At 34.7% G+C, this 72,089-nt stretch overlaps 2 protein-coding genes and 1 long non-coding RNA gene across 5 annotated transcripts; 2 read left to right on the forward strand and 1 right to left on the reverse strand.

The window, feature by feature from the left end:
* Nucleotides 1–21,951: 21,951 nt before the first annotated feature.
* LOC131625503 (putative F-box/LRR-repeat protein 23) lies at nucleotides 21,952–23,106 on the forward strand. Its single transcript, XM_058896356.1, has 2 exons — nucleotides 21,952–22,460; nucleotides 22,557–23,106. The coding sequence occupies exons 1-2, from the start codon at nucleotides 22,078–22,080 to the stop codon at nucleotides 23,068–23,070; spliced, it is 897 nt and encodes a 298-aa protein (XP_058752339.1). The 5' UTR covers nucleotides 21,952–22,077; the 3' UTR covers nucleotides 23,071–23,106.
* A 6,163-nt stretch (nucleotides 23,107–29,269) lies between these two features.
* On the reverse strand, nucleotides 29,270–31,794 carry LOC131625504 (uncharacterized). Of its 3 annotated transcripts, XR_009290873.1 has the most exons (6): nucleotides 31,209–31,794; nucleotides 30,698–31,118; nucleotides 30,223–30,617; nucleotides 29,763–30,117; nucleotides 29,437–29,627; nucleotides 29,270–29,347 (listed from the first exon to the last, which is right to left on the reverse strand). It is a non-coding gene; the product is annotated as an uncharacterized LOC131625504 (long non-coding RNA). The 3 variants fall into 3 exon arrangements; XR_009290874.1 differs by having other exon boundaries at nucleotides 29,440–29,627; nucleotides 29,763–30,617; XR_009290872.1 differs by having other exon boundaries at nucleotides 29,763–30,617.
* Nucleotides 31,795–39,282: 7,488 nt separating this feature from the next.
* On the forward strand, nucleotides 39,283–40,280 carry LOC131625506 (putative F-box/LRR-repeat protein 23). The gene is made up of 2 exons (XM_058896357.1): nucleotides 39,283–39,626; nucleotides 39,751–40,280. Exons 1-2 carry the CDS (start codon nucleotides 39,283–39,285, stop codon nucleotides 40,262–40,264), a joined length of 858 nt encoding a protein of 285 aa, XP_058752340.1. The 3' UTR covers nucleotides 40,265–40,280.
* The last annotated feature ends 31,809 nt before the right edge of the window (nucleotides 40,281–72,089 follow it).

Below are 72,089 nucleotides of genomic sequence, written 5' to 3' on the forward strand. Positions count from 1 at the left end.
TTTCGACCCGCAAACCTCGCTCCATTTCACCCATGCAATCCCCTTCCTATCCAACCCACCTCCCCACAAAAATTCTCTTTGAATTTTGATTAACACCTTCAGCACACCACCCTTGGAATTTTGAAGAAAGACAGATAGTAAATAGGTATGGAGTTAAGGACCGAATTAATCAAAGTAATTCGACCCCCGATAGACAAAAACTTCCGCTTCCATGACGACAACCTTTGCTTCATCTTCCTAATGATTTGTTGCCACACGTCTTGCCTCCTTTGGTTCACACCTATTGGAATGCCAAGAAAATTAAACGGGATAGAACTCGTTTCACAACATAAATACGAAGCAGCTTCCGATAGGAAATTATCCTCCACATCAACACTCAACAAACAGCTTTTGCACATATTTATGTTCATCCCCGATATTAATTCGAACCCTCTTAGTAACGCCTTTATGCACCGAAGATTACTCCAAGATGGTTCACACATTACGACCGTATCGTCTGCAAACTGCAGTAGTTCAAACTGCAACCCGTTAACCATCTTGAAACCCTTCAAAAAATCCCGCTGAACTGCCTGATTTACCAGCAAAGCTAAACCTTCCGCTACCAAAGTAAACAGAAATGGGGATAATGGGTCCCCTTGTTTCAATCCCTTTTCCATTTTGAAATCCACCGTTGGATTTCTGTTCACCAAGACCGCTGAACAAACACACGCTTCTATCCATCTACTCCACCGAACACCAAATTCAAACCTTCTCAAAACATACAAAAGAAAACTCCAACTTACATTATCGTATGCTTTTTCGAAATCAACCTTAAAGACTAAACATTTCTTCCTCTTCCTTTTTGCATAGTTCAGCACTTCATTCAACACCATAATACCGTATTGAATTTGTCTCCCAAGAATAAATGCAGTTTGGGTTTTGGAAACTAACTTGCCAATCAAACTCCTCATCCTGTTGGCCAACAATTTTGCAATGATTTATTAGAGACTCCCCACCAAACTAATGGGCATGTACTTTGTTAATGATTGAGGATTCTCCACCTTCGGGATCAATGTGATAAAAATTGCTGATTCAGCCTTTGGCAGATTCTCCCTGTCGTAAAACTCAGCCACAAACTTTTAAATATCATCAGAAAGGACACTCCAATACTTACGTATAAAGTTAAAATTATATCCATCCTGTCCCGGGCACATGTTTCCGTCAAAATCCTTAACCACCTCCCAAATTTCCTCCACTGTCAACTGACTTTCCACGGAGACAACATCCAGCCGCGATATCTGCGCAAAAACCACACCCTCCATTCTTGGTCTTCTAACATTTGAATCTTTACACTTTGCTTGATAAATTTTTTTAACTGCATCCTTCACCCCTTGAACATCCTCCACCCTTCCCCTTACCGAGTTAACTCCACCTATGAAGTTTGATCTAACTCTTTCCTTTACCAAATTATGAAAGTATCTAGTGTTTAAGTCCCAAACCTTACACCATTTTATTATAGACTTTTGATGTATTAAACACTCCTTCCTTTGAAGGTTGCTCCAGAATGATCGTGACACTTCCAATCTAACTTTTGAAATTTCCGAACCCAGTACATCTGCATTCAACCATCTTCCAACACCTGGAGCTCCATATGCCGATACAAACCTATCATCACATATGTTTATTTGCTTAACAACCTCCTCCACATGCACTTCAATCCACCCAAACACATCGATATTCCACTTCCTCAGGCTTGCCTTCAGCCATTTGAATTTCTCCTTCACCATAAATGCAGCCAAACCCGAGCACACCATTGAATTCCACTCCTTATCCACAAATTCAACGAACCCCGGGTGATCTAACCAACCATTTAAGGACTAAATGGTTTAGGACCCCAATTCAACACATTACATTTCAGCCATACAAGACTGTGGTCAGAAACGTCTTTAGCTTCGATCTCTTGACTAACTGCAAACAACAGGGAGACAAAGCCGCTGGACAATAAAAACTTATCTATTCTACTCAAAGCTCCACCAGACCCTCTACTCCATGAAAATTTTCTGGAACCCATAGGAAGATCCTCTAACTCCATGAGACCAATGAAATCATTAAAATCAATGGTTTTCTGATGACAATGGAACCTGTTACGAACAATACATTATCAATCGAACCTAAAGGTATTAAAATCGCCCCCTAAGCACCATTCACCATCCGCCCACAAATTTATTAAAACTAACAACTTTCCCCACACCCGTCTCTTCTAAGCCAGCACACACGACGAATACACATTTACAAAATAGCAAGTAGTACATATGAAAGTTGCACATAAGCTAAGATACCCATCTCCTTTGAAGCTGAACACCATACAAATGATCTTCTTCTTCCACATTATCAACATTCCACCCGAAAGACCAGTTGAGTTTTTTGCAGTCCAATCAACCTCTTCGGACCCCCATAAACTTCTTACCACCGCTTCAGTAGTGACCGTCAACTTTGATTCTTAGATGAAACATATATGTGCCTTCCCCTTCAACAAACAAATATTAATCCTCTTTCTTTTAAAAGGATTGCCCCCACCCCTAATGTTGTATGATACAATATTCATTGTAAAGATTGAATTTGCTTCGCCTTCTGAGTTCTTCAGCCTTCACAGTCTCGAACCTCCATCGCTTGAATTGCTTCAATGTAAGTTTCATCAGATTCTTCACCCACAACCCCCATTTGAGCAATAAATCTCCACGCCTCATCCGTTGCCTTCCTCCCCTCCTCGTCCTAAAATATTTTGTTTCCCTTTTCCACTACTGAATCGTTTATGGATTCATAGCTATGAGTAAAATTCTGATTTGGTATTATCCCCATCCCCACCTTTGATTTTCTAGAAACCCTTCTCACGTATCCTTTCGAACAATTATTTGATTGATCGTATTGCATTGACACCGTTTGGATCGGGTCAGAAAGTTCACCCACCCCACTTCGGACCCTCCTAATTTTACTCTTCACCTTTTTTGATTTCCTAGGCCCAAGAGGCCTTGGACGGCCCAACAATAAACTACCCTTCAATCCACTACAACACACAATCCCTATACTATCCTTTTGACTCACTATACACTACAACACGCTGGGGCTTTAAAAGCGCTTTTTATGGGCTTTAAAAGCGCTTAAAAGCGCTGTGAAAGCCACCGCTGGTGTAGGTAACAAAAGCGCTTCAGAAAGCGCTCTGGTAGGCCCCCCTATAAGAGCGCTTTTCTGGAAAAAGCGCTCTGGTAGGCCCCCCTATAAGAGCGCTTTTCTGGAAAAAGCGCTCTGGTAGGCCCCCCTATAAGAGCGCTTTCCTGGAAAAAGCGCTCTGGTAGCCCCCCCTATAAGAGCGCTTTTCCAAAAGCGCTTTCGTATGTTGCGTTTTTTTTTTATTTTTTATGCTTTTTTATTAATCTTTGGCAGCGCTTTTACTAAGAAGCGCTTTTGTAGGTGGACCTTTAAGAGCGCTTTTTAAAAGCACTGTCGTTGCTAAATGAGGTATTTTAATGTGCATCCTGTAATTTAATCCTCCTAGTCGACCTGTAATATTTTCGACCTGTAATATGTTTTCAACCTGTAATATTTTCGACCTGTAATATATTTTCGACGATATAATTTCAGCCATCAGTAAGACAATATATATATATATACTAATATAATACCATTATAATATCCAAAATTATATATATACATCATTACAACATCAATAATATTATAGTTCAATTCGACACAAATCCTACATGAAAAATTGCTTAATATAAAAGTGACACAAATCCTCTTTGATTTCTTCTAACTTAAGTCTCGGGTACCCAGCAGCACGGAATTCGTCAAGGTACTACAAAACAAAAACATAATATGAATGATATATTTAGTTAAATGTAATAAATTATATGAAATTATCTTAAGTTATAAATTCATACCGTGAGCGGAATCTCTAATTGATTCGCCTGAAGGATTTCTTTCATAAACCTCAAAACAAAGTATCCGCAATCTGAACTGTTTCGCTGTTGCGGACACTACATAGAAAAACAAATAAGATTTTATAGTTGTCTTGTTTTATCAAGTAGCATAAATATTATAAGCAAAATTGTGAAAAATAATGTACCTGCACTTTGATCCAAGTAATGTTGTTTGATTTAGTCCGGGATACCTGTGCGTCCCGTTGACTTCGGAACACTTGTATTGATCTAATTAACAAATATATAAAAGCATATGTTTAGATCAATCCCACAAATAAGTAAATATATAAATATACACGAATATTTAGAACGATCCCACTTACAAATCAAGGATTTCCTTCATAGCCGGATAATTGGTCCAGTCACCATTTACCGAATTCAAATAATGCACGACTTCTCTTATAGGGTTGATAGCAAGCAACAACCAGTGTGCTCTATAAATTAAAACAATAGGTTATATGAAAATTTTGCTATACACAAAAGAAACAGAGATTAGATGAACCAAGAATGAGAAACTAACCCTACTGGTCGGGTATTATACGCCCAAAGATGCAGACTTTCTGAATTGCCGGTGGACATGAATCTATCGACTAAGAGCTGTCTAACTGATTCCGGTTCCGAAACAATTGCCATTCCGCTGCAATGGGCGGAAGACACGAAACGGAATCTGTTAGACAATACAGTCTCGCGCAACACTCTGTCATAAAACAACCTTAAATAAAAACATAATAAACATTAGATTATTTTCATTGAAATGTGTAAATAAATTATATTGTAGGACTAATTAAATAATATATCGGATGAGTGAATATTACCGGATGTATGAGTGCATATTACCGACGCCTAGTTGTTCATGCGTAAAAATCTCTTCCAAGTCATCAATTGTAATATGTGACTTGAATTCAATACCGAAGACACTTTCATCCATATTGATTTCACGTAAAGCACCATCCTTCAAATCGGACATATCAACCATTGTTGCGAGCGTCGTCCGGTATCGAGGCACAAAAGCACCGCCTTTTTTTGCCGCTATCTTCGGAGGACCAGTGGGTGGTACGCTATGAACTTGCTGCGTCACTTGTTGTGACTCCCGAGCGGATGCCTAAAAATCATATAAGTTAGGTAAAATATAAAATCATGCAGATTAAAATTCAGATTATATATTAATACTTTAAATGTACCTCTTTTAGTGATGCAACAGACTCCTCCTCCTGTAAAATCCCTTTACCCTTAATTGCGGGTTTTATAGGAGCAGTCTAAAATTAAAATGTAAAAAATAATTAATAAACGGTTTAGAATGTTTCGTCACGGGTCCCAATTCAGTTCTCATTCCCATGTTTACCATGTCCTTCCTTATGTTGAGGCCATCCTTAGACTTTCCTTGTATATTGAGTAACGTACCTATGACGCTGTCAAATACATTTTTTTCAATATGCATAACATCCAGGAAATGTCTTACGTACAAAGACTTCCAATATGGAAGTTCAAAAAAAATTGACTTCTTCTTCCACCCACCCTTGACAAGTGAATGTGCAAAAGGCTTGCCAAACTGAGTGCTCACATCTTTCACCTTTTCAAAAATTTGATCACCTGACAAAAAAGGCGGGGCTGTACGATGTTCGGCCTTTCCATTGAATGCTTTTCTCCACCCACGGTAGTGATGATTAGAATTTAAGAATCTACGATGGCCGAGAAAGACATTCTTCTGACAAAGCTCCAATCGTGTCGTATCGGTTTCATCTTCATAAATAGGACATGCCTTTTGACCTTTATTGCTGTACCCGGATAGATTTCCGTATGCTGGAAAATCATTAATTGTTCCAAACAACATCGCCCTCAAGTTGAAACTTTCCTTCCTATACCCATCGTAAACCTCCACACCGTTCTCCCACAAAAACTTTAAATCTTCGATTAACGGTGCCAAGTATACGTCTATGTCATTCCCTGGTTGTTTAGGCCCAGAAATTAGCATAGATAACATCATGTACTTACGCTTCATACATAGCCACGGAGGTAGGTTATAAATCATAAGAATCACAGGCCATGTGCTATGCGAGATACTTTGAATACCATGCGGGTTCATTCCATCAGTAGACAATGACAACCGAAGGTTTCTTGCTTCTTTTCCAAATTCAGGATAATCAGTATCAACTTTCATCCAGTGTGGTGAGTCTGCCGGATGTCGCAACTTTCCATCAATAATTCTTTCATCTGCATGCCAAGTCAAGTGTCTTGAATCGGTCTCACTACGATACATGCGTCTAAATCTCGGAATTATAGGAAAATACCATAAGACTTTAGCAGGAGACAACTTTTTCTTATATCGAGGGGCACCACATTTAGGACACTCATTCAACGCTGCATACTCGTTTCGAAACAAAACGCAATCGTTTGGACATGCATGTATCTTATCATAGCTCATGCCAATAGAGGACAACATCTTTTTGGCTTCATACGTTCGATTGGGAAGAACATTATCCTTTGGTAGCATATCTTTCATAAGGGCTAATAACTCTGTGAAACTTTTATCCGACCATCCATTGTCCGCCTTTAAGTTGTACAACTTTAACACCGCAGACAATCTTGTGAATTTTGAACAACCATCATACAACGGTTTCTCTGCATCGCTTACCAACCTCTCAAACATTTTGGGACAATCCGCAAGATCTTCTTCAAGCGTTTCTGCAATCTCTTCGACTCGATCGCAATCGTATGTGTCTGTGCAATCGTCGTTTGAAGCATACTTCCTATTACAACTTGACTCAACATTCCCGTTACTTTTCTCACCATGCATTGTCCAACATGTATAACTTCTATCAATTCCAAACCGTAGTAAATGGGATGCCAACTTATTCCCGTCAACCTTACCCCCATAACAGCAACCCAGGCAAGGACACGGCATTCGAAGCGGGTCTTCGAAGTGCGCAACCGCAAACTCAACGAATTCCCATACCCCTTTCTCGTACTCTTTCGATAATCGGTTTGAATTCATCCATGTCTTATCCATGTCTTAATTAAGCTAAACAAATGCTTCTTGGTTTCTCTATCAGGTACTAAGGAATTCTGTCAAGATAATAAATAGCTATCATCATAATAGAATACCTAATCAGAATACCTAATCAGAATACCCGATTTCTTAAAGAAGACATTACCTTATTTCAAGGTAATATAAGTCCACAAACCAAAAAACTGGTTGAGAGACACTAAATTGATATTAAATAGAACCATAAACAATAAACTATAAGCAGAAAATAACAAACTATAAGCAAGAAGAAAGGGATAGTAACCTGAGTTAGACTTGATGTGGGAGATGGGTAGGTTTGAATCGGCGTTGTACAAGTAGAAACCAGAGACTTCAAAGTAACTGTAAAATTAAACACACACACACGATGCAGTTAAATACAAATATCCACTGTACCAAACAAAACTCATGTTACTAATGCATGCTAACATAAACTACAAGATATTTAACCTTGACATATAAGGTTCATCCTTTCCAAGTTTAACCTTGACATATAAGGTTTAAGGAATTATCACTAGAAACAAGATATACATCTATACCTCTATCATTTTTATTCGCATTGTCTTCCTATCTTTCCTCATAATAATACCTTTTGAGGAACATGTAATTTATTTTTATGTACCCCCACCTTGCCATAATTATAAGACATAATTTCTTTTCTAATTCGTGACTTGTCGGAATTCTCAAATTCGTAACACTTATGTAAATTCTTAGTTTGGCCTCTCTCTTATGACTCTATAACTATAGCTTCATACTAATTATGATTGACAATTAAACAACACTCCTTTCATCTAAAATCTTCATTAAATATTATATCTTCAACAGTTGACATTACTAGCTTTTCATTTAGATACTACGTTAAAATAATGCTTTAAGAACACTCCTTTAAGAGTGTTCTTTTTTACATTACCATCTTCTCATTCTAGATTAATAGATTTACTATTTGAATATTTAGATGATGGACTAATGATGGTTTAAGCTTCTATTCAAATTTAATTTTAGAAAACTACTATTTTGCGAAGACAAGAGTTAATATTACACAACATATCAGTGTCAGCCTTAGAAGTTAGAACAAAATTATCCATACAATTAGTAGAAGTTATGAAATGAAGAAAAATATCCATACAATTATACAACATATCAGTGTCAGCCTTAGAATTTAGAACAAAAAACTACTTGGAAGACTAAATTCAAATATATAATTATAACACTGCAATTCATATGGAAGACCAACCCAGAAACATTGATTACAGTTATACAATTTAGAATCGATGAAAGAAACTCATAGGTAGTGTGTATCGGAAAGCAAAGAGTGAGCAACATGTTTCTATTTACAAACCAGAAATGTTTCTATTTACAAAGACTGAGCAACATAGTGGGAAGACTTTACCTGAACAGAAGCAGCAAGAAGATGTTGATTTTGATCAAGAAAACCCTAAAATCCCACAGAACGGCGTAGCAGCGGCGGCGGCGGCAGCGGCGGCTAGTTGGTTTGGGAGTGAGAGTGAGACGACGACGGAGGGACGGAGGAGTGGCTGAGACCACGGCGGAGGGAGTGAGAGCGAGGAAGCAGAGAGTACGTGAGCGAGGAAGAAGAAGACGATGTACGGATATGTTTTGTGTTTCTGAATAAAATAGCGTGTTTTAGTTTTATGAAAATTTTAAAAAGGGCTACCAGAGCGCTTTTCAGAAGCGCTTTCATATGCCCCTTTATACCAGCGCTTTATTACTAAAAGCGCTTTCGTACCCACCCCCTATAAGAGCGCTTTTAGAAAGCGCTTTCATACCCACCCCCTATAAGAGCGCTTTTAGAAAGCGCTTTCATTACCCCCCCCTATAAGAGCGCTTTTCTAGCGTGATTTTTAATTTTGGTTTTAGCCAAACCTACCAAAGCGCTTTTGGGCAAAAGCGCTTTCGTAGGTGTGCTGTTGTCATACCCCAAAATTTGTCCATGCTATTTTCCATACACAAAATCAAATCAAAACACAAAAGCTCTGAATTAGGGTTTGACTAATTCAATGGAAAATCATTGAATCAATGGCTCAAGGTGGTTCCATAGGGTCACCAACATCCCAAAGCATCTCCATATAAAGGTTCAAGTCAAACAGAACAAATTTAGTCCCTCAAATCCTGATTAGGTCAATAATCGACTCTCAAGGGCAAAACAGTCATTTCAAGTCAAAATACAGTCAAAGTTCAAGATATTTGGTCAACAATGTCCTTATAACCCTAAAATCATCATTTGATCAAGGGTTGGTCATGATGATGCAAGGAAAGATCAGAAAAGTAAAAAGTCAAAAGTTACTATTTTGGGCATGAACTGAAAAAGTCAACCAAAACTTTGAAAATTCACCAAATATTCATACTTCATCAGAAAAATTCCCACCAAAGCTCATTTTAAAGGGAATTCATTCCTCTATCCAATAGTACAAGAATCAAAGCTCATAGGTCAATGGTTTAAGAGATATGGCTTCATACATTATAGGCCCTTTTCAAAAGTCAACAAAGAGACCCTTTTTTCAAAAGGACATAAAATGAGAATGGAAAAGGATTTTGAGATGAAACCAAAGACACTGGTTAGAAGACTCCCTAAGGATTCTAAAAAGTCCTAGATCACTTCCATACCTCAAAAATTGAGGGAAATAGGCCTTGTTAAAATTGAGCTATTTTGGAGGGAAAAATATGAAAGAACTTGAAAATCTTTGCAAATGGGCCCAAGATATTTTCATTCAAACTTGACCCACAAGCCATCTAAAGCCTCAAATCCAATTCCCACGAAATTTTGACTTTTAATTGATTTTATATGAATTTTTTATCATTTAAATATGATAATTAACTTGTATAAATCATGAAAAATCAAATATTTTCTTAAAAGATCTTTTTCCAATCAAATTAAGTTTACATTTACTCCAAATATCAATATAATTTCGTGCAAATCAGAATTAAAAGAGATTGAATCATTGTTGGCCAAATTTAGAAGCTTTTATGAAGATTTTTTCAATCAAATTTCCAAAACTTGCAACTCAAGATTCAAAAGGATTTTCTTCAATTTTATCAACCCTAAATCATCCATTATAAATAGCAAATGCTCACAAATGCAAGGGTTACGAAAATTGGCAGCCAAGAACATCCAAACCAAAGCTCAAAATTCTCAAAAAAAAAACTAAACTTCAATTCTGAGATTTAAAGCAATTCAAGTGTTTCCAGCGATCAAGAATTGTTCCTCAAGCACCATTAAACGATTCCCAATCGTTTTCGAGTCACAAAACCTCAAGAATTACGCACTGTAAGTCACTTTTAACCGATTCTTAAATCGTTTCGATTCTACAAATTCCTACATTCATTCGCGAATTCAATTGCATATTTGTGTTTCTTATATTGTGTTGATCAATTCTGGAAAGTTTGGTGTGTTATTATGGTGTTATGAGCATATCACCATGTTAGGGTTCGGACCTTCAATTTGGGGGTTTTTGACACAGGTTCTTGTTGATTCAATTGATGCCATGACCAAATTCGTGATGTCCATACGAGCATGATGGACCTATCGCGAAAAATTTTTGTGTGTGTTTGCTTGTGTTCGTTATTTTCAGGTGTGAAGCTTCAATATACTACAGCGCTTTTGAGGACAAGCGCTGTTAAAAGCCTTGGTCTGAGGAAGAAGATGACTGCGTGGCGCAGTCTGATTGGCTGATTTGAATAGGCTTCGCGCGCGTTTTTTGGTTGGACCAGGATGGATCGCATGCAATATGAAACACGCACTAGCGTGTACCCTCACGTTCCCAGTCATCTGATCATCATCATCCTCAATCCAACGCATCCTGGAACGAGGGCGCACCATGGACTTCAAGCACGCGCCACACACGATTACAAGCTAAGATTTTTATAATTTTCTTTTTATTTTCAATTACACAATTCTTTATTTATATATTTATATATACATTTGTTTTAAATTCTTTTTATGAAATTATAATATATTTATATTCAAATTTTTTTTCCTTCTTCCTTTATAATTAATAATCTATAATTAATGATTTAATTTTAATAATTTAATTCTAATATGTATTAAATTCATATATATACATATATATTATTTAAATTGTATTTAATTACTTATATATTATCAAACATTCTCAAAAATTCAAATATACATTATTTTAATTCCGAAAAATTCCTTAAAATTATTTTTACACTCGATTTAATTTTCCTGTCTCGACTTAATTAATTAGGTCACAAGACCAATAATTAATTAAATCAATTCATCATTACATTCTATTTGAATCTCAACCAGGATTGATAATACACTGATTTGTTTTTCTCTTCTATACTTTATCAGGGTTAGCAACATGATTTGTCCCGAGCGCGCGCCTTCAACAAACCTCGAAGTTAAGTAATTTAATTCCGATTTAATTTAAATTATATCTAGATTATTTTGATGTTAGGATTTGTTCTGCATTCACCTCTTTCCGCCTTGCCTTTTCAGGGTCAACCCTAAAGGCGCCCAAGCAACCCTATCAGATCAAATACAAAGCTAAGTACCCTCATTTCTTTTTTTTTAACTATTATCTTTATATTTATTTATTCTTTGTTTTTAGGGTTAATCTCTTTGCCCTCGAATCTGATAATACACTCACGCCTTATTTGTTTCTTTGCTCATTCCTAATGGTCAGAGTCGATGCTTCTGGCAAACCCTTGCCCTCAACCCTGTCAGGCAAATGCCAAGCTAAGTACCTTCTCCCTATTCTATTTTTAATTTATTATCCTATTTTCTTTTGTAGTTAATGAGGTTTGCCCTCGAATTTGATAATGCACTCACTATATGTTTTCTGTCTTGTCTTTTTCCTTTTCAGGGTTTATCGATTGCCAAAGTTACGTTGTTGGTAACCTAAACCTCATTTTATTTTATGCCTTTTTATTATTATTACTTGTGTCAAACCCTGATAAGGGATCCGCTGGTTACAATTTCCCGCCCCCTTTATTGCTTTATATTATTGTGTGGTTAGTAATTTAGGGAGTGCAAGATTGTAATTAACCTAGAATCACTAATTTACAAGATAATATATTGAATTAACCACGTGATTGTGGCACACACGCACCCTTTTGGGGTAACCTCTCTGTTGCCTTGTTGCCTGTTGCCTTTGTGTTTTTGCAGAATAAGCTATGTCCCTCGAATTTGAGGATACCTCAGCCATGCTGCCTCGATAATAAAAGGTCATGCGACCCTAAATGATGCTGCCTTCGATACACAATTATGACCTCGACCCTCGGATGTTGCCTACGGAAAATGGCTGAGGTATCTTCTGGTTGCCTAACGGAAAAATGGCTTATTCTGATCCTTGCCTTAGACTACCTGCCCTTCTATGGCATGGGACAGTTTTATGGCAAAGGATGCTTCGACGACCCTTCAACCTCCAAACGAAAGGCTTCCCGCCCTCTTATGGCAAGGATAGACCCTTTCATTCTGAAAGGCTAAAAAGAGACCTATCATCTGAGTTTAAGGTAATTGCCCCTAATTGCCTTGCAATGCTCAAACTTTCATTATATTCTTTCTCATAATTTTTCAAAAGGGCTACGCTCATTTACGAGCTAAAGTCCCTATCTCTTTCATCTACATTTTCTAAACAAACGAGCAAGCAAAGCAATTAAGAGCCCATGGAAAACCATGGATGCAAAGGGTGCCTTACACCTTCCCTTTGCATAAATTACCCCCCGAACTTAGATTTCTTAAAAGGTTTTTTTTTCTGTTTCTTTTTGCCTTTCCGAATATTGTTTGGATAAAATAAAAGTCGGTGGCGACTCTTGCTTACCGCGACATTCCGATTAATAAAAAGTCAGTTCACCGTATTACAGCTGTTAAAAGCCAAATTTGGCGTAGTGATACTTTTCCTCTTTCTTATACTCTCCTTTAGCCCCACCCTCAAAGCACCACCTATATCAATATCCACACCTGGTACCGCAATGAATCTCTTTTGCACCTCATTAATGACCACCGTTTCCAAATAAAATAGAAGAACCATCTGAATAGCCTTTCTGCAACCTTTTTGTCTCTTTCTCCTTAGAACTTGTCTCACAGCTTTCCACAAAATCTGGACGCACTTTATTTTTTCCTATCTCTGAAACCTCCAGACACCCAATATGCACGGATTCTGGTACGACCTCCTGCACCCCGACGTCCCCTTCTATACTCTTATTATGGCTATGGCTATATGTAGAACTTTTATTATGGAAGAAGAACATTTATTATGTTATGAATGTGTATTCTTCTTGTGACTTAAGTAAGAAGAAGGCTTTGTGGGAAAAATCAATTGAATTGATGAGTTTATATAGAGATGGGGAATGGATCTTAGGAGGTGACTTTAATGCAATAAAGAATGATAGAGAAAGAAAAGGGAAAGCGGGGGGGGGGGGGGGGGGGGGGGGGGGTAACAAGAAGGAGTCGAAGCTTTTTGCGGAATTCATTCTCAAGAGTTCCTTGGTTGACACTCCATGTAAAGGGAAGAAATTTTCGTGGTATAGTGGAGATGGTAAGTCGATGAGTAGGATTGATCGTTTCTTATTATCCAATACGGTGGTTAATCGATGGGAGGTCATTGGTCAAATGATAGGGGAGAGAGACATTTCGGACCATTGTCCTATATGGATTATGACGGATAAATTGGATTGGGGGCCGAAACCGTTCAAGTTCAACAACGAATGGTTTTCTTTTGATTATTTTCTTCCTTTTGTAGAAACGGAGTGGAAACTTTTGAAGGTGGAAGGAAGAGGCGACTTCATTTTGAAAGAAAAGTTAAGGCTTCTAAAAGATAAACTCAAGAAGTGGAATAAGGAAGTCTTTGGTAAGGTTGATTTGGACATAGCGGACGGTGTGCTTGGAATCAACCAAGCCGATGAGAGGTTAGTGGAGTTCCCTAATGCTAACTCTTTGTTGTCCTTAGACGAGAATGTGGAGGCTAGAAAATGGACGACAATTTGTTTTTGGCGGAATTTGAGGATTAAAGAGAACATGCTTCTTCAAAAATCTAGTTTGAAGTGGATTAATTAGGGAGATTCCAATAGTGGATTTTTTCATAAGGTGATGAAGAAAAGTAGACGTCATAATCATATCGGTCTGATTCGTGCTTCGGGAGGTATGGTGGAGTCGGTGGAGGAGGTTAGGGAGGAGGTTTTCAAGCACTTTGGGAAAAAGTTCTTTGAAACGGAGGAGGTTAGACCGGTGTTAGACGGCATCTCTTTCAATTCTATTAGTAGGGAGGAGGCGATGGATATTGAGAAGCCTTTTCTTGAATGTGAGATTAAGGAGGCGGTGTGGGAGTGTGGTGATTCTAAGAGTCCGGGGCCGGATGGGTATTCTTTTCTTTTCATCAAGAAATGTCGGAGTTTTATTAAAGAAGATTTCATTAATTTCTTTAATTATTTCTATCTTGGTAGACCAATTTCTAAGGTAATCACTTCCTCTTTTTTAACTTTAATCCCAAAGTCCAATAATCCTATTGAATTAGATGATTATAGGCCCATTTGCCTTGTGGGTTGTTTATACAAAGTGGTGACAAAGCTTTTGGCGGGAAGATTAAAAGGAGTGCTAAATTCTATTATTTCTCCGTGCCAAAGTGCTTTTGTTCCCGATAGACTTTTGTTGGATGGAGTGGCGGTGGCTAATGAGGTTGTGGATTACGCGAGAAAGGAAGGTAAAAAATGCATTTTATTTAAGGTGGATTTTGAGAAAGCTTATGACAAGGTGAGTTGGAGTTATTTGCGATACATGCTTATTAAAATGGGGTTTGGTGCTAAGTGGTTGAGATGGATGAAATTATTAGTGTTCAATAGTAATATGTCCGTCTTGGTGAATGGTTGTCCAACGAAGGAGTTTGAGGTGAAGAGAGGTTTAAGACAAGGCGATCCCCTCTCTCCTTTCCTTTTTGTGGTTGTGGCGGAGGGACTTGCAGTGCTTGTCAAAAAATCAATCGAGGTGGGGGAATTCCAAAGTTTTAAGATTAATGGCTCTTGTACGGTGGATATGCTTCAATTCGCGAATGACACTTTGATAGTTGGTGAGAGTAATTGGAAACATGTGTGGGCTTTGAGAGCGGTGCTTCGGGCTTTTGAACTTGTGTCGGGTCTTGGTATTAATTACCACAAAAGTAAGTTAATTGGTATTAATTCTAATCATCATTTCTTAGAGGCAGTTTCTCATTTCTTTTCTTGCAAATTAGAAGATAGCAATTTTTATTTTCTTGGTATTCCTATTGGGTACAATCCGAGGAAAGAAGCTACTTGGAACCCTCTCTTATCAAAGTTAAAGAATTGTTTGGAAGGGTGGACGAATCATTTCTTAAACTTGGGCGGTAGAATTACTCTTTTAAAGTCCGTGTTAAGTTCCTTGGCTATTTTCACATTATCCTTTTACAAGATGCCGAGGAAGGTGGCAAAGAAGTTTTCTAGTATTCAAAGTAAATTTTTTTGGGGAGGTGTAGAGGAAAGAAGGAAAATCCATTGGGTTAAGTGGGAGGATGTTACACTTCCGTTACAAAAAGGGGGGTTAGGCGTAAAAAACTTGTATTTATTCAATTTGGCTCTTCTTAACAAGTGGAGATGGCGGATTATTCAAGTGCAAGATTCTTTGTGGTTTAATGTCTTGAATAAGCGGTATGGTGATATAGCTTCCAAAACTTTCGGGGGAGGTGGAGCTATTAAAGTGACCGCTAAATGTTCAATTTGGTGGAAGGATGTTTTAAAAATCATTTCTTCTTCTTCTCTTGATCCTATTGTTGATTTTTGTAGGTTTTCCATTCATAATGGTTTTTCAACTCCTTTTTGCGAAGCTAGGTGGTTGTTTGATCTCTCTTTGAAAGATTTGTTTCCAGATTTATATGAGATTTCTCGGTTGAAGTTTGTCTCCGTGGCGGCCATGGGAGGGTGAAAGGATGGAGAATGGTTATGGGGAGATTTTGGTGTTTTCGAAATAGAGGCAGGCGTTTGTGGTTTGGAGGAGAGATTGGCGGATTTTAAAGGGAGGGTGGAGGAGTTTAGAGGTTGGAAGGTGGGAAAGGATTCCGTTGCTTGGAAGCACCCCGAAGAGAAGAATTTTTCGGTTGCTTCTTGTTACAATTTCTATAACAACCTTCGTATTTGTTATGGCCCTCCTAATAGGATCGATGGTGCTTTTGGGTTGTTGTGGAAATTGGAAGTGCCGTTCAAAATTAAGGCCTTCGGTTGGAGATTATTTCTTAATAGACTTCCGGTTAAAGATTTGTTGAAGAATAGAGGTATTTCTTTTCCTTTGGATGAATTAAAGTGCATGTTTTGTGGTGTTTGCTTGGAAACTAGTAATCATTTATTCTTTGGTTGTTGGGTGGTGAAAAATATTTGGAGAGAGGTAGCGTTTTGGGTTGGTAAAGGGGATACGATAGAAGATGAGTGTTTGTCGAATTTTATGGATTGACACTCCTTTTTTCATAGCAAAAAAGTAAAGGTTAGGAAGTTGGGGGTGGTTTGGCTAGCTACCACATGGATTATTTGGTTGGTTAGGAATGGTAGTTGTTTTCGGAAGGATGCTTGGAATGTGAATAATACCGTTTGGAACATTAAGCACTTGGTTTGGAGGTGGTCTTTTTGCGGGAAAATTACTCACCCCAATTACTCTTTCTACGATTTTTGCATGGATCCTTTGCACTTTTTGTCGTAGCGGTAATTGGTTTGTAATTTCGCTTTTTGTCGGGTTATCCCGTTTCTCTGTGTAATCGGGTTGGAGAACCCTTAGTTCTCCATTTTATATATATCTTGCTTAAAAAAAAAAGTAAGAATATTAAAATTTTCTTATATCATATTCATTTTAGAATAAAATATATAAGAAAAATGTATTTTTTTTTAAAATTTGTTTATTAAATAAATCAAATTTTTACGTACAATTTTTATTTATTTTTTCTAAATATATGCCATATTAATGTTATTTTAGGAAACATGACTCTCAAATTAAATATATAAACCAAAAAAAAAATTAGTAATACTTACGAGTACGTATTAATTTTAGCATCAACTAGTGTCTCTACCCGTGCGAGGCACGGGTTAAAATTTCTTATACTAAAAAAATATTTTATAATTATTTATAATTTATAAATGAAGTTAAATTAACATTATACTTTTTATTTGTTATTAGTTGTAGGCAAAAAAGTTTTTATCAATAATAAACTATATTACATTTATAAAAATATCTTTATTACTTAAAATTTTAATTTATTTAACTATAAAAAAATTTTAATTTTTAAATTATGATGCTAATTTAAATCGAATAGAATTTGTTAATTTTTTTTAGGTTACCAAAAAAATATTTAGTCTTAAAATATATTATATCAATTAAGAAATTAAAACGAAAATCTATTTTAAAGTTGCTCGATATGAAATAAATAAATAAAATTTATTTTTAAAGATGAACTTTATTTCTGACAAACAATCTATATGAAATCAATTTTAATTTAGAAAACATATATATTTATAAATTTTTGTGAATAAAATGATAAAGATTAGAATACAATCAAAGAAATTATAGAAATTAAAAGTTTAAATATTTATAGTATGTTATGATTTGAAGAGATTTAGTTTTTGGAAAACAATTTAGTTTTATTATTCTATGTTTGAATTAATTTATAAGATTTAAAATGTCAAATAAAAAATTTTTGAGTAATTTAAAATTAGTTTGTAAAAATAATAATTTTTTTTAAAAAAATTTTTTTTAGAACCCTAGATTAGTTGAGTTTATTATCTATGTAAGTGGATTGATACAATTTTAAATGATTTTAAGTTTTTCTATCATTTTAGAATTTAATTAAACAATTATGAATTTGTGGTAAAAATAAAAGCATTAATTTTTTAAAAGCAAAAGTTCTAGAAATTTTTCTATTTAGTTTGAAAAAGTTATTGTTTTTTATTTGGCACTCGTACTATTATAATGATTCAATTTGTAATTAAATTATTAATTTACTACATAAATTTTTATTTCATTTTTAATTATTATTCCCTAGATTTATTTGATAGTGAATATTTTAATAATATTTAATTATGAATAAAAAAATAAATAAGAGATCAATTTGATTGTGTCTTAAAAAAACAATAGATGAATTATATCTTAAAAATAGTAATAATTGCAAATATTAAAAAAGACGACTAATTATTATCACCTAAAACTACATATTCCCAATCATATTTTTTTGAAACTCCACAAAATAAATTAAGTCTTATTGATACAACTAATAATTACCTACAATTGCCTATAAAATAAATTATTATCACTTAAATTTAGTTACAACTAATTAAAAAAGACGATTAATTATTACTACCTACAACTAAAACCTACTTCTATTGGGTCCTTGCGATAAAACAAAAACAAAAAATATTTAATATTTAATTAAATAAATTAATCATTTTATTAATAAATAAATTATATTAAAAATATTTATTTCATCAATAGAACTTCAAATAAAAAATTAAACGACAACATTAATTATGATAAAAAAAATAATAAAAGAATTATATTGGACAATAAAACTTTTCTTATCAAAGTGATAAGATTTCAGATGAATTACTCCATTTATTATTAAGGGTTTAATAATAAGAATTGCAATTATGAGGCAAAAAAAACTTTACGACTCCCTTGAGAAATTATGTTGCTTAGCCCACTAAAGAAATGCAGATGAATGAATCTGAATTGAAGAGGGTGAGTCATGCGTGATTAAAATAAAAGCGATAAGGGCATGAATTGGTTTATTTCAACAATCAATTAATAGATTTATTATAAATGTTATGATTTTTTGTGAGTATCATACGTTATTATAATAGTAAATTTCATAGTTAAAAACAATATAATTTCTTCCCTTAAATACATACTTATAATTATAATTACAATTTAAATATAATTAATTAAATATAAAAATAAAGATAAATATAGCAATATTTGTATTAATAATATTTTTGAAAATAGTAAGGACTCTAATATTGTGACAAATGACAAACTTGCCAAAATACTCATTTAACTTTATTATATTTTATTATATTTTATGATTTTATGATTCATGATTTAAATATTATACAATATATTTAAACGTATATATAAATTTCAAATAAATTATTTAATTATAAAATAAAGAATAATTATATAAATTTAATTGTATTAGATAAATAAATAACTAAAAATTGTGAGACGAGAAAAAAAGAATAATTTTGACATTAGAAGATAAGTATTTTGCCTCTTAAATAAAAATAGGTATTTATTAAAATAAATAAATATTTTAATGATACTATATCAAACACCATGGAATGTTTTAATATAAAAAATAAAATAAAACATACAACAATTATCACACATTTGAGATGCATTAACCGAAATGTAATATTAGTTAGTACAATAAAAAAAAATTAAGTTGAATAAAATGTCGCACAATATGCGTGAAATAGAGGAATAAGTAGATACAAAATATATCAATATATTTTACATTTTTCTATGTAAATTTTTTTTTTGACCGAACATTTTTCTATGTAAAATTAATCATGACTTCAATTTTGACGATGGAAAATTAAATGCCTTCTCCCACATCAATTCCTGTGAAAAAGGAATGAAAAAATTATTGCCATTAACCAATAAATAAATAATAATTAAAAAAATCCTATAAGATAGCTGGTTTACATTATATCATAAGGAACATTTTCTAAGCATATACCATTCAAGATGTATGATTCTATATAGGCACTTAGTGACTGCAGTCTGCACAAATCTCTTTCACATTTTCAAAATTGTTTTCCCGATATATATTAACAAACTCGGGGTTAGTTGTTCACCTATACTTAAAGGAATATATATGATATGAAAGCATGAACTAAGCACATGATAATATATTTGTGAAAACATTTCAAAATTTTCTTTCAATGAAGTTGGTATTTCATTTGAAATCAGTTTTGGCATTAAAGTTATTCCAAAACCTTCTCGATAGCAGTTGTAGAGATTGAATCATGGTTATTCTTAACAAATTTAGTGTCAACTGTCACTCGACCAACTAACAATTTATATTGATCTGTAACTTTTATCACACGAATATTTGTTTGACATCATAGTTTGAGAATGATTGTAACTCAAAAGGTGAAATAAACAATAATATTTTTATAGCCTCACATCATTATGAGCAACAACAAATTAAAAAAAATAGTAGAGATTCAAAAAGATCTGCCCTTAAGAATGAACATGAGTGAAATCTTTATGAGTATTAAGTCACTATAGTTCCATCTCAATCTGTCGTTCCCGCTCAGGCATAATCTGCATCAACCGAGTAGCTGAAGAGTTTAGAATTACGTCATAACAGAGTACATGAATAGAATGAAAATTTGAAATCAGACAAAACAATCTATTTCAAACCTATAGTTGTATCTAGTGATGATAACAATAAAAGGATTAATTACCTAGAACAATGGTATAAGAACCCCAAATAATCATGAACTCTGCTAAGCACACAATCTCAGGTTTTTAAATGGAATATGAATTTCCGAGGTATGCTAAGCACACAATTCAACATCATCTCACCTGTAGCTCGCTCCATGGATCCAATAATTAATTTTCAAAATCCACCTTTGAATAGATGATATAAAACAAACCATTTACCTTAAACTTATTTTCAACAAACATCAATTTATAAAACCAGTTTGCTAATATATTAAAAAACCAACAGTTTGCCCCTCACTTTGGATGAATAAAATCCATTTGTAAACTATAATCAACAACCATTGAAATAAAATAAACACAGTAAACATCTGCAATAAGCAATAACCATTTCATTATCAATTGGATTTCAAAGTAAAATTTTAGAAATGGAATAGTTAGAGTATAGGTGTTCCACCACCTGATAGATAAAACAGATCACTGAAGTCTGAAGCTCGATAAAATGGTCTTACTTCTATGTTGATGCATTGATTGCCTAACACAGGAGAACCAACATATTTCAGGTACAAACTAATGTAAAATTCAAATAATATTTCTTGGAGAGCTATGAAGTCGAAGCAAGTAAATACATTGATAGCAGAACATTGAAACCAAGAAAATATTGACAAAAGATGAAAACACGAACATTACTATCAATGAAACCATGAAAACATTAACACTAATTTTAGTAAATAACAGTACAACACAACCATGAAACAGATTTATAAATGCTATGGAGAACCGGTTATGTGAAGATGAAATGAGCATATTTATAATTGCCATGGATAGTTAATAGACACTAAAGATGGGAGAACTTGGGGAAGACAAAGTTGTTTTGATAAAACAAAAAAATTCAACCGGTTTGTGTTGGAAACAATAACAAATATGAAATCTCAGAAGGTTAGTGGTGATTGGTTGAAGGGAAAGGTGAAAGTAATCTCCATGTAGCTTTTAATGTATAAGAAGAAGAGGATTGTTTTGATTGGTTAATAGAAAGGCAAATGATAAGTTATGAAAAAAAATATATTGAAAGGTGAACCGTTTCTTGTATTTTGATCGTGGAAAACATTTACAGAGAAACCAAATTGAATGTGAATTAAACTTAAACAACTTAAAAATAATAATCAAAATATTAATTAATTATACATTAATAATAGTGATAATAATAGAAACATTTCTATAAATAGGAAACATAAATATAGTAAGGGCTCTATTTTTTGACAAATGGCAAACTTGCCAAAATACTCCTTTTGCTTTATTATATTAAATGATTAAATGATGTTTCTTAATGTAAAATGTGTTATGGAGCTTTATATATAAGGAGGCAAGGAGTAGTAATTTTTGAGTAGGGAGTAATCAAAAATGAAATAGAAATACTAACGGGAGCTTGTGTGTTTTAGACTATTAGTGCAATTTCCTAGGTATTAGTAGTATTTTAAATTCAGTTTTGTACTATTCATCCAATTTTTATTGTTATTGGAAACAAAATAGCGTTTATCTTTCAAAATGATTAGGTGCGCCGCTTAGCGTGTAGGTAATTATTACGCATGACGGTAAATCTTTTTCCAAAGTCTATTGGAACTAATGCTTTAATTCTAAAACGTTTCATTTACTGTAACTTTAATTGTAAGCAATTATAAAAGGATATGATTCTGGGAATTTATATGATTCATTCGCTTGCCTATACGAATACTATGGCATCCAGTTCATTTGCTTCAAATGAAACTGATTTTGAGAGTACAGCTGTGCCAAATTGGGTTGAACTTCCAAGAGACATCACAGCAAACATTTTTCAGAGGCTTGGTACTATCGATATTGTGACAAGTGTACGCTATGTTTGTCCTATATGGTGGAACATTTTCAAAGATCCTCTCATGTGGCGCACTATTCGAATGACCAAATTTAGTGATTTTTATGATCAGCCGGTGGAGATTTGTCAGTATGCTATTAAACAAAGTTGTGGTCATTTAGAAAACATTTTCATAGATGACTTTGCCACTGATGATCTCCTTAAATTCATAGCTGAGAAGTACAGTAATTCTTAATACTGATTTTTTTTTTTTTGCTTTGAACACTTCCTTTGTTCATAAAATTTTTTTTTGATATCTTATTCACAATTTTGCAGTGCTAGTAATCTCCGAGGCCTGAGGCTTGTAAATTGCCCTGGAATTTCAAATGAAGTTTTCTGTCAAGCTGTAAAAATACTGCCGCTGCTAGAGAGGCTGAATATTTCACTTTGCAACTTATCGAAGGATTCTCTTGAAGTTGTTGGCCAATATTGCCCTCTTTTGACAGTTCTCATATTTGGGAGATCAGAGTTTCCGTTTGATATTTGTGATGATGATGCGATTGTTATTGCAGAAACAATGGTTGGATTACGTCATCTTAATATTCAAGGAAGTTCGCTCTCTAACGCTGGGTTGTTTGCGATTCTTGCTGGCTGTCCTCATCTTGAGTTTCTTGATATTCGAGGATGTTATAATTTGGATTTGAATGACAGTTTGAAGAAAAAATGCATTGATCAGATAAAAAATTTGCGACTTCCTGAGCCAATAGTTTATGATGACTATGATAATATATATGTGTATACTGTTTGGGACCTTACAATGGATGATGATTGTTATGATCCTAATGATTGATGAAAAATTCAGGCTGTTTTCATTGTTTTTGTTTCCTATATTTGTCTTTTAGGAGTAGTAAACATTGAGTTTTTTGTGTTATCCTGTTGACGATTCAATTGAACTCTTAAATTTTATTTTGTTGCTATAATTATCTCTTATTTTTTTCCTTCTCATTTCTATCTTTAATTTTGTCGTGGGCTACGTTTTTTTTGTTGATTAATGATTCTGATTTTCTTATTGGGGTTTTAATCGAGTGTAGGAGCTTTAAACCACAGTGTTGATGAACAAATGATTCAGCAGAAAGTAGATTGAGAGAGTTTAATGGATGGTGAAATTATATTGCCGTTGATTGGTTGATTAACAATCGAAAATGGTATTTATAAAAATAGAATAGATGAAGAATAATTATTATGTAAATGACTCAATCGATTATGTTTTTATTTTCTGATGATATAAAAGTGGAACCGGTTATAAATTAGTATTCTTTATAATATTCCATCTTTTTAAAATGAGTGTCGTTTAAGGTTTTTGCACACGGATTAAAAAATTAACTAATAATGTAATAAAATTTTACACTTTTACTAAATTAACTTTTTTTTTTCTAAAACGACATTCATTTTAAAATGGAGGAAATAATTAGATTAATAAAACAACTTAATTATGTTTACGAGTGATTATATGGAAGCCGTAAAGATCACTTTATGTTAAAATTTATCTCATCGGGGAAAGGTTAAGTTATTATATTAACTGTAGCACGGATTCGTTAAAATAAATATTTAAAAAAATTTAATGAAAAAATAATATTCTAATTTAATTATTAATTTATGATTTGATAAATAAAAATGAGAATTTAATTTGGTAATTGATTTGCTATGGTATGGATAGGGATGAGAATAGGTTAGACCGGCCTACAGGGGTCTATAACTTAGCCTATTTAAGGTCAGGTCAGACCTATTTGATAAAATGTCATGCTAGATCGAAAAAAAAAAGCCTATGGTAGGCCAAAGGCCAGACTCAGGCCTTGTAAGTTTATCGTAGGCCAAACTCAGGCTTTATAAAACCTAACCTAACCTAGCCTATTCTCACCCCTAGGTATGGATAATACTGAGTTTGCTATATTCTCTAGATAAGGTTCACTATTACTTATTTTGTTGGCTACTCTTTTGGCTAAAATACGTGCCACAACATTTTGCTCACGATTCACATGTCTAAACCTAATCCTCTCAAAACATCTATTATACTACTTCATGTTCTTCGCAATCCCTCTAACGATGCTCCTAGGTATAGTAATTTAGTCCTTCTCCATCAACTCTATGAGGTTCAAGCAGTCTGATTCAAACGCAATCTTCAGGTATCCTTTCTCAATTGCAACTTCCATGGCCATCTGGAGGGCCATCACTTCAGCTTCCAACGGTTGATTCGAGCCTTTCATACACTTAGACAATGATTTGTTGCTCACTCCATCCTTGTCTGTGAAGATAGTACTCGAGCTCTAAATCCTTTCTATTTCAAGACTGGCATCGGAACGACAAAGTCTCCACTCCAATTGAGGCTCTTGAGGTTCAAACCCATGAAACCTTGATTGTATCACCACGTCTGACTTTTTAACCGTTGTTATATACTAATAACTAGTGTCTTACCCGTGCGTTCGCACGGGTACCCGTCGTGTTCGCGCATTGTGGTTGAGGAAAATAAAAGATTATAAGGGAAAATAAATTTTGAGGGGAGAGGTTAATATAATAATAAAAGTTGCTTGAAAAAGAAAAATATTTTGTTAAGAGTTTGGGCCTAGAGGTTAATATAATAACAAAATGTGACATGCATAAACAATACACAACACAAAGTTGATGGTTCAATGCAATAAACATAGTCACATTTACTTTCAACATATTAACATCGTTTCCCGTTAATATTCAATATTTTACCCGTCGTTTTCGCGCATTGTGATTGAGGGAAATAAAAGATTATAGGAAAAATGTTATTTTGTTCAATATAGATATTATTACAGAAGTAAATATCCTAAAAACAAATGTGTAAAATATATAAATTTCTTTTCAATAGGTTGTGCCAAAGTTTGAGATATATTGATTAATAAACATTATTTTCCCCTAAATATTTAATATTTGGACCAGTAACTTCATGTTCTCGTTAATATTCAATATTTGGATCAGTAACTCATGTTCTCGTTAATATTGAATATTTTATTCAGTAATTTCATGTTCCCGTTAATAGTCAATATTTTGATCAGTAACTTCATGTTCTCGATAATATTCATTATTTTGATCTGTATTCCCATTAATATTCCAATTTGTTCCCGTTAATATTTAATATTTTGATCAGTAACTTCATGTTTCCGTTAATATTCATTATTTTAATCAGTAAGTCTGTGTTCCCGTTAATATTAATTATTTTGATCAATAACTTCGTGTTCCCGTTAATATTTCAAATTCAAATTTGTTCCCGTTAATATTCAAAAAAAATTATCAGTAAAAGGTATTAGTAGAAGATTAAATTTGGGTTAAAATTAAAAAAGTTATAAAAATACTAATATTAAAAAATTGAATATTGAAAATAAAAAGGATTTAAGAAAATAAAGTTTATAGGTTGTTTTATTAGTAGTATGCAATAAAAATTGGAAAGATCAATTATTTGACTTAAATTATTAATGTTTTACCAATAGTAGAACAAAATATGACCTGAATAAAAATTGGAAAGATCAATTATTTGACTTAAATTATTAATGTTTTACCAATAGTAGAACAAAATATGACCTGTATAAAGAATTGACCACACAATGTCGATTGTCCAATGCAATAAACTTATTCACATTTACTTTCAACTCACTAACATTGGTTCCCGTTAATATTGAATATTTTAATTAATATCTCCATGTTCCCGTTAATATTCAATAGTTTGATCAATATCTTCATGTTCCGTTTAATATACAATATTTTGATCAATAAATTTATGTTTTCATTAATATTCAATATTTTAATTTGTCACTAAATAAATTTATTATATTTATATTATTTATTGATATTTTAAAATATAAATAGTTTATTAAAATGTATATATTAAATATTTTATATTTTAAGAATAAATTAATAGTATTAAAAATATAAAATTGAGAATTTGTTTTTATTGTTATGTCATAAAGTAACATAAATTATATTTAAATTAATTTTTTTAATCAACGTTCCAAATTATACTTTGTAATGTCTTACAAAAATTATAAAGTTTCATATTCAAATTTTTTTATTATTTAGAATGACCATTCATGAACCATTTAAATATAACTAAATTAAATAATTTAATAATTTGATGATTCATAATTAACAATAATGTAAAAATCTTTTTATAGAATGGAATGTATACATAAAATGTTTCCAAAATTAAAATCTCTTGAAAATATATAAAGGGTTTAATGGATATACATTGACAGTGTAAAACAATTTTACACTGTCATCCAATAAAAAACAACCAATTTGTCGTGTCATTAAATTTTTTTAAAGATTAAAGTGTTATGGAATTGGATACATGGTTGTGATTGGTTGACAGTGTAAAACTATTTTACACTGTCAGTGCATCACCTCTTTTCTCATATATAAAATCATCTTAATTTAATAATTATAAATATAAATAAATTATTACTTTTAATATTTTTTATTAATAAAACTATTATTTTAAAATAAAGATTACTCTAAATACATCAATTAATTTATTTTACATAATTTAAAAAACATAGTATCAATAAATACATTTATTATATTTATATTATTTATTGATATTTTAAAATATAAATAGTTTATTAAAATGTATATATTAAATTTTTTATACTTTAAGAATAAACTAATAGTATTAAAAATGTAAAACTGAGAATTTATTTGTACTATACGTGTTATAAAGTAACATAAATTATATTTAAATTAATTTTTTAATTAATGTTCTAAATTATACTGTTGTAATGTTATTTTATGGTTCAACCATTCCATCGCAGAAAATATATGACCTCTATGCGATCAAATCAATCCAAATACACTCACCATAAATGTAATTAGTGTAAAATGCATTTAGTAAATTATAAATGAGGATGTCCTCTATAAATTTAATCCAAAAGTCAATTTAGTTATTTTTAATCAATTTTAATATAATATTATTTGTTTTTTATTTTATAAATATACTATAAATTATTCTCTTACAAAAATTATAAAGTTTGATATTCAATTTTTTTTATTATTTGTTTTTTATATTATAAAATATGAAATAAGTACTATGATAAAATTCTAGAATTGAAAGTTCATGTTATTGTTACGCATATATAGTATTAAGTATTCATTTCTAAAAACAAAAAAAAAAAGTCAATGAAAATAAAGAATTGGATTTGTACCTTAATATTGAATGAAATAAGATCGAGAAAATTTAACCTTATAATAATTAATGATTTTTTCACAAAAGTATCTCTTAAAAATAAATAATTGTGATTTATTTTAAATTTTTTTTAAACTTTGTTATCTGCAAAAAATAGGAGGTTTTTTTTTTTTTTGCGTACATTATGTAATATACAAAACGCAAATGTAATTTTTTTATAAAATTGATTAAATAATCATGAAAATTCAATGGATTGGTTTTTTTATAAAATTACGAATGATAATGAAATATTAAATAAATATTACAATAAATAATAGAATTGGGTTAATTAGAATTTATGATTCATTTATTATTAATAAATAGGCTAAGTTGTGAAAAAAACAGACTACCATAAAAATAGAATTAGGAGGTTGATATTATTGTTAAGCATATATCTAGGATTCATTTTTAAATACAAAATGAAGACAATGAAAATAACGAACTGAATTTATATCTAAATATTGAATTTGATTCAATCATAATAAATTAGATATATTTTTAATATGTATATTTTTAGATGTTTTGCAAAATTATTTTTATAAATACATTATTATATTAATGAATAAGTTGTTATGTAAGAATTATATAATTTTTTTAGAATTTTTAATTGATAAAATATCTAGAAATAGTAATAAGAAAAAAAATAATAGTGTTATATTTCCTACTTTCTATGTGTTAGTTAACAATTTTTATTATTTTTTAATATTTTTATTTAATTAGTCTAGGTTACACATGATATATTAATAGAATTAATTAATTTTTTATTTGTAAGTTTTCTTTTATACACATATGTAATATAAGTAAATTAAAAGGTTGAAACATAATTATATATGTAATTTTGTTTATGAGTATTATTTATTTATTTTATATATTGTTTGCTATGTATTAGTGGTGCTTAGCTTGAGTAATACTAATAATGAGGTTGCATTTTAAAAAGAAAAAAAAATTCTATATTTTTTTAGGCTACGATTGTTTACAATTTAATTGGATTTAAAATAATTGATTAAATTTTGAATAAAGAAATATTGGATTACTCATTAATAAATATGAATAAATAAAATAGTAAATAGTTAGTGTGATAGAGTGATGGATAATAGTGTGCATGAAAAATAATAATAAATTAGAATAAATACTATTAAAGTGAAAATTAATATTGCATCAACAAAAATAATGAACAATAAATTACATAATTATAAATTGAATGAGTCAATTAATTTCATATATTAATAATTTGTTTTAAATTTGAAATAATATGAAACATATTGTATGTAGAAATATGGTCCAAATTGACCATCATCATGGATAAAAACACACTTATATGTAATCATATATTATTAATTATTATTATTAATTTATGAGAGATGGAGAAAACAATCCGTAAGAAACTTTCAAACCTATTAATTAATTTAGTAATAAATGGTTCCTTGTATTCGGGACGTAACCGACTTGCATATATTATTAATTTTTTTTTTGATAAAAAAAAAAGGATTTTTCATTCAATACTATGGCAGACCCGAAATCATTCCATGTTACCTATAGCTTTAAACAGTATTTTGGAGGAATCGAAAGTGAGGTTTTGACTGCTATAGTTCTTACTGAGCTGGAACATTTTTGGCCTACTGCATTGGATTTATGAAATATATATATATATATATATATATATATATATATATATATATATATATATATATATATATATATATATATATATATATATATATATATATATATATATATAGCATCATACAACACAATTTAAGAACCATTCCAATTATGATAAAGACCACCCTAAGTGATAAAGACCAACCTAAGCCACGAAATACATCTACCCTTGTGCATCCTTCAGTGTCTTTCCTTGTTCAGTGGTCACATTAAAAGCAAGTTTATCCTAAAACAAATACAAAGTCAAAAGATAATAAAAAATTACTAACAGTAAGCATGACAAAAAATGGTGTCTATATTCACAAAAGAATGCACCACGTTGTCTAATGTCGTAAGATGCTCATCGTATCTCTGCAAATGAGCTCCTGGAGCTTTAACATAACACGTTGACGTGTCGTAACCGGAGTGTTACGTCATGCTAGAAATGCCTTTTTTGCAGTAGATACAACATGTTTAAATTCTTCAACTATAGTCAACAGAATTTGTGAATCAACTTCTTGTGTTGCCTATGAACAGATTAGAGAAACATTAGAAGTCTGCATTTCTCAAAACTACTAACAAACAAAAATGTACACAACTAACAATTTCTCTAACTGTCAAATAACAACCTAACAATTTCTAGTCTTAACATTTAGACTAACCATTTCTTTGACTAACATAACAGTTCCATGTTCAGCCCTGCACATTCATACAAACGAACTCAGTCCCTATCAGTTTTTAAAAGCCCATCCAAACAGCTTTGAAAAAGCTTATGGACATAATTTGTTTGTAAAAGCTCATCCAAACAATTTCACGCGTGCTTATTTTAGTAGATAAGTTCAAATAGTTCAAATAGTTAAATTTGAAATACCTTGCAACATTTTAGAGAAACACTTATCTTTCGATGGTGGCGTCGACATAGTTCCAGCATTGTGATTCGGATTTGCAGTAGCGAATTTCAACGAAAGCCCTCTTCGTTCCTCGAAATTACTTTTTGCAAAATTTCGGTTCTGCAATCTTGAATTTTGACATCCAGGGCAATGATCACTTTTCAGAACACTTTTAGATAAGTCAGCAGTAACAATATCTATAGCAGTATTTTGATTATTACTATAAAAAAACCTTATCTTAAAGAGTCTTCATTGCATACAAAAGATAAACCAGCATCTGCAGCACTATTTTGATTATTACTATAATACAACCTTATCTTCTGAGTCTTGGTGAATACAAACTTCTCAAAAGTTTCCTTTTCACTATTAGTTGGCCAATCATCTGAGAAATACTTAACCGCAATGCTGGTTCGGAAGCAAGACGATTCGGCCATCGCTTTCAGCTAGCCACCAGAACATGTTAGCACATGTTACAATGTCAGAGTAGGCTAATTGTAATTTTTAAATGAAAAACTGCGACAATAGAGAATCCTAACTCAAAAAGTAAAGCTAATTGTAAAACACGTATAAAAACTTACTTGAGACACGAATTTATATATCGATTCCCTTTAGTTGCTGCATCAAGCACTGAAAACAAACCACAAACAGATCATGATTATTATTATTATTATGAGCGTTATATTTGAGAAAAAAAGGGGAATGAGTACCGGATTCTTGAAGATGACCGGCGGCGTCGGTGAAGCATTGAATATGATGTAGTGAGGTGTCGGTGGATTGAGAGAGGGACAATCGGAGTGCTTCGAAGACGGAGGTGAAGCTCTGAACGCCAGAACATAAGGCACCACCTTAAAATTAGATACAGTATAAGTATGCCCTAATAAACATTTTTTGGTGAACACCGACACATGCGGTGCTGGAACAACAGCATGAATATCATCTCCCTGCGCCAGAAACCAAAAAATGATTCAAACTATACAAACATAGGTAAATGATACCCAAATCAAAACGAACAGCCACCTGAAATTCAAAGCATAAACAAAATCAAAATACTAAAAAGAACCGATCAATCTCTCTCATTGCCATCCTTTCTTTTTTATGGCCAAGCAAACTTGTGCTTCATCATCGAACCTGCATAACCCACATCAAACTTAGGTCACAGCTTATCGAAACAGAATTTAACAAATCATACAAAGTAATAACAAATATATAAAACTGAACCTCTTTTAGAGTATTAATCTCCGTCCACCACAACCAACACCGACGCATCATCAGAAACTGTATCGGCGATGGATCTTTCCTCTTCCGCGTGAGCCAACACCATGAAACCTGAAACTTTGAAAACTAAATCAAAATCAAAGTTGAAAGAGAGAAAAGACGAATAAATCAGAAGCCCAATGAAAGATAAATGGTTGTCTGAAACCGCTGTAGAAGAAGAAGATTGGAACGTGGATGGGCGTATATTGATCAACAAAAAGTGTAGCAGTTTAGATCGTGGATGGGTAGAGAATTAAAGTATCTGTAACTGTAACAGAGAAAGTTTAACGAATCCATGTTACAGAGAAATTAGAAACTATTTGGAAGAGAAAGGGTTTTGTGAAACCGCTGTAGAAGAAGATTGGAAGGGGGGAGATGGAAATTTCGTAACCGTGAAAGAGGATGGGGTTTAAGGGTAGTTATGATGATAGTGGAAATTGAAAAACAGGAGAATGTAACTGTCGAATCATAGTGGAAGAAGAAGTTAATTTTGAGGATGCTGATGTGGATCAACCATAGAAGAGTTGCTGATGTGGATAGCCTAAGAAAGTCCCAAATGGTAGACTTTTCTTATATGATAGATGTTTAATCAAAAAGAAATTGTAGCTCCTTAGTTTAGAGATGTCACCACGGTGTAGGGCTGAACCGATGTGAGCATGGCGTTGTTGTATGCGCGTTTTATAGTAGTGACCGCATGCGAATTAAGAACCCGACAGCACTGCATAAGTGTTTTTTACTAAGAAGTCGTTGTCATGATGCCACCACGTGAAATCGTTGTTCTGGTCATGCTTCGACTGAATCATTAGCAAAGCGTAGGGAACCTAACTCTAATAAAAGTATATATAACTCAAGAATCTCAATAGAATAATGAGAGAATACCAAATCAAACTTTCTTAAGCATATTATCACAAAACCTTTATGAGGGTTCTTCCCCTTTGACTCCTAAAAGAGACATCCCTTTCAACCAATGAGACACAGAACGAAGGAACCCAACTCTATCTCCCAAGATATAAGAAACCAATGTAATTCCTTATTTAGTGAACAAAACATCACACCAGATGTCCGAAGCACTGGAAAATAGCCGCCATCACCTCCACTTACCTAAAAAAAATCCTAATTAACCACCCAAAAATCGCAAACGTCAAGACCCAAAACCTCTTGAGCTTGCATACATCAGACTTCTTGATCCAAGCAATCTTAGACCCCCGTCTTACTCCGCCCCCAATGCGATCTCCTTTGGATTTTCAAAATGTTCTTCAAACATTGACAGGCATCTTTAAAAAAGAAAAAAAAGCAAATATTATTGGCATTAAGAATAGAACTAAGAAGGATCACTCTTCATCCTAGGGACACTTACATTTGCCTCCACTAATGTAGTTTCTTAATGATGAAACTAACTATCGTTTCCCCACTTAGATGACATTCGGGGGTCGCCCCCACCTGAAAATTAAGATACTTGAGAGAGACTCTTGCTAGGTCTAAGAAAGCAAGGTCATAACTCACCCTAATGAGAGTACTATTGGCTAAATTAACTCCACTAGGTCACATAAATGACCTTAGGCAGCATTTTTTTTACCTTAGGAAGCACTTTTAAGCGTTGTCTATTCTAGCGAATATAGGTATAAACAACGCTTTTTTTAATGTAAAAGCGCTGGCTTAAGTGCGCTTAAGCCGCACTTTTTGTTAAAAGTGTTGGCTTAAGTGCCCTTTAGATTGCGTTTCGTGCTAAAAGTGATGGCTTAATTACACTTTAGGTAGCGCTTTCTGTTAAAAGCGATGAATTAGGCGCACTTTAGGCAGCATTTTCTATTAAAAGTGATGGCTTAAGTATACTCTACATTACGCTTTAAGTTTAAAAACGTTGGCGTAAATCCTCTTTAGGCAGCACTTTTCGATAAAAGCATTGGCAGTAACTATTATTTGACATATATGTATTCACTCCAATCCTCATTAATTTCCTTCAATTTATCTTCCGAGTAAGTAAAACACTTGAAGTCGTCAAAGTACTGCATAATATAACATAATATAATTGAGTTAAAATTAATTAGATAATAAATCAAAATAATAACTGAATTATAAATTCATACCGTCTTTAGAATATGGTATTCACTATGTACTATAATCCGTGTAATGTTATTCGATTTAGTCTTTGATACTCGAGCTTCTATTTGATAGTGTTCCATTGTTTTGTATACTGAAACATTCCCATTGACAATTAAGAGAATCACTATAACCTCTCTCTTGTCTCAAATTGAAGAAAATGCCACAATGCTTCATACATCCATTCTATTGAATTGGGTAAAATGAAATTTAGTTATTGAATTTGATCAAAAACCACCAATTTAATAGTAAATACTAAAATTTCACATCTCTCTTTGCACTGCATGTTTCAATTCTTCCATACAATTCTTACATTCAATATATATATATAATTTTAAAATTATATACTTTGTTAACATGGATAAATCTTAACAACTATTAAGAATTGATTTCTAGACTCATTATGGTTTTTGTAACCAAACATAAACTTCACTAAAAACCCACAAAATAAAAAATTAAACCCTAAATAATCAAATTAAAAGTATTTCATTGTAGGCACAAAGAAAAAGAAACAAAATTTTTCATTGCAAACACAAAGAAAAACAATAAAAAAAATTCACAAAATTTAAATAATACAAAAAAAAAACATAAAACCTACAAAATAAAAGAGAAGAAATGATAAATTATGAAAATAGTGAAAAAGAAGGGAAAGAAAATAACTTAAATAATTGATTTGAAAGATTTTTTTTTAAATATTTTTAAAATTATTTTTAAAATAGTTATGAACTATTAAATAAGAGATTAATAGCATGAAATGTAGTTGAGTGGTTGAGAAGTTTGTGAATATCTTTAAAAGTAGAGGTTCGATCTCCTATTATAGTATTTTTTTGGAATTTTGTGCATATATATATATATATATATATATATATATATATATCAAATTACACTCGAAGAGTTACACCATGAGTTACACTCGCTTAATAACTTCACATTGAATAAATATATTTTAAAATCAACCATTAGATTGAAACGTACTATCATATAGATCATACCTATAAATTTTGAGACTAATCTATAATGATTTGCTATACCATCAAGATATTCAAAGATTAGCTTCAAAATGAAATTCCATATAACGTTAACTTTGATGTAATTCAATAAAATAGTAAATCATTATAGATTGATCTCAAACTTTATAGTTATGATCGATATGATATTATGTTTCAATCCAACGGTTGATTTTAAAAAATATTTATTTGAAATGAAGTTATGAGCGAGTGTAACTTGTGGTGTAACTCTTCGGTTGTAATTTTATCTCTCCTTATATATATATATATATATATATATATATATATATATATATATATATATATATATATATATATATATATATATATAAACCATCCAAAAAGCCAAGTATCAGGGGTTCGATTCTCACATATGTTAACTTTTTCGGAAATTTTAGTTAGCTAAAACTTTAAAGATTCTATGTGTACATTAGACAATGTTTTTTATTTACTTACGGGTGCTTCTTAACGTACTACTTAAGGCGACATTTTTAATTATTAATAAGTGTGTCATAATGTAGTACTTAAGGCAGCGCTTTTAATTATTAATAAGCGTTGCCTAATGTACTACTTAAGACATCGTGTTGATTTACTAATAAGCACTGCCTAATGTACTACTTAAGACAATATTTTTATTTATTAATAAGCGTTTCCTAACGTTGATTTTTTTGAAAATTTCAATGATTTTATGTGTACATTATACAACACTTTTTGTATATTTATGGGCGCTTCCTAATGAACCACTTAAGGCAGCACTTTTATTTATTTATAAGTGATGCCTAATGTACTATTAAAGACAACACTTTTTTTTTTTTAAATAAGTGCTGCCTAATGTACTACTTAAGGCAACACTTTAATTTATTTATTAATAAGTGTTGTCTAAAGTAAAAACGTTGTCTAATATATTATTTTTAAAAATTATTATTTTTTATTTAACATACAACAACGCTTATATTACAAAGCGTAACCTATGTGGATAACTTATTCCAACGCTTATTACCAAAAAGCGTTATCTAATGTACTCTTTTAGTTTTTAGCAACTTTTTTATATAAAAATAACACTAGTAGAAAGGGTGTTGCATAAACTCTATTTTGGCGTAGTGCCTGCAGGCCTAAGGCCAACTCAAATCCTCAAAGAATAACCTTGATAGACCATACATTCTTAATGGAAGCATCTTCCAAATACTTGATTCATCTACATACTAAATGTGAAGACAAGCTTCCAACATGTTTTGATGAATACAAGATCAACATAACCTAATGTATTTACTATAAATTCCTAATTATTAAGAATTGTTTGGTACTAGGAGGGATCTATAAGAATATGGATTATTTCTTCTTGTAGAAGTTTTTGCTTATTTTCCAAGGATTGTTGGATATAAGTGTATAAAATCACAGGAGGATTTTTCTTGGTGATTTTGTTAGAGTATTGTATAGGAAGACTAGGAGAGTCTTGTTCACCCCCTCTTAGATGTTTTGAATGATGTCAAAATTAGGAATATGCATTATTTGTGCATTGGACCTTATCTCTCTATGTCTAGGTTTCAATTTCATTATAGGATACTTATAGAACAAGTCATAAGCATTTAGACAAGTAAAAAATGTCAAATATATCAACTTTCATGAAAACCTATGTTTGGAGTCGACTCATCCGTGTTAGGAGCCGACTCCCTCTAAAGCATGTTGAAAAGATTTGTTTTTGTTAAAAATGGATCGACACATATGGCCTTTAGAGTCGACACACAACACTAAGTCGACTCCCTCGAGTTTAGTGTTGATTCCCACTAAAAGAAGTTTTGTAACAAAGTATCTGTCCATAATGAGTCGACACACAGATGCTATGAGTCATCACACAACACGAATGAGTCGACTTCTTAGTGTTGTGGGTTGACTCCTTCTGCAGCATATATCAATAAAAAATAAATCATCAACAACATCTCACTTTTATCAACGACAATACAACTTAAACAAAATACAACATATAACAGTAAAAGCTAAATCAACAACAACATACAATTTTTATCAATATAATACAAATTTTTTCAGTAATATATCAACAAAAGCTAAATCATCAACAACATCTAATTTTTGTCAACAACAACACACCTTAAACAAAATATAGCATATAACAATATAAGCTAAATTAACAGCAACCCACAACTTTTATCAACAACAACATACAACATATATCAACAATAACTAAATTAACAACAACATACAACTCTTTATCAATAACAACATACTTTCACAACAAAATACCTTAAACAACATATAACATATATAAAAAATAACTTAATCATCAACAACATACAACTTTTATCAACAACAACATAGCTTAAACAACATTCAGCATATATCAACAATAACTAAGTCATAAACAACATACAACTTTTATCAACAAAAACAACATATAATAATAAAAGAAAAATTAAAGATAAACTAAATCATGGAAAAATCATACATACCTGAAATGTAAAGTTGAAGGGGGAGAAATAATTTTCTTAACACATTTACTTGATCATTTACTTGATCCATAAAAGATGAAGAGTATATTTGAATTATTTAAACAATCTTATCAAGAAAAGTATGGAAAAGCTCATATATAATAAATTCTTTCGTTACTAAGCTTATGTTTGAATTAATGGAACATAAAGGGGCAGAGTGGAATGAAACATAAAGGGGCAGAGTGGAATGAAACATAACGGAGCGGAGCGGAACAAAACATGGATCTCAATCCATTGTGAGGTTATTTTATTTAGGGTTAAATATGTTTTTCGTTCTTATAAATATATTAAATTTTGTTTTTAGTCTCTATTAAAAAAATGATATATATTGATCCCTACAAAAATTTTATGTAAAATTTTGGTCTCTGCTATTTTCTAAAATTTTGAAAATTATTTTACTACCCTTTAACTTATAAATTTTTTAATAATTTTTTTCATATATGTTTAGAATATTGTAAAATATTTATTTAACAAATTTTAGAATTTTTTAAAGTTAGAAAAATTAAATATGATTTTTTTTTTAATTTCAAAAGAAAATGATAAAAATAATGAAAATCTCGACTTAGAGATCAAATTTCAAGTTCCTTTTGTTTCAAGAAACTTTTTATAACATTCTAAGCATGTCTACGAAAAAATCATTCAAAAATACACATTAATTTAACAGCAGAGACTAAAACTACGTGCATAATTATTTTCTAGAGATCAAAACATGCCATTTTTTATAGGGACCAAATCAAAAATTGGTAATTTATAGGGACCAAAAACATAATTAACCCTTTTATTTAAAATGTCTCATTCCATCACATACACCACAATTTGGATGAAATAAAAAATGAAGAATTGGATGGAATGGATTTCATCATGTTCAATTCCATTACATTCATTATTTGTAAATCAAAACAATAAAATCTTATTAATTATGAGAATTTCTTTATACTCCTTCTAGGGGTGAAATAAAACTTTAAAAACTCCAAAATATCCTTTGGAGATGCATACTCGAACACACCATAAAAGTTGTTGTTTTGGATATGCATCTCCGAAAACACCCTTAATGCGTGAGAAAGGTTTCCGATTTGCATCTCTGAAACCCTAGACAGTGATTTTTTTTTTAAAATCATCAATGTTTTAATACATAATTAGATTAAAACGATAATAAAAAAGCAAACTGAAAATGGTAAGAAATAAAAAAAACGAAGGTATGTTACATCCCCGTAGTTGGCACTTTTGACCATAAAAATGGACGTGGCAACCATGAACATGAAGTAACACCTTAATACACACTGACTGTGATAGTGAACAAAGAAGATATCACCCTCAGTTTCGGAATCAGTTGTCGCATCAAGGTTGTCGTGATAAAGGTCCTTCAAGAATGCTCCTTCCACTTTCTCCTGCGATACCTGCCTGCGTCCTCGAACCATCATAGATTGCTCAGCTCTCCGACGCCGAGCGGAAGCTGTTTGGCTTGGCTTGTGGAGTCTCATTATGTTCAAGTTCTCAGCCATTTTTTGGAAAATAATAATTAGTACTCAAAGAGAATGAACAAGAACAAAAGGTTTGAAAACAAAACCCATGAATAATTTTGAAAGTTCATATCTGAAACTCCTTAGAGGTGTTTTCGAATATGCACTTCCGAAAACTCCTCCGACTGCCATTTTTGAAGCTTCAACCTAAATTGCCAAAAAATGCAAGTTTTACACCAAACAACCACATTTTACAAGTTATACTTCAACATATATAAATTAAATTATTATAAACTTATTATACACATGCAAAGTAGAACAAGGGATTCATAGAAACTTACTCAAATTTGGAGCTTTGAGAGTTGTTAAAATTTGTTGAAATAAGAAATTGAAATAAGTTGCAATTAGTGGAAATGAATATAAATTAGTTGAAATGAACTTTGAAAGTAGATATTTTGAGGTTTTGGAACGTTTGAGTGTTTGAGTTTAAAATTAAAACAGAATAAGGGATTCTGTCGTGGGTTTGCTGTATATATCTTAATTTGGAGGTGTATCTCCGAAAAGTTTAAAAACTTAAAAAAATAAGTTGTTTGGAGATGCATCTCCGAAATACTTCTGATCTTGACAAAAAAGTGTTTCTCACATGCATCTCCGAAAATACCCTTTAAATCCTATACCACCCATCAAAACATAGTCTAATGAACCTTGAAATCATAGGTCACAAAATTTAAAAGCCTAGCATCTTTGATTGTTATGGAAAACCGAACTGCTTTTATTCTTATCCTTTGGCGTTTCTTTTTCAAAACGGTTGGGGTGCTTCTCATGTGACAATAATCATTTTACAAAGTTTTTTGAAAACTACTCCAATAGTACAAATTACTAAAACGTTTAGGTTTCAATGTAATTGTCTATAAAAGGTTATATTTGGGAATCATTTTATACGACCCTTCGCTTTGCTTACATGAATATGGCCTCTTGTTCTATTAATTCAAAGGAAAAAGAATGTGGTGCCAAACCCTTGCCAAATTGGCTTGAACTTCCGAGAAAAATCACAATAAACATCTTACAGAGAATTGATACCATTGACATTGTGAAAAGTGTATGTCAAGTTTGTCCTCTTTGGTGGAACATTTGTAAGGATCCTTCTCTGTGGAAAACTATTCATATGACCAGCTTCACCTGTGAACTACTTTTTCATAATGATCTGGTGAAGATTTGCCATTATGCTGTTGAAAGAAGTTGCGGTCATCTTGAAGATGTTGATATTGAATATTTTTGTACCAATGAACTCCTTGAATGCATAACTGAGAAGTAATTATTTATATTATTTTACTTTCTTTTTTTTCATTCAATTGTTAGTTTTTTAAGATCTTATTGCTGAATAATATTCTATATATGTACAATTTTTAATGGTTTTTTTGTTCAAATTTGTAAGTGGTGAAAACCTACTACGCCTGCGGCTTTTGGATTGCCAGCTAATTTCAGATAAAGGATTCAGCGCTGCTGTGAGAAAGCTTCCGCAGTTAGAGGAAGTGGACATTTCATTTTGCAACCTAGTGAAGGAATCTCTTGAAGTTCTCGGTCGATCTTGCCCTCTTTTGAAATCTTTCAAATATGTGACAAGAGGGATTGATTACTTTGGGTATTATGATGATGATAATGCAGAGGCATTTGCCATTGCTGAAACGATGTCTGGTTTACGTCATCTTAATATCAGAGGAAACCTAATCCGTGATGCAGGGTTGGTTGCAATTCTTGATGGATGTCCTCTTCTTGAGTCTCTTAACATTGCAGAGTGTGGTAATCTTCGTTTGAGTGAAAGTTTGTGGAAGAGGTGCCGTGAGCAGATAAAAAATGTGCGGCAGTGGACTCCTTTTAATGAAGAAGGTCATCTTCCTTATCAAGAGGTTTTATTAAGGACTATATTACGATCTTGTGATTTATTCTGAAATTGGTGAACTTATCGATGAGTGAAAATCAAACATATTATCATCTGTGTTGAAGGCAGTTGAAAACATGTGATGTGGTTGTGGTCTATAAATTAGAATGATTATCTATGTATTAATTTATTGATGAATGGTTATGAATTTATGATCCTGAATATTTATGATCTTGACATATTTAACATTTGAAATTGGAAGTAAACCTGCCTATTTAAATGTTTGCTTTCATAGAAATCTTAACGTTTGAATTAACACATGTTCATAATGAAGTTCTTCTTGTGTTAAAATATGTTTTCATAAGGAGATGAGGAGTATAACTCACATTATCTCTTTTGTAAGAATATATATAAATAAAAGATATCAGGGTCAATATAAACTTTTAAAGATATCAGGCTCTCTTTTATTAGAATGAATGGATCTTCGCCAACCACCTATCGTTCTAGAAATCCGTTTTACTTTAGTTATACCTACAAGAAGAAAGTCTTCCCACTAAATTGAATCACTTCTTCTAATAACAGAATTGTTACAGTTTAGGGCTTTGTGAAGTAACAAACTGTATTTAAAATTTACCAACTCAAACCAAAGAGCATTATGATCAGTAAGAAAATTTACTCAAAAAGCATAAATTAAAGACTCCAAATCTTTCACACCTAGACCATCTTTAATCTTTGGTAAGAAAATTTAATTCCGAACGAACCCAACAAATCTTGTTTGAGTCGGGGCAACCTCCCCACCAAAACTGACTATAAGGACATTTATGCTCCCGTAACTTATCTTGAAGAGATAGGACTCCTTTTTACATTTTTCTACTTCTTGAATTTTAGATCCTACAACTTGGTATGAACAACTTAGTGCATTTTTAATAAAACAAGGATTTAATTGTGGTAAAGTAGATACTACTTTATTTATTAGACGAAAAGTTAAGCATATTCTTTTAGTTCAAATTTACATGGATGTGTCATACCCCAAAATTTGCCCGATCAAGTTCGCGTCTGTTAATTTATTGAGTGTGTTAAAATTAAGGGTTGCGGGGTTTAATATATCTATTGTTGAACCTGATCTCTTATGAAACTCTTTTTAAACGGAGGTGTGCAATTAACAGATATTTAGGGCCCAACTGTTGGCCCATATATCTCATTCTAAGGATTTCTTCTTCACCATTTTTTATTCTACTACACTTATTTACTCATTTTTATGCATGTTTATATTTTACTAACTAATATTATTTAATTATTTGTTATTATAGAACCATTAACCTTTTTTATTATTAATTAATTAGGAATTAATATACATTAGGAATTAATATACATTAGTTATAAGTTTGTTAATAATATTATTATTGTTATTAGGACCATTTTTAGTCTTTTTATGATTATTAAGTTAATTGGGCAATAGGCCCATTAGATGTAAAAAAACCCTAATTTGACTAATATAAATAGAAAATTTTGTAGACAATTATGGGGGGCCAATTTTTCTAATCCTAATTTCTGTTACGCTGTCTATTCTTGTATATACTAACAACTTTCACAAAAAAAGACCTTCATCCGCATAACCCATGTTTCTACCAATTTTTTTGGTTTACAGACAAATCTCTTTTTCTCTTTTTTTGATATAGTTTCCACACCTTCAAAAATTCTATCACTCAAACCATCACAAAACTTTCAAACAACAAAAATAAACTCAAAGCCGTCCATCCCGGTGACTTCGATGAATCAACGTCTGTAGCCAAAAAGAAACAAACAACAACAGCATCCTCATTGTGTGACCATACAGATCGCAACATCCACGCGAACAACTGCACGACGGCGCCGAAAGTTCTCCGCCCACGCACACAGACAGATCCCATTGTTCACGTTTTTGTCTCAAAATTTTGAGTCGAATTCGATCATACGTACATCACAAATCGATTTCGGATATAGGATTGTGTTTAGAATCTTGTTTAAAACATCCCTGGACCGTTTAATTTGAGCTTTCTTGCAGGTTTTGTGAATCACCATCGCTAGGTTTCACATATTATGAAATTGGGATTCGTTCATAGGAATAAAATTAGTCCTAACCAAGGGTACCAATGGATTCATGGTGGATTTTCGGTTTAAATCGTATATTTACTTGTGATTTATGTTCAGGTTCTATGGAATGGAGATGCTGCAGGTAATAGCCATGGTTTTGTTCGCACACAGCCGCAACGAAGAAGATACAGTCCGCGCGGGTTTCATCTTAAAATTTAGTTCGCGTTTCTTTTTATATATAATAATTTGGGTTCGAATCCCACCCAAGGTTTTATTTTCTAATCAAATTATTCTTTGAAATCCAGTACGCGCACGCACGTCAGGGCCTGCTATGCACCCGCGCTCTCCATCGCTGGATCCTCACATGGGCAGATCTGAAGGTATGACAGAAGAAGCTCACCATAGGCACAAAGGGGCGCACCACACAGGATCTTGCCACCAGGTTTTTTTGTATTTTTTTTCTTATTTATTCTTTTGTTTTTATTAGTTAGATTAAGTGATAATTGTTTACATTTGATTTAATTAATTTATTTAATTTAGGTTTTAAAATGATAAAAAAAATTAGGATTAAACTAGGGTCTAGGATTGCTTCCCGATTTACTCGATTATTTGATTTAATTAATTTAATCAATATTAATTGGTAAATCACAGAAACCCTATAAAGGTTAATAAGTATTAGGGTTTGCCTGATCCCATTGCCATTTGGCAAATAGCATTAACTATCAACTAATTCTCTCCTCGACCCGACTAAAGCTATTAGTCGCAGTAGACGAGAGATACAAATAATAAAAACAATAAACTCTAATTTCCCCTTTAAACAGATAAATGGCGGATGAATATCTATTTCATCCCGCCTTCGAATTAGTCGACTCTCTATGTCGTACTGGTCAAATATCTCAATAAAGCAATAAAATAATTTAATTAATCCTTTATTTAAATTCTCTCCTCGACCCGACTAAATCTATTAGTCGCTGTAGACGAGAGATAAAAAATACATAAATTCAAAATACATTTTAATTTGCTGTCCGCGACGATCAATCTATCGATCTGAGTAACCAGCAATGCCCCATAATCCGTTAACTATAATGATCAAACCTATTGATCACTGCAACTAACGGTGCCATATTAAATCAGGGTTGTACGCCCAAACATTCAAAACACACTAAACCACGATACTACGGATTTTTATCCTAGGCAATTCAAAATGCCTTTCAAATCAAATTCAAAACTACGACAAGGTAACTCAAAATACCTTCAACCTTCATAATCAATTCTAAGGCGTACAACCCTGTGCCCGAACTACGTTGACTCTGATTCTCCCTAAGGAGATACGTAGGCACTTGGCAACAAGGCGAGTCCCCCACCCTAAAATCTCAATTTTCCCCTATTCACTTCCTTAGCTATTAAACCTCTATAGTTTTGCTATAAACCTTTGCCTTAGATTCAAAGCCAATAGGAAAGGGTTGAGGGTGCCTAACACCTTCCCTCAACCTGATTATAATAACTTACCCCGAATCTCTATCTGCGTAGGGTTTCCTATTCGCCCTTCAGAATAGGTGGCGACTCTAAAAGCTTAAATTTTAGGGCAGGTTGCTACAGCTGGCGACTTTGCTGGGGATAGTGATAACAAAACTGTAAATTATTATGCTCCTAGGTTTTGGCAGGGTTTAGGTTTTTGGCAAACTTTTTTAGGTTTTTGGCGAATTTTTTTAGGATTTGGCAAATTTGCCAAAATTAGGGTTTCGGATTAGGGTTTAGGTTTTATTTCTTTCCTTTTATATTTAATATTTAAATTTTTATTTAGATATTTATTTGCAATTTCCATGGTTTATAGTTTTTATATAAATATTTAAATTGTTTAATTTTATTTATTTATTTACAATTTAATTTGTTTATAGCAATTTTAATTAAATATTTGATTATTTGAATATTTGTTATTTTTATTGCATTTTTGGGTTGTATATAAACTGTTGTTAAACCTAAGCGTGGGAATTATAATAATGACCAGAGGGGAAGTACATCGCCTACGAGTCTTATTATAATTCCACTCAAAGTGGGTTAGATATTCGGAAATGTCTGATACGAGGCTCGACCTTGTTGAGGGCTGGACTGGGTATTTAGCTGATCTCTCTGGGAACCAACCCCTAAAACTCGAACCTCATGGATAAAATGAGTTGTTCTAAAATCCAAAGAGACAAAAATTCTCGGCGGCTACGAACGACCCCATGAGACCTTCTAGAACATACCAATGGGAAGGGTAGGCACCCTAAGCCGTTACACCGGACCTATGAACCTAGGGCTTATGTGCTTACGTGCTTATTATATATGCAATTTATATACTGCGAATGCCTTGCATTTTAATTTTTGCAGGTAATCCTACATGTTCCCTGGCCCGCAGGGACTCTATTTCCAAGTCCATGTCCTTCCCGCGAAGGACACCTCCATATATTCGCGTTGGTTGGCCTCCCGATGGCCATGAGACCTAGTGACTGTCATGAACGGTCACTCCAAGCTTGCATCTACGCACTCCCTAGCCTGTAGGGAGTTTCCCTTTATATCTTTGTATTTTACAACTACGTGTCCTTCCCACGAAGGACATCTTCGTTTACGCATGTCGATTGGCCTCTCGATGGCCATGCGATCCAGTGACTGCTTTGAACAGTCACCATGTGCTTACATCTACGCGTTCCCTAACTTGTAGGGATTATATTTCTAAAAACGCATCCTTCATACGAAGGACATCTTTGTTAGCATACGTCAATTGGCCTCTCGATGGCCATACGATTCGGTGACTATCTTGAACGGTCACCTCGTGCCTACATATACGCACTCCCTAGCCTGTAGGGAGTTTCCCTTTATATCTTTGTATTTTGCAACTACGTGTCCTTCCCACGAAGGACATCTTCGTTTACGCATGTCGATTGGCCTCTCGATGGCCATGCGATCCAGTGACTGCTTTGAACAGTCACCATGTGCTTACATCTACGCGTTCCCTAACTTGTAGGGATTATATTTCTAAAAACGCATCCTTCATACGAAGGACATCTTTGTTAGCATACGTCAATTGGCCTCTCGATGGCCATACGATTCGGTGACTATCTTGAACGGTCACCCAGTGCTTACAACTACGTATCCCCTAGCCTGTAGGGATGCTACTTCAAAAAAAAATCGCGTCCTTCCCCGAAGGACAACTTTATTAGCATGCGTTTGATTGGCCTCTCGATGGCTATGAGATCTAATGACTGTCCTGAACGGTCACTCCATGCTTGTTCCCGCGCACCCTCTAACTTGTAGGGTTTTGGATTTCCGTTTGTACATCTTTCATCCCTAGCCCGTAGGGATTTCACTTCATCCGATATCGTCCTTATGTAGGTTGTGTTCCGCACAGAGAACCTTCCCACCAAGGACAACTTCATTGGTACATGTTGATTGGCCTCTCGATGGCCATGAGACTTGGTGATTGTCTTGAACGGTCACCAGCCGCTACCTTATGCATACTCCCGAATCTAAGGGATTTCCCTTAGCGTGTCATAACGTTTATCCTACAAAGATTCCACGAGGGTCTAATGTCGCCTCTAAGGCTATCCCTAGGATTATACGTCATACGTCTGCATTGCATACACGGAGTTACAATACAAGGAGTCCCGCATACCCATGCATTCGCATTTTCATGCATCCATACATTTACATTGACATTTATATTTGCATTCATATCTTCGCCCGCACCCACACTTACCGTGCTAGCCGATTTCCCGAGATTCGTGGAGAAAAACTAAAGAGGAGAAAGAAGGAGGATAAACAATTAAGAATGATCTTAAGGAAAAGAGGACGCCTTTCACCATGTCAGCCACATGTCCACGCCTTGTCGTAACAGGATTGTGAATGCAACAAAGGTTATTATTGAGCAAGGATTAGTTCAACAACGAAGTTCCCTCGTAGATACACTCAAGGGGTATCTAGTCATAAGGGGGTTCATCTACGAACATAGCAAACTTACAAGGACGCTCTACGATAACCTAGGGGCAAGGATTAATCCAACTGGGGCGATACCCTGAACAAAAATGCGTGACTACGATGGAGGGAATGCGACATATGCTAACTCCATACCAAGGGGCAAAAGGGTCATAGGTTCTCTTTATCAATCTACAAACTCTGGGGGTTACAAATGGTGTGATACTATCCATAGGAAAAGCAAAAGAGGTTCAGTCAAAGGAAACTCATGAAGTTCCGATACGACGAAAACCCACCGCTAACAATTTATTCCCTAGAGTTTTTACGTGCCCAAGGAGAATTCGAGGTCGCCCTTACTTCTACAAGTCTAAAGAGCTAAGAAGAAAAACGAGGTCAACGAATTTACAAAGGAGATTACCCCTAGGATCAATAGGTTTTGCCACGCTCAAAATTTCAACCTCTACGATCGCTAAGTGCCACTTAAGATAAAAGTTGTACCTTCGGATTAACAATTCTAATGGGATGACCATGCAGGTTTTGGAGTCGATTCATTCGCTCACTACTACGGCTTTCTAGTCGCACACTTCTATTTTTAGAATTATTAACAAACTTGAGGGAGAATGACGAATACAAATGACTAAGTCCAGCTAAACATATGCTTTCAAGGTAAGACCGAGCCGAGGATGTACAGGCATTGCTTCAATTCCTAAACAGTGGAGATATAAGGAGGTTAATCCCTCGTTACCCCCGTCGAGCCAGGAGTTGGAGTTTGTTTATACTTTTCAAATAAACCTTGATTTTAACCAGGGGCAGGGTAGATTTCGATTAATTCAATGGTGTATTTTGGTTGTAAGGAGAATCAATCAATGAAGCAAAGGTTCAAGTGCAAGGATCCAGCAAAGCAAAGGTTCAAGCATATCTTCTTCCTCGCATGCATCCAAGATTAAGGAAGCAATGGTGATAACATTCACAACAATCTTCTTCCTCAACGAATCATTCAAGATCGAGGAAGTATCAAGGTCGAAGCTTACAAATCAAAATCAATACAGCAGTTACAACGTTCAATATCCAAGGATTAAAAGGAGCCTTCAAAAGGAGAACGCCCGCTAAGTCAAAATGGAAAATTTCATGAAAGAAAACAGAAATGACTTAGGTAAAAAAATCAGGGCATCCCGATGGACCAAATTCTAAGGGATTGGTTCATGTAAAAATAAGGGATAAAAACAAAGGCGAAATACAAAGGATAATCATATGGCTGCTAAATCATCAAACCTTCACATCAATGCTGGGATCTTCACAACATTTTCATCAATGCTTGAATCTCTACAATTTTCATCGGTGCTTGCATCTCTACTAAGGCTTCTATTCAACATTAAAACTGATTCTCTTACAAACAAAGCGCATTCATTGAATTAGGCGAATTTTAGGATCTGGAGAACATGAAGGAGAAAGGGGTGGGATAAATAAAATTTTGAGCCTTATATCCATTGTTTCTTAAAACATGAACCAGGCCAAGTTACAACATTCAAAAGTCCTAATTGAGGCAAGGTTAACCATGAAAGCATATTAAGCAGGATTTTGTTATACTGACTCCTACGTTTGTTAAAACTATTTCTAACCACTGCGCTTCTTCAAGCATTCATTTCTAAACCATCCAGTCCTAATTCATAACGGACTTCGATTTCAAAACTTGCATAGTGCATCGCATTGGAATTACTTATCAAAGGGTACAACGTCATCTACAAGTATACACTTAGCATCGAGGAGACCTCAAAAGTGGTTTAATCAAAGGCGATCTTTCTAATAAAGACTCTGGAATGGGGGGAATCACATCTAGGGGGTTCCCCTTAACAGGGGCAAAAACTCGAGGATTGCAGGGGCATACGAGCAAAAATCCTATTAACTGGGGGCATTCTTCCTAAGGTTCAATCGACCTGGGGCACATCTCGAAGCAACAGCAATCAAGGGCATGTCAAATATGGGAAGAATTCAAATTCAAAGGACAGAACACCATGGATAACCCTCCATATCCTGGAGATCAAGAGCATACCCTGCAATCTAAACATCGAAGCATATGACAAGGTTATTGCTCGGGGCACTTCCTTCATGGCTTGGAGATCATAGGCATCTTTTTCCACTAAACATTGGGGCATTGGATATCAAATCCATAAAGTAAACAATTCGAAAGGTTAAAGGTGTGGAGTAATCCAAAGGGGAAAACTGGGGCAAGGCACACAACAAAAGAAAAAGGTGTTCCCACACTTTACAGATCTTTCTCCTAACTACGATCTTCAAAAACAGGTATCGGGGAATCGCGCTAGCATCACACCCCATCTTATTAAACAAACCTGCAACTCCAGCGAACTATATACGCTTTGGTTATTAATAACCTACCATTGAAGCATCATACAAATACATACAAATCATGCATTACATACATTGGTTGATACATTACACTGTAATTCTTTTATGTAGTCTTCTTTAAGACAAATCTCACGATCCTTTCTAGGAGTTTCCTCAAGCAGTCTTATTCAAGACGAATTGTCATCCTTTTTTAGGAATCTCTTCAGGTAGTCTTTTTCAAAGACATTCTTTTCTAAAAACCTCTCTAGGTAGTCTTCTCTAAGACAATCATCGTCATTTCCAAAAAAAACCTTTTTAGGTAGGACATTCTTTTTCTAAGTACCTTTTGAGGTAGTCTTCTTCAAGGCGTTCTTTTTCTACGTACCTTTTCAGGTAATCTTCTTCAAAACATTTCTTTTTCTAAGTTCCTTCTCAGGTAGTCTTCTTCAGGACATTCCTTTTCTAAGCACCTTTTGAGGTAGACTTCCTCGAGACATTCTTGTCCTAAGTACCTTTTGAGGTAGTCTCCTTCAAGACATTCTTTCTCTAAGTACCTTTTAAGGTAGTCCTCTTCGAGACATTCTTGTTCTAAGTACCTTTTCAGGTAGTCTTTTTCAAAACGATTTGGCATCCTTTTCAGTCTTCTTTAAGACATTTTACGAACCTTTTTGGGTGGTCTTTTTAAAGACATTCCTCATTTCTTTGCTAAGAACCTTTTTAGATAGTCTTCTTTAAGACAAATATTCATATTCATCTCGGAAAACCTTTTCAGGTAGTCTTATAGAAGACATTGCTTCAATCCACACATTACATCAATAAACATATGCATATGCATAAGCATTATCCCATACATCCAAACATCCAATTTAAAACTCTGGTGCTAAGCTACATTGTCCACCTGCTTCCCGGTAACCTTACCGATGCCAGTAACCTTACTGAATGTTTATTCTCCAATCACCTGATTGACGCTTTCTGGTAACCTTACCGATGATAGCAACCGTGTTGTTCATTTCACTCATAAAACATATACATACGCATTAGCATATACATATCATATGGGGCATTCACACATTACATATCACAAAGGTCCAATTTTCATTAGCATTTCAAATCCTTACAAAGTCCAGTTCTCGTCCTGGCAAATCATTGCAAAGTCAGTTCTCGTCTGACTGTTACATTAAATCCAGTTCCCATCTGGTAGTCAGTTCCCGTCTGACTGTTACATTAAATCCAGTTCCCGTCTGGTAGTCAGTTCCTGTCTGACTGTTACGTTAAATCCAGTTCTCGCCTGGTAGTCAGTTCCCGTCTGACTGTTACATCATAATCCAGTTCCCGTCTGATAGTCAGTTCCCGTCTGACTGTTACATCATAATCCAAATCCCATTTCAAATCCAATTTCAATCTCAAACTAAATCGTAACCCTCGCGTTACATCTTATCACGGCAGTGATAATGTCAATTTCAAACTAAATCGTAACCCTCGCGTTACGTCTTATCACGGCAGTGATAATGGCAATTTCAAACCAAATCGTAACCCTCGCGTTACGTCTTATCACGGCAGTGATAATGGCAATTTCAAACTAAATCGTAACCCTCGCGTTACGTCTTATCACGGCAGTGATAATGGCAATTTCAAACCAAATCGTAACCCTCGCGTTACGTCTTATCATGGCAGTGATAATGGCAATTTCAAACTAAATCGTAACCCTTGCGTTACGTCTTATCACGGCAGTGATAATGGCAATTTCAAACCAAATCGTAACCTTCGCGTTACGTCTTATCACGGCAGTGATAATGGCAATTTCAATTTCAAACTAAATCGTAACCCTCACGTTACGTCTTATCACGACAGTGATAATGGCAATTTCAAACCAAATCGTAACCTTCGCGTTACGTCTTATCACGGCAGTGATAATGGCAATTTCAATTTCAAACTAAATCGTAACCCTCGCGTTACGTCTTATCACGTTAGTCCCTTGGCAGTGATAATGACACCTTCAATTTCAACCTAAATCGTAACCATCGCGTTACGTCTTATCATGTTAGTCCGCTAGCAGTGATATGGCACCAAGCTCTTTGGTACGTTAGTAGCCAAGTCTCAATTCAATTTCAATTCAAATCGTGACTTATTGCGTTAGTCCCTGAGCAGCAATAAGTCACGTCTTATCACATTAGTCCCCTGGAAGTGATACGAAGCTACGTCTCTTTGCAAATAGGGATTTATTTTCCCTGATCACAAGGCTTCTCAAACAATTCTTCGATTGGGTTTATCACGTTAGTCCCTCGGCAGTGATCTTCTTCAAAATTTCAAGCAAGGTTATATTTTTCTTTTCCAAAGTTACTGACTTCAACTAACAATCATGCATCATCCAACTAACATACTTCATTCATACATAATGCACATACATACATCGCTCTCATTTATGTTGAGAGGCTTACTGCATCATACATCACATGCATCATACCATTGCATAAAATTCAGGTTGCCTCTTTAGGCTATGCTACAATCAAAGCATCTGGTTCCTTCCAGAAAGTACATGCTTCACAAGGAGAAGGGTATTTACCTTGGATGGCATCTTTAAAGCCCATCTCCCACATAACTTCTTCCCAACAAATGCAAATTTCGGGGCATTCTCAGTGTCCAATCATCTTCTACCTTTAGATCACGATAGGCAGACGTGCCTATCTGACCCTTCAGGTTTAAGAAGATTGGACAGGGGCAGCTGTCATACCCCAAAATTTGCCCGATCAAGTTCGCGTCTGTTAATTTATTGAGTGTGTTAAAATTAAGGGCTGCGGGGTTTAATATATCTATTGTTGAACCTGATCTCTTATGAAACTCTTTTTAAACGGAGGTGTGCAATTAACAGATATTTAGGGCCCAACTGTTGGCCCATATATCTCATTCTAAGGATTTCTTCTTCACCATTTTTTATTCTACTACACTTATTTACTCATTTTTATGCATGTTTATATTTTACTAACTAATATTATTTAATTATTTGTTATTATAGAACCATTAACCTTTTTTATTATTAATTAATTAGGAATTAATATACATTAGGAATTAATATACATTAGTTATAAGTTTGTTAATAATATTATTATTGTTATTAGGACCATTTTTAGTCTTTTTATGATTATTAAGTTAATTGGGCAATAGGCCCATTAGATGTAAAAAAACCCTAATTTGACTAATATAAATAGAAAATTTTGTAGACAATTATGGGGGGCCAATTTTTCTAATCCTAATTTCTGTTACGCTGTCTATTCTTGTATATACTAACAACTTTCACAAAAAAAGACCTTCATCCGCATAACCCATGTTTCTACCAATTTTTTTGGTTTACAGACAAATCTCTTTTTCTCTTTTTTTGATATAGTTTCCACACCTTCAAAAATTCTATCACTCAAACCATCACAAAACTTTCAAACAACAAAAATAAACTCAAAGCCGTCCATCCCGGTGACTTCGATGAATCAACGTCTGTAGCCAAAAAGAAACAAACAACAACAGCATCCTCATTGTGTGACCATAAAGATCGCAACATCCACGCGAACAACTGCACGACGGCGCCGAAAGTTCTCCGCCCACGCACACAGACATATCCCATTGTTCACGTTTTTGTCTCAAAATTTTGAGTCGAATTCGATCATACGTACATCACAAATCGATTTCGGATATAGGATTGTGTTTAGAATCTTGTTTAAAACATCCCTGGACCGTTTGATTTGAGCTTTCTTGCAGGTTTTGTGAATCACCATCGCTAGGTTTCACATATTATGAAATTGGGATTCGTTCATAGGAATAAAATTAGTCCGAACCAAGGGTACCAATGGATTCATGGTGGATTTTCGGTTTAAATCGTATATTTACTTGTGATTTATGTTCAGGTTCTATGGAATGGAGATTGTCATACCCCAAAATTTGCCCATACTCTTCCCCTGCACAAAACCAAATCAAAACACAATGCTCCTAAAACACACTCCCCTATACAAGGCTCTAAACTAGGGTTTAGGTCAGTCAAAAGGAAATCATTGAATCAATGGCTCAAGGTGGCTCCATGGGGTCACCAACATCCCAAAGAATCTCTATGCAAAGTTTCAAGTCAAACAGAGCAAATTGAGTCCCTCAAATCCTGATTAAGTCAACAGTCAACCCTCAAGGGCAAAACAGTCATTTCAAGTCAAAATACAGTCAAAACTCAAGATATTTGGTCAACAACATCCTCATAACCCTAAAACCATCATTTGATCAAGGGTTGATCACGATGACGCAAGGAAAGATCAGAAAAGTCAAAAGGCAAAAGTTACTATTTTGGGCATGAACTGAAAAAAGTCAACCAAACTTTGAAAATTCGCCAAATATTCATACTTCATCAGAAAAATTCCCACCAAAGCTCATGTTGAAGGGAATTCATTCCTCTATCCAATTGTCCAAGAATTAGAGCCCATAGATCAATGGTTCAAGAGATATGGCTTCATACATTATAGGTCCTCTTCAAAAGTCAACAAAAAGACACTTTCTTCAAAAGGTCATAAAATGAGAATGAAAAATGATTTTGACATGGAACCAAAGACATTGGTTAGAGGACTCTCTAAGGTTTCCAAAAAGTCCAAGAACACCTCCATACCTCAAGAATTGAGAGAAATACGCCTTGTCAAAATTGGACTATTTTTGAGAAAAAGATATGAAAAGAAAAGGTTCAAAATCCAAAAATCTCCAAATGGGCCTATGATTTCTTCACCCAATCTTCATTACAAGCCCATGAACATTCCAAAAAAGCATATCCTTATACTTTATATTTTTTAATTATCTTGTGATTTTTATCATTTAAAATCATGAATTAAAAGTATAAAATATAAAAGATATGATTTGTGTTTATTTTTCAATCATCATCAATCACACAAATATCTAATAATCACTGAAAATTTCGTGCAAGGCTAATTAGTGGAGAAAATATTGGATTTGGACTCATTTAGAAAGTTTTAAAATATATTTTTTCCAAATCTTGCAAATCAAGATTCAACAAGATTCTTTGCAGTTTTATTAACCCTAAATCCTTCTCTATAAGTATGTGAGCCAAGCCAAAGCATAGGGGGACACAATTTTTGCAGTTTTGAAGGTCATACCCGAGTGCAAAAGTCAAGGGAAATTTCAAGATTCAATTCCGCGCTACAAGCCAATTCAAGGTTTCCAATTGATCCCAACACGTTCCCAAGGCGTTTAGGAAGCGCTTCCAATCATTATCGCACGTTGAAGCGTCCAGAATCGCTCACGATCCGCCACGGTTTGCACCTTTCTAAACTCGCTCGATTACGATGTATCATGCATTCATATTGGAATTTGCCTACATATTATTGTTTGTGATAGTGTATAGATCGATTCTGGACTGTTAATTGATTTTTCATGCGTGTTTGCCGTAATTCCCGATTCTAGGGTTCATAATTTTGATTTAGGGCTTAATGATTTAGGAAGAATTAAGTCCTTAAACTGTTACCATTGTATTCGTATGGAAAAACCGAGCGGAATAGTGGTTTTATTTTTTATTTTTCATGCGCGTACGAGATCTTGGTGAAAGGCAGGTGTAAAAGGTAAGGGTCTATTGCAGCGTATGTGCAAAGACCGGTGTAAAAGGTTTTGTTGCAGGTCTGAGTGGAGAAGATGACGAGGTGTCATCACGCGGTTGGCCTGTTTCAAATTTCTTTGGCGCGCGTTCTGGGTGTGTGACATCCACACGTACCGTTATGCACCCTCATCATCCTAGCCGTCCGTCTGATTCACTAACGGATCCAACGCTGCCAGGCCTGAAGGCGCATCATACACCTCTGCGCGCTCCCACACCAGATCAAAAGTTAAGTTTTCCAGAATTTTTTTTAATTTTAATTACACAGCCTTTTATTTTAATATTCATATTTGTATATATATATATATTATTCCAAATGCTCTTTTTCTTAATAACAAATAACTATTTATTTTTTTTATTTTGTTCTAAAAAACTTTTTCTTTTTATTTTTATATGATAATAATTTACTTATTATACGTTATTTATTTTTATAATTATATACTCCTTTTTAAATTATATTATATTTATTTAATTATATTGCCTATTTATTTTAATTTAGATATTTAATTATTCATATCAAATGCTATTTTAATTCCAAAAACTCCTAAAAATATGTTTACTCTCGATTTAAATTTTTTGTCTCGATTTAATTAATTAGGTCGCAAGACCAATAATTAATTAAATCGATTTATTATTATATTCCATTTGAATCTTAACCAGGATTGATAATACACTGAAAATATTTTTTCCTTTGTGCCTTGCCTTTTCAGGGTTATCGACATGGTTCACTTCGAATACGCGCCTTCAACAAACCTCAAAGATAAGTGTTCTATTCTGTTTAATTTTAATTATACTTAAATTAATTTACTTTTAGGGTTTGCTTTGCCTTCACCTATTTTCTGCCTTGTTTCAGGGTCAATCCTAAAGGCGCCTAACAACCATATCAGATCAAATTCGAATCAAAGCTAAGTATTCCCTATTTATTCACTATTAGTTTATTTCTCTTTCATTTTATTTACGTTAACCCTGATTATCTTCGAATTAATAATACACTCACGCCTTGTTCCTTGTCTGTTCTAATGGTCAGAGTCAATGTTTCTGATAAACCCTTGCCCTCAACCCTGTCAGGCAAACACCAAAGCTAAGTACACTCTCTCTGTTTTATCTTTATTTCATTATTTTATTTTTCTTAATTAATGAAGTCTGCCCTCGAACCGATTATGCACTCACCTTCAATTTTCTGTTTCGTCTTTTTTTGTCAGGTTTATCAATTGTCAAAGCTACGTTACTGGTAACCCTGTCTTAATATTTTCTCTGTTTTATTATTACTTGTGTCAACCCTATTAAGGGATCCGCTGGTTACAATTCCCCTCTCCTCCGCTGGTTACAATTCCCCTCTCCTCCGCTGGTTTCATTTTCCCCCTTCCCTTTATTGCTTTATATTATTATGTACTGCGTGGTTAGTAATTTAGGGAGTGCAAGATTGTAATTAACCTAGAATCACTAATTTACAAGATAATATAATTTGAATTGAATCACGTGATTGATGCACACACGCACGCTTTTTGGGTAACCCTCTCTGTTGCCTTGTTGCCTGTTGCCTGTTGCCTTTGTGTTTTGCAGAATAAGCCATGTCCCTCGAATTCGAGGATACCTCAGCCATGTTGCCTCGATAAAAAGGTCACGACCCTAATGATGCTGCCTTCGATACACAAATGACCTCGACCCTCGGATGTTGCCTACGGAAAAAGGCTGAGGTATCTTCTGGCTGCCTACGAAAAGGCTTATTCTGATCCTTACCTTAGACTACCTGCCCTTCTATGGCATGGGACAGTCTTATGGCAAAGGATGCTTCGATGACCCTTCAACCTCCAAACGAAAGGCTTCCCGCCCTCTTATGGCAAGGATAGACCCTTTCATTCTGAAAGGCAAAAAGAGACCTATCATCTGAGTTTAAGGTAATTGCCCCTAATTGCCTTGCAATGCTCAAACCTTTTTGTTATATTCTTTCTCATAATTTTTCAAAAGGGCAACGCTTATTCACAAGCTAAAGTCCCTATCTTTTTCATCTACTTTTTTCTAAACAAACGAGCAAGCAAAGCAATTAAGAGCCCATGGAAAACCATGGATGCAAAGGGTGCCTTACACCTTCCCTTTGCATAAATTACCCCCCGAACTTAGATTTCTTTAAAAAGGTTTTTTTTCTGTTTCTTTTTGCCTTTCCGAATCTGTTTGGATAAAATAAAAGTCGGTGGCGACTCTTGCTTACCGCGACATTCCGATTAATAAAAAGTCAGTTCACCGTGTTACAGAACTGGCGACTCTGCTGGGGATATATTCGATAAAAGAGGGGTTACCTTAAAAGTTTAGGATTCGCTTAAATGTTTTCTATTGTTTGTGTTGCTTGCTTTACTTTTGCAGGGCTGTTTTGGGTATTCTGCTGTGTGAAAGGTCCTACACCCGGATCTAGTGTACCTTAAGTATGTGGCATGAGACCAGGGAGGCTGTACGACATGTATCGTTACGGTTGAACTGGTGGCCACCGTTAGTGCGACGCTTTGGTTTGTCCTGATGGCCCTTGAATCTGATCGAGGAGACATTTGGCTACCGCGTGGTGTCATGAGCACTAATTCGCCTTTAGAACCTTAGTCGAACTTGACTTTGGCTTATAAGAAGTAGTGAGATGGCTGGCTTCGGATTCCTGACTGAAGCCGGTTGATACTCGATGCTACACTCATTGAGATTGGACTCAAGGGATGCTTTTGGCTGGCCGATTGAGTGCTATGTTGAGACAATGCCCACGAGAAAGATCAGGGATATGAGCACCATAGAACCTGGTTACTTTTTAGGACAGGTTGAACCAACTAAACGAAAGGAAGAAGGGTACATACCTATGAACTTCATGCAAGCCTACCCTTAAGGCAATTGTGTGACTTGTTTGTGTTTGTTATCTACTTGGCATCATAACATCATAACATCATAACATCATGACATATCATAACCACTAACAAATTTCAAGGACCAAGAAATTTATATTTACACTGTTTTGTAGGACATGGCTTTTTCTACCAGAGATTATGTACGACTCAACTTTGTAGGGATACCTTCTGAGCTTAAGGAGCTCGCCTTGGAAGTCCCTGGAGACTCTAAGTTTGCTGAAAGACATGGATATCTTCTTCGACTGGTCACCTCTCAATTTGAAGAAGATATGATGAGAGTCCTATGCCAATTCTTTGATCCCGAACATCATTGCTTCACTTTTCCGGATTATCAGTTGGTACCTACTTTGGAGGAGTTCTCAAACTTACTTGGTGTACCTATATCTAAGCATCTGCCCTTTACTGGATTGGAAAGCACTCCGAAACTCGAGACTATTGCTGCTGCACTTCACCTAAAGAGATCAGACATCGCTTCCAACTGGGACACCAAGAATGGAGTAGAAGGTCTCTCAGCCAAATTCTTATTTGGAAAAGCTCGACAATTTCTGAAGGCCATGAGCTACCATGCTTTTGAAGATGTTTTGGCTTTATTAATATATAGTTTGGTTTTGTTTCCTAATCCTGATCAATTTATTGATGTGCACGCAATCAAGATTTTTCTGACTCACAACCCCGTGCCTACACTACTTGGAGATATTCTACATTCCCTTCACTCTCGTATCATGAAGAAGCGAGGGACTCTTATGTGTTGCACACCCTTGCTGGCTAGGTGGTTTATTTCGCACCTTCCACGCTCAGTAGTCAGAAACGATCAAAAGATGCAATGGTCTCGAAGAATCATGTCACTTTCTCACTCAGATATCCGTTGGCACGTTATGTCTCAAGAGTACGTCACTATCATCGATCATTGTGGGAAATTCCCTAATGTGCCTCTCCTTGGCATTAGAGGAGGAATCACCTACAATCCTTCATTAGCCCTACGACAATTTGGTTATGCTCGAAGGGATGGTCCTCATCACTTGCTCATTGAAGGGGTTGTTTTCAACTATGAAGAAGATGTTCGTAATCAACGCCAAGAGTTCATACGCGCTTGGAACAAGGTGTACAGGGTGGATAGCAAAAGTTGGGGGCAAAAGAACTCCCTTCCCTCGGAACCTTATCTTAGATGGGTACGCACTCGCGCTCAACGTTTCGTCATGCCATACCCTTATGTTAGACCTGTGATTGTTGAACCTGAATGTGAAGAAAAGGTTCCTTTGGTTGTTCTCCATCCAGACATGCCCACTGATCTAGAAGAACTACAAAAGTCATGGGTTCAATTGAAAGAAGAAAGGGATACTTTTGAGGCTCAATTCCGCGCCAAAGAGAAACAAGTGTTAGAACTCACAAGGCTACTTCAAGCAGAACAGAACGTCAACAGCTTCATCGGATCAAAGAGGAAGCGTCCATGGGAAGCTTGAAAAAATTCTAGTTTATTGTTATTATTATTCCTAGTTGTTTACATATTTATTTTTGTAAGCCAAAGTGGCAAAGAACCATAACTAAAGAACAATTTAATTATTATTATTATTATTAACAAAGCTTGTTCTTTCTTCCTTGTTTAAAGTAAATTTAAATTTTAAAGTCCTTGAAAACATTGCATATGCATAATCATATCATTCATAAAACATCGCATCACAGGTTTCATAAAAACAAATGCCTCATCTTTCCGCTGTTTATTTCAGTAAGAAAGATGGATCTCGAACAATCTGTCAAAAATCTTCAGGCTCAGAATAACCAATTCCAAAAAGTAATCTTTCACTTGGCCAAGGGGCAAGAAGAATTGAAGGCACTTCTGATCGAGAAGGAGAAGAATCAATACAAGTATCAAGGTGGTCAAGATAATCAGAGATCCAAGCCTAAGCGGTCATTTACTCCATTACATATGTCGCTGTCTCAAGCTCTGCAACAACTGCTCAATCAGAACTTGATAACTCTATTGCCTCCATATTCACTTCCTACTAATCCCGCTCCTGGGTACAAGTACCATGCAAGATGTGCGTATCATTCAAACAGTCCTGGTCACGATACAGAGGATTGTGGACCATTGAAGCACATGATCCAAGACCTCATTGATTGCAAGATCATTGACGTCATTTCACCTGAGAAACCTCATATGGCCAGTACTGGGTACAAGCGGAAAGGTCACAATGAACCCAACCAATCTGTGGGGACAACTCTGACCTTTACACCAGTTCCGCAACAAAGACGCAAGTCAGATACATCTAAACGTCAGTTTACAAAGATCAACATGTCACTGGCTCAGGCATTACAACATTTGCTGAGAGAGAACTTGATTACTCTAAGGGATCCTCCTGTAAAGCCTAACACCTCCGCCCCTAGCTACAAGCCCAGTGCGAGGTGCGCATATCACTCCAACAGCCCTGGGCATGATACGAATGATTGTTGGCCATTGAAGAACAAGATTCAAGACATGATCGATGCTGGTGAAATTGAATTCTATCATCCCAAGACCCCTGTGGTGATCACCGCTCCTATGCCTAATCACGACAAGACTGATTGATGTCTAGAAGGATGAACTTTTTAGATCATTAGATTTACTTTCATTTGCAATTTCTATTCTGTTTATTTAAACATTCGAATTATGATAGACATTATCTGTTTTAATAATCATCATCAGTGCATTGCATATGTTTGTCTTGAATAAATTACTTCGCTATCACTCATTTTAAATCGCGTATTTACTTTGCATGTGTTTTATGTTTATTCAACTCTTGCTAAACCGTAAGCCTTTTGAGGGAGGATGACGAAAACGATACCGCAACCTCGTACAGTATGCTTTTGAGCAGACTATGCTGACGATGTACAGGCATTGTTTCAATTCCTAAACAGTGGAGATATAAGGATGTTAATCCCTCGTCAACCCCTTTGAGCCTAAGAAGTAGAAGTTTCTTTCTTGTACTAATTAAAACCTTGATCATAACCTGGGGGCAGGGTAGTTCTCAGTTAATTTGGCTAGGCATTCTATTTTAAGAGACATCTTTCAACAAAGGTTTCAATCACAAGCGTTCATCTACACATCAAAGAAGTATCAGAGATGTCAACCAAAAAGCCAATGATGGTTCATCAATCATTAAGCAAGGCAGTCAATATCTTTCAAAAAAAAAAAAGAAGAAAAAATGAAAAAAAACATATATACAAAGAAAAGCCTGCTAAGTCGAAAATCAAAAGATGACTTAGGCAAAAAATCAAGGCATCCCGCTGACTGTAAACTCAAAATAGACAGTTCAGGCAAAAGTTAGGGATATCAAAAAGATGAAAAAATACAAGTCAATAAATTCCTAAACAACACAATGTTGTGACTACCAAAAGGAAGAAGTGACTGTCATCTCAAAGGTTCTCTTTACTGGTGAACCATCATCATCATCAAAGGTACAAATCTAAAAGTCTCTTGGAACCTGAATGCATAAGTTGAATTAATTGAGCTTAGGACTGAAGATCATCACGAAGAGGGGTGGGTACAATCAAATTTTGAGCCTTTATCTTTTGTTTCTTAAACCGTTAACCGAGCCACGTTACAACCCTCGAAAGTCCTAACTGAAGCATGGTTAGTTCGAAAGCATACTGTCACCAAAAGGTATCCTGACTCCTTAAGGTTTATCATAAATGCTGAGTTGATATTTTGTTTTTACAAGCATCAGGTTTTTACAAACATCTCATTGTTACAAATACCATGTCTTTATAAATATCACGCTTTTACATCTCTTGTTTTAATGTTTTTTCAAAAACTCAAGACAAACGTATGCATTGCATCTCATGAATTCATTATTAAACATATTCTGCTACATAATTTCAAATGTTAGCAACAGGACGAACCTGCACAGGGTACAACTAATGACTAAAAGTTATCCTGACAGACAAAATTACTCCGATAAGCAATGTCTACAAGGGGCACGACACGCTTTGCCCAATCAATCTGGGGCAATCAAGTCAAGATTCGAAGAATCTCTCAAATGCCAAACAGTCAGAGGCATACATCCCAAGTGGATTTCAAGCTATTTCCCGATCAATCTGGGGCAATCAAGTCAAGATTCTGAGAATCCCTCAAGGGTGCCAAAACAATCAGGGGCATGCATCCAAGTAGATATGAAGCTACTTCCCAATCAACATGGGGCATTGCCTTGGGCCTATGACTACTAGGGGCATGTCGCCCATAGCGCATATCTCACAAAGTCCTCGTAAGACAAATCTTTTCAAAAGTTCCTACTAACAGAGGCAAATCTATGCAAGTCCAGTTTGACATCTTGATCAATATTCAGCGGTGTGTCCTAATCAAATCCAGGAATGGTAGTTACTATAATACTGGGGGCAATGTTCAAGGCATCCATGCCTTCCCACAGCTCCGATTTCACAAGATCATTCCCCCACAGAGTAATTCTCAAGAAGATATCTTCAAACATACTCGTCCCGACAAAGACATGACTCCCCAACAGAGTTTACATCTTCAACACTGCCGGTTCTCCAACACTTTGCTCTCCTCCAACACGATTTATCAATATCTTTATCACCAATCAGGGAACATCAAGTCACTGATCATCTCCAAGCAGAAATCATAAATTCCCAGCTGAGCATCTTCAAGACAAGATCAGACAGTACAATTACAAGGACATAAAGATCTACTTTCTTAATCAAAGACAACATAAATCATATTCACATATCATATGTCATAAACATATTCATACACTGCATACATTACCTCATAATGAACTCATACATAACATGCAAAAGCTCTCATTTATTTCGAGGGATTCATTACATAACCCATGCATCATGACATTGCATAAAGATTAACCTTACCTTTTTCAGAATGCAGGTACCGACAAATGAACGAAATCTCCAACTTTCCAAGATCTAATTCAGCTACTACGAATGGTACTGACACGATCAACGCTCGAAGATCTAATTCATTTACCACGAACGGTAATGACACGATCACTTTCAAAGTCTAATTCAGCTACTACGAACAGTACTGACACGACAAAAGATCTAATTCGGTTACTACGAACGGTACTGACACGGTCAACTCTCAGAGATCTAATTCTATCATCACGAACGGTGTAGACACGGTCACTGACCTTCTCAGTCTAATTCAGCTACTACGAACGGTACTGACACGACAGAAGATCTAATTCAGATACTACGAACGGTACTGACACGATCAAATTTCAGAGGTCTAAGTCTATCATCACGAACGGTGTGGACACGATCACTGGCCTTCCCAGTCTAATTCAGTCACTACGAACGGTGCTGACACGACAAGAGAATCTAATTCTATCATCACGAACGATGAAGACACGATTATCTCCTCAGATCTAATTCTATCATCACGAACGATGAAGACACGATCATCTTTCCAAGATCTAATTCAAGTATCACGAACGATACTGACACGATCAATTCCCAAGGATCTAATTCATCTACCACGAACGGTAATGACACGATCAACGCGCAAACAACATCTTCTCAAAATTCAACTACCAGATGGCATCCACAAGCCCATCTCCGACAAAAGTCCCTACTTCAACTAGGGCAAATTTCTTGGTATTCTAGTGTTCAATCACCTTCCACCTTCAGATACCGACTGGCATACAAACCACTCTACATCTTCAGGTTTAAGATAATTGAACAGGGGCAGCTGTCATACCCCAAAATTTGCCCATACTCTTCCCCTGCACAAAACCAAATCAAAACACAATGCTCCTAAAACACACTCCCCTATACAAGGCTCTAAACTAGGGTTTAGGTCAGTCAAAAGGAAATCATTGAATCAATGGCTCAAGGTGGCTCCATGGGGTCACCAACATCCCAAAGAATCTCTATGCAAAGTTTCAAGTCAAACAGAGCAAATTGAGTCCCTCAAATCCTGATTAAGTCAACAGTCAACCCTCAAGGGCAAAACAGTCATTTCAAGTCAAAATACAGTCAAAACTCAAGATATTTGGTCAACAACATCCTCATAACCCTAAAACCATCATTTGATCAAGGGTTGATCACGATGACGCAAGGAAAGATCAGAAAAGTCAAAAGGCAAAAGTTACTATTTTGGGCATGAACTGAAAAAAGTCAACCAAACTTTGAAAATTCGCCAAATATTCATACTTCATCAGAAAAATTCCCACCAAAGCTCATGTTGAAGGGAATTCATTCCTCTATCCAATTGTCCAAGAATTAGAGCCCATAGATCAATGGTTCAAGAGATATGGCTTCATACATTATAGGTCCTCTTCAAAAGTCAACAAAAAGACACTTTCTTCAAAAGGTCATAAAATGAGAATGAAAAATGATTTTGACATGGAACCAAAGACATTGGTTAGAGGACTCTCTAAGGTTTCCAAAAAGTCCAAGAACACCTCCATACCTCAAGAATTGAGAGAAATACGCCTTGTCAAAATTGGACTATTTTTGAGAAAAAGATATGAAAAGAAAAGGTTCAAAATCCAAAAATCTCCAAATGGGCCTATGATTTCTTCACCCAATCTTCATTACAAGCCCATGAACATTCCAAAAAAGCATATCCTTATACTTTATATTTTTTAATTATCTTGTGATTTTTATCATTTAAAATCATGAATTAAAAGTATAAAATATAAAAGATATGATTTGTGTTTATTTTTCAATCATCATCAATCACACAAATATCTAATAATCACTGAAAATTTCGTGCAAGGCTAATTAGTGGAGAAAATATTGGATTTGGACTCATTTAGAAAGTTTTAAAATATATTTTTTCCAAATCTTGCAAATCAAGATTCAACAAGATTCTTTGCAGTTTTATTAACCCTAAATCCTTCTCTATAAGTATGTGAGCCAAGCCAAAGCATAGGGGGACACAATTTTTGCAGTTTTGAAGGTCATACCCGAGTGCAAAAGTCAAGGGAAATTTCAAGATTCAATTCCGCGCTACAAGCCAATTCAAGGTTTCCAATTGATCCCAACACGTTCCCAAGGCGTTTAGGAAGCGCTTCCAATCATTATCGCACGTTGAAGCGTCCAGAATCGCTCACGATCCGCCACGGTTTGCACCTTTCTAAACTCGCTCGATTACGATGTATCATGCATTCATATTGGAATTTGCCTACATATTATTGTTTGTGATAGTGTATAGATCGATTCTGGACTGTTAATTGATTTTTCATGCGTGTTTGCCGTAATTCCCGATTCTAGGGTTCATAATTTTGATTTAGGGCTTAATGATTTAGGAAGAATTAAGTCCTTAAACTGTTACCATTGTATTCGTATGGAAAAACCGAGCGGAATAGTGGTTTTATTTTTTATTTTTCATGCGCGTACGAGATCTTGGTGAAAGGCAGGTGTAAAAGGTAAGGGTCTATTGCAGCGTATGTGCAAAGACCGGTGTAAAAGGTTTTGTTGCAGGTCTGAGTGGAGAAGATGACGAGGTGTCATCACGCGGTTGGCCTGTTTCAAATTTCTTTGGCGCGCGTTCTGGGTGTGTGACATCCACACGTACCGTTATGCACCCTCATCATCCTAGCCGTCCGTCTGATTCACTAACGGATCCAACGCTGCCAGGCCTGAAGGCGCATCATACACCTCTGCGCGCTCCCACACCAGATCAAAAGTTAAGTTTTCCAGAATTTTTTTTAATTTTAATTACACAGCCTTTTATTTTAATATTCATATTTGTATATATATATATTATTCCAAATGCTCTTTTTCTTAATAACAAATAACTATTTATTTTTTTTATTTTGTTCTAAAAAACTTTTTCTTTTTATTTTTATATGATAATAATTTACTTATTATACGTTATTTATTTTTATAATTATATACTCCTTTTTAAATTATATTATATTTATTTAATTATATTGCCTATTTATTTTAATTTAGATATTTAATTATTCATATCAAATGCTATTTTAATTCCAAAAACTCCTAAAAATATGTTTACTCTCGATTTAAATTTTTTGTCTCGATTTAATTAATTAGGTCGCAAGACCAATAATTAATTAAATCGATTTATTATTATATTCCATTTGAATCTTAACCAGGATTGATAATACACTGAAAATATTTTTTTCCTTTGTGCCTTGCCTTTTCAGGGTTATCGACATGGTTCACTTCGAATACGCGCCTTCAACAAACCTCAAAGATAAGTGTTCTATTCTGTTTAATTTTAATTATACTTAAATTAATTTACTTTTAGGGTTTGCTTTGCCTTCACCTATTTTCTGCCTTGTTTCAGGGTCAATCCTAAAGGCGCCTAACAACCATATCAGATCAAATTCGAATCAAAGCTAAGTATTCCCTATTTATTCACTATTAGTTTATTTCTCTTTCATTTTATTTACGTTAACCCTGATTATCTTCGAATTAATAATACACTCACGCCTTGTTCCTTGTCTGTTCTAATGGTCAGAGTCAATGTTTCTGATAAACCCTTGCCCTCAACCCTGTCAGGCAAACACCAAAGCTAAGTACACTCTCTCTGTTTTATCTTTATTTCATTATTTTATTTTTCTTAATTAATGAAGTCTGCCCTCGAACCGATTATGCACTCACCTTCAATTTTCTGTTTCGTCTTTTTTTGTCAGGTTTATCAATTGTCAAAGCTACGTTACTGGTAACCCTGTCTTAATATTTTCTCTGTTTTATTATTACTTGTGTCAACCCTATTAAGGGATCCGCTGGTTACAATTCCCCTCTCCTCCGCTGGTTACAATTCCCCTCTCCTCCGCTGGTTTCATTTTCCCCCTTCCCTTTATTGCTTTATATTATTATGTACTGCGTGGTTAGTAATTTAGGGAGTGCAAGATTGTAATTAACCTAGAATCACTAATTTACAAGATAATATAATTTGAATTGAATCACGTGATTGATGCACACACGCACGCTTTTTGGGTAACCCTCTCTGTTGCCTTGTTGCCTGTTGCCTGTTGCCTTTGTGTTTTGCAGAATAAGCCATGTCCCTCGAATTCGAGGATACCTCAGCCATGTTGCCTCGATAAAAAGGTCACGACCCTAATGATGCTGCCTTCGATACACAAATGACCTCGACCCTCGGATGTTGCCTACGGAAAAAGGCTGAGGTATCTTCTGGCTGCCTACGAAAAGGCTTATTCTGATCCTTACCTTAGACTACCTGCCCTTCTATGGCATGGGACAGTCTTATGGCAAAGGATGCTTCGATGACCCTTCAACCTCCAAACGAAAGGCTTCCCGCCCTCTTATGGCAAGGATAGACCCTTTCATTCTGAAAGGCAAAAAGAGACCTATCATCTGAGTTTAAGGTAATTGCCCCTAATTGCCTTGCAATGCTCAAACCTTTTTGTTATATTCTTTCTCATAATTTTTCAAAAGGGCAACGCTTATTCACAAGCTAAAGTCCCTATCTTTTTCATCTACTTTTTTCTAAACAAACGAGCAAGCAAAGCAATTAAGAGCCCATGGAAAACCATGGATGCAAAGGGTGCCTTACACCTTCCCTTTGCATAAATTACCCCCCGAACTTAGATTTCTTTAAAAAGGTTTTTTTTCTGTTTCTTTTTGCCTTTCCGAATCTGTTTGGATAAAATAAAAGTCGGTGGCGACTCTTGCTTACCGCGACATTCCGATTAATAAAAAGTCAGTTCACCGTGTTACAGAGATGCTGCAGGTAATAGCCATGGTTTTGTTCGCACACAGCCGCAACGAAGAAGATACAGTCCGCGCGGGTTTCATCTTAAAATTTAGTTCGCGTTTCTTTTTATATATAATAATTTGGAACCATGATTTTAACATCAATTGGATGCAGCGCAAATGGCAAGCAGGGGAGGAGGATGTCTCACGAAATCTGGGTTCGAATCCCACCCAAGGTTTTATTTTCTAATCAAATTATTCTTTGAAATCCAGTACGCGCACGCACGTCAGGGCCTGCTATGCACCCGCGCTCTCCATCGCTGGATCCTCACATGGGCAGATCTGAAGGTATGACAGAAGAAGCTCACCATAGGCACAAAGGGGCGCACCACACAGGATCTTGCCACCAGGTTTTTTTGTATTTTTTTTCCTTATTTATTCTTTTGTTTTTATTAGTTAGATTAAGTGATAATTGTTTACATTTGATTTAATTAATTTATTTAATTTAGGTTTTAAAATGATAAAAAAAATTAGGATTAGACTAGGGTCTAGGATTGCTTCCCGATTTACTCGATTATTTGATTTAATTAATTTAATCAATATTAATTGGTAAATCACAGAAACCCTATAAAGGTTAATAAGTATTAGGGTTTGCCTGATCCCATTGCCATTTGGCAAATAGCATTAACTATCAACTAATTCTCTCCTCGACCCGACTAAAGCTATTAGTCGCAGTAGACGAGAGATACAAATAATAAAAACAATAAACTCTAATTTCCCCTTTAAACAGATAAATGGCGGATGAATATCTATTTCATCCCGCCTTCGAATTAGTCGACTCTCTATGTCGTACTGGTCAAATATCTCAATAAAGCAATAAAATAATTTAATTAATCCTTTATTTAAATTCTCTCCTCGACCCGACTAAATCTATTAGTCGCTGTAGACGAGAGATAAAAAATACATAAATTCAAAATACATTTTAATTTGCTGCCCGCGACGATCAATCTATCGATCTGAGTAACCAGCAATGCCCCATAATCCGTTAACTATAATGATCAAACCTATTGATCACTGCAACTAACGGTGCCATATTAAATCAGGGTTGTACGCCCAAACATTCAAAACACACTAAACCACGATACTACAGATTTTTATCCTAGGCAATTCAAAATGCCTTTCAAATCAAATTCAAAACTACGACAAGGTAACTCAAAATACCTTCAACCTTCATAATCAATTCTAAGGCGTACAACCCTGTGCCCGAACTACGTTGACTCTGATTCTCCCTAAGGAGATACGTAGGCACTTGGCAACAAGGCGAGTCCCCCACCCTAAAATCTCAATTTTCCCCTATTCACTTCCTTAGCTATTAAACCTCTATAGTTTTGCTATAAACCTTTGCCTTAGATTCAAAGCCAATAGGAAAGGGTTGAGGGTGCCTAACACCTCCCCTCAACCTGATTATAATAACTTACCCCGAATCTCTATCTGCGTAGGGTTTCCTATTCGCCCTTCAGAATAGGTGGCGACTCTAAAAGCTTAAATTTTAGGGCAGGTTGCTACAGGATGATATTTAGCTCCATTGATGAATCTCTTTGCAAGGATTTTGTAAGTTTGATGAACGGAGTGATCGAAATGGCTTTAATGGGAAGCTTACATATTTCGTAGGAATGCAAATAAAGCAATTGAGGCTCGCACGTTCATCAGTCAGACAAAGTATTGCCTTGAACTACAAAAGAAATTTAATATGTAGGATTCATTAAGCATCTCAACTCCCATGACTTCAAATGTATTGATACATAAAGATGAATAAGGTGTAGAGATCGGTATTACCAAATATAGATGTATAGCTAAATCTTTACTCTATTTAATCGTGAGCAAGACATATATTATGTTTAGTAGTGTATGTGTGCTAGATTTCAGGCGTCACATATGGAATCCCATTTTAAGATCACAAAAAGAATTTTGAGGCATTTTAACATACTCATATAGAATTTTGGAACCATTTCCTTACTAATCAATTGGCTGGCATTTTTACAAAATCGCTACCCACAAAAAATTTCAATAGATACTCAGAGAATTTTGAATATTGGATTCTTCCAATTTTAAATAGATTTAGATTCATATTTCATAACATTTGTTATTTATGTTATGTTGTTGTACTTGTCAAAAGTACATATGGTATCCCTATAGCGGTAGGGGATACTCACAAACCTTAGTAGCTTTATAACAATTAGCGGCGAGAGGCATTGAATGGTAGTGTTACTATGTTTAAGGTGGTTTGAGGGGACCAACTTATGTGAGGTGAGATTTTCTGGGTATAAGTGTTATGCTTAGGGTGTAATGTCCTCCCTTTCTCTTGTTAGGGGAGAAGTATTTATGGAGGCCCTTACGCCCAGGGTTTCCTTAGGAACGATAATCGTCCACTAGTCAATGATGGACTATTAAAACTCTACTTTTTAAGAGGACGTTGATTAGCTATTGACTATAACTTTACTCTAACAAAGCAATGTCTTTCTCCATGTTTTCCATAATTGGTGAGTGGGAGACACTTAGGGCGAGGCAATTCCCTCACCCCTAATGTGCGTTATAGCCCTTCCATGTTCCCTATGTCTTTTACAAATATAACACTACACGGTCCCTCAAGCATAAAGTCTTAGATAAAGTGCGAAATGCTTTAAGACCATAAAGTGTAGGAGTATTACGAGGCCCTATGTTTCATGGTGGCAGGGCGTGATGAACAAGATTAACTAGGTGTTGAATCCCTCAGGCGAGGAATTATATTAAGCTTGGCTGATGAGGCTATAAGTCCCTCAGGAAAGGCGTTAAACCTCTCAGGATGAACTTCTATCAATTCCTCAGACAATAGTTTAAACTAAGTCCCTTAGGGTATTCTTCAAACGCACATCCTATGAGAGATTTATATGTTAGGTCCCACCTGAGAAAACTCCAAGTCTCTCAGGAAAGGAGTTTAGATAGCTTGTTAGATGGGAAGTTGAATTCCCTTAGGCGAGGAATTGTATTGAGCCTGTATAATGAGACTCTAAGTCCCACAGGGGAGCTACTGGACCTCTTGGGCAGGATTACTATAAAACCCTCATACAAGAATTTAAACTAAGTCTCTTAGGCTAGACTTCAATCGCGCCTCCAAGGAGAGATTTATATGTTGTGTCCCGCCAGAGGAAACTACAAATATTTCAGAAGGGGAGATTAGCTAGATTTAGATAGGAAATCAAAGTACCATTGATAAGGAGTTGTGTTGAGCCTTAATGATGAGACTTTAAGTCCCTTAGGCAAGGCGTTGAACCTCTTAGGTATGACTTCTATATAGCCCTCATACAAGACTTAAAATTAAGTATCTTAGGCTAGACTTCACTCGTGCGTTGTAGGAAACTTTTATATGGTGGGTCCCGCCCAAGTAAACTCCTAGTATATTAGGCGGGGAGTTTAGATAGCCTGTTTGATGGGAAATCTAAGTCCCTAAGGCAAAGAGATGTATTAAGCCTATATGAGGAGACTCAAAGTTGCTCAGGCAAAGCGTTGGACATCTCAGGTGGAACTTCTATCAAGCCCTAAGACAAGACTTTAAACTAAATCTCTTACACTAGAATTGAGTCATGTCTCATACGTGAGATTTATATGTTGGGTCTCGCACAACGAAACACCATGCTTCTCGGGCAAGGATTTTAGATAGCATGTTTGATGGGAAATCAAAGTCCTTTGGGTAAGGAATTATATTGAGCCTGAATGATGAAACTCCATGTCCCTCTGGCGAGGAATTGGACCTCTTGGGCAAGACTTCTATCAAGCCCTCAGACAAGACTTTAAACTCATTATCTTAGGGGAAAATTCAGTCGTGCCTCCTGGGTGAGATTTTTATATTGTGTCACGTCCAAGGAAACACCAAGTCTTTTGGGTAGGGAGTTTATATGGCATGTTTGGTTGGAAACTAAGTCTCTCAGGCAAGGAGTTGTATTGAGCCTGACTGATGAGAATCTCAACTCCTAAGGCAAGACGTTGAACCTCCTGGGCGAGATTTCTATCAAGGCCACAAACAAGACTTTAAACTAAGTCTCTTAGGTTAGACTTTATTCGCGTCTCATACATAAGATTTATATGTTGGGTCACGCCTGAGGAAACCCTGAGTTTCTCAGACATGGACTTTAGATAGCCTGTTTGATGGGAAAATTAAATCCCCTTAGGCGTGGAGTTGTATTGAGCTTGGGTGATGAGAGCCTAATTCCCTCATGGGAGACGTTGTACCTCTCAGGTGGGAATTTTATCAATCCCTTCAAATAAGACTTTAAACTAAGTCTCTTAGGGTAAAATTGAGTCACTCCTCTTGGGTTTATATGTTAGTCCTACTCGACGAAACTTCAAGTTTCTCATGCACGGAGTTTAGGTAGCTGTTTGATGGGAAATCTAAGTCCCTTTGGAAAGGAGTTATTATGAGAATGGTTGATGAGACTCTAAGTCCTTTAGAAGAAGTGTTTGACCTCTCGGGAAAGACTTCCATCAAACTCTCGACTTGTCTTTAAACAAACTCTCTGAAGCTACACTTCGGTCGCGCCTCCTGGGCAAAATTTTATGTTGTTTCCTGCTTGAGGAAACTCTAAGTTTCTCGGGCGGGAAGTTTATATAGCTTGCTTGATTAGAAATCAAAGTCCCTCGGGCATGGAGTTGTATTGAGCCTGACTGAGGAGACTCTAGGCCCCTCAGGCGAGGCATTGGACCTCTCGAGCGGGACTTCTCTCAACTCCTCAGACAATACTTTAAACTAATTCTCTTAGGCTAAACTTCAGTCGCGTCTCTAAGGAAAGATTTATATGTTGGTGTTATCTTGAAATTTCTAGTTGAAGGATTGGAAAGTGGATGATAGCAACCTTGTAGAAAAATGACTAAGTATGAAAACATTTGGTCGTCGAAACATTGCTTATGTCGACCGATAGGTCTTGATTAAAATAGTGAGCATGCTTTAGAAGAATCTCAAGAATAGATCTATAATGTACAAAAGAGTTACACCAAATCAGCATCCCGACTGTGAGATATTGGTATGAAAGTGTCGAAGTTGATATGTTTATTAGATGATAAAGACTTGGCATATTTTCAATATAAAAGTCATTTAAGAGCGTGTTTGGACATTTCTTTGTAAGTAAGTCAGGACCTCTTAACGAGAGGAAGTTAGGTGGTTTTCAAAGGCATTTATCAGATGGATAGAAGGGTAGTCAACAGTTCAATCACTAAAGGCGCGTGCAGGCATCTGAGAGGATGAAAACCAACGTAGTGAGACATGTGTCGATCATGTGACAAACAATCGTTGTCGATGGATATTTAGGACTATAATATAAAGCAGACTCAAGCCTTGAAATGGAGGTCGAAAAAAT

This window comes from Vicia villosa, unplaced genomic scaffold (assembly GCF_029867415.1).
Source record: "Vicia villosa cultivar HV-30 ecotype Madison, WI unplaced genomic scaffold, Vvil1.0 ctg.000218F_1_1, whole genome shotgun sequence".
Lineage (NCBI taxonomy): Eukaryota > Viridiplantae > Streptophyta > Magnoliopsida > Fabales > Fabaceae > Vicia > Vicia villosa.

What these genes read in the sequence shown, in the direction of transcription:
- LOC131625506 (XM_058896357.1), top strand. Translation starts at nt 39,283, where the DNA reads ATGGCCTCTTGTTCTATTAATTCAAAGGAAAAAGAATGTGGTGCCAAA. An exon ending in CTTGAATGCATAACTGAGAA is followed by an intron (nt 39,627 to 39,750) that starts GTAATTATTTAT and finishes CAAATTTGTAAG; the next exon opens with TGGTGAAAACCTACTACGCC.
- LOC131625503 (XM_058896356.1), top strand. Translation starts at nt 22,078, where the DNA reads ATGATTCTGGGAATTTATATGATTCATTCGCTTGCCTATACGAATACT. An exon ending in CTTAAATTCATAGCTGAGAA is followed by an intron (nt 22,461 to 22,556) that starts GTACAGTAATTC and finishes ACAATTTTGCAG; the next exon opens with TGCTAGTAATCTCCGAGGCC.